This window comes from Musca vetustissima, unplaced genomic scaffold (assembly GCF_032173495.1).
Source record: "Musca vetustissima isolate MV318-11 ecotype Yass unplaced genomic scaffold, APGP_CSIRO_Mvet_v1 utg102552, whole genome shotgun sequence".
Lineage (NCBI taxonomy): Eukaryota > Metazoa > Arthropoda > Insecta > Diptera > Muscidae > Musca > Musca vetustissima.
Genome location: NW_026883772.1, coordinates 1 through 50,992, shown reverse-complemented (window position 1 = coordinate 50,992; position 50,992 = coordinate 1). Strand labels below are relative to the sequence as shown.

The following is a 50,992-nucleotide window of genomic DNA, read 5'->3' as shown; positions in this document are numbered from 1 at the left end:
TTGCATATGCCAATCTAAAATTTATTTGCAAATATCTAAAAGATCTAAACAAAACCCTTAACCCAAAATAATCATCACGTTAAAATTTAAAAACTTTACCCTTACTGTAACATTTTAATTTCATTTCAGTTTCTTTGACAGATTTTTTTTACATGGCTTAATTTGTAAGAAAAATTGGAACAACTCGCTCACAAGTTGAAGTTGATTGAGAAGAATACCCATGTTAACTGAATTCTTTAACATAATATCATAAATTGAAATGACCTACTTGAATTTATGAATGTTTTACTAAAATAATGGAAATGTTTATGGGTAAAAAGTATTAGTCATATCCCCCCCCCTTTGACTGCAACAAAAGTATGTCATTAGTGCTTAGTTATAAAATAAAATAATTTCGTTTGCAAGCAAGTTGAAAAATCCATGACAAACCGGAATAATCTTTTTTGTCCCTTTGAGCTGTTTATGAGACAATATTCCAATCTTTGTTGCATCTCTTGTAAATACTAATGTGGTAAAGGGAGTCATATAGTCGACACCGTCCGACTTTTGAACTCTCCTTACTTGGTTATATAATGAAATCATTTGTTAACATATAATTTCACCCTATTTATACCCTTCACCACACTGTGGTACAGGGTATTATGTCTTTGTGCATATGTTTGTAACAGGCAAAAGGAAACGAGATGGGCACATGGTTCCTTTTGTGAATATGCATAGAATCACTTTCTAAATCGATTTATGCATGTCCGTCCGTCCATCCGTCTGTCGATGTTAAATTGTAAACAAAGTACAGGTCGCATTTACGATCCGAATTGGATGAAATTTGGCATAGGTCGCGTATTCGGCCCAAGGACGAACCCTATTGAAATTGGGAAAAATCGGTTAAGATTTAGATATAGCTCCCATATATATATATATTAAACCGATTTAATGTAAACGGTCCCTATATATCATTCGATTTGCACGAAATTTGGTACAGCCTAATCATTTTGGTCTAGAATGATGTCTGCCAAGTTTCGTGGAAATCGGTTCAGATTTAGATATAGCTCCCATATATAGTTTCGTCCGATTTCACGTAAATGGTGAACCAAAGTCCCTATATATCTTTCGATTTGCACCAAATTTGGCATAACCTACTGAATTGAGTCTAGAATGATGTCTGCCAAATTTCGGTCCAGATTTCTATATAGCTCCCATATATAGTTTCGTCCGATTTCATGTAAATGGTGCACCAATGTCGCTATATATCTTTCGACTTGCACGAAATTTGGCATAACGTACTGAATTGAGCCTGATGTCTGCCTTGTTTCGTGAAAATCGATCCAGATTAAGATATAGATCCCATGTATAGTCTCGTCCAATTTCATGTAATTGGTGCACCAAATGGTCCTTCGATTTGCACGAAACTTGGCATAACATACTGAATTGAGCCTAGAGTGATGTCTGTCAAGTTTCGTGAAAATCGGTCAAGATTTAGATATAGCTCCCATATATATTTTCGTCCGATTTAATGTAAATGGTGCACCAAAGTCCACATATATCTTTCGATATGTACGAAATATGACATAGTGTACTGAATTTAGTCCAGAATGATGTGTGACAAGTTTCGTGAAAATCGGTTGAGATGTAGATACAGCTCCCTTTTAAGTAATTGACACACCAAGGAATCGGTAGGAACAAAACGTACTGAAATTAGTATATCCTAACCTGTGACATGTTGCATTGGAATCGGTTTATATTTGGATATAACTTTCATATATATATATTCGTCCGATTTGAAGTAAATGGTGCATCAAACTCCTCATGTTTGTCAGATTGTCTGAAATGTTGCTAAAAGGGAGCATTGAAGTACGTAGATCTAGGTAGATTCATATTTAGTTATATATCACATATTTTATTTCATCCAATTTCATGTTAATAGTCCTGTTTAATATATCCATAGTGGTGAAGGGTATCATATAATCGGCCCAGTCCGACTTTATTACTTTCCTTACTGGTTTATTTTCTGTTATGTAAGCCCTGATTATATACCAAGCTAATGGAATATTAATATTTATGTTCAATTTATTTCTATCATTACAGATTGAATATTGAATCTATGGTTAACATCGATTAAAACTTCGGAAATAATTCGTTTGTTCGGTAAACAATAATGGCGGTTAATGAGACTACACCGCATTATTGCGGCGAAGAATTAAATAACTTTCATACCAGGTAAATACCACACCGAACACAAATATGTATGTGCGTATGTATGCTATATAACCACAATATATATTCTTCTTATACAGTTTATTTGTGACTTTAATTTACATTGATTAAAAAAAAAATTAAATATAAGTGATAATTACAATAAGTCTAATTCGTAATAAAAATTATTAATTATGGACAAATTATAGTAATGTTCCGCCTAAGGAGTGGTTCACGGAAGGAGATCTGAGTAAAGAATATATGAATCTATGTTTCGATTTGCTGCAAGAGATGCATAACTCAAAAAAAGTGATTTTCGAGTAAATGATGCACGATTGTTCGCTGTGATAGACCTCATGTTGTGTAAACAAATTCATATGAATATCTCTTACACACTCTAATATAACGTGTGAGTAAATTGAAAACGGTTTATAAAAAGGTATATTGGCATAATTTGTAGGTAAAAGTTATGGTATAGAAAATTCATTTCTACATAAGACTGATATTATACATTTTTAAAACCAAAGAGCGAATTTATTCTCAAAAGTCTTCCTAATTTGATTATTCACTTTTTCAGAGCATAAACAGTTTATTTCCATAGAATTTGCGATAGCAAAGCCTTCAGAGAAAGAATTCGACTGTTTGAATTAACAGACTATTAGGATGGAGATTACATGTAGAACCTTCAACATACCGATAATAGAAAGGCACTTTATAAAGAGTGATAAAGATCAAAAAGGCTAAGGAAAGTTAAAATACAAAAAAGATTACCCCGACATGCATTCATGGTCCATCCGCTAACACAGAACAAAATAATTCGTATATTATATGAATAGTATTCAGTAAGTGTTGCCAATGTCCGGATTTCTGCATTTTATGAATGCAATTCATAAAGCCTTAAATACTTGTTTCTGAGCCGAGATAGCGAAAAAAAACAACTTTCGTGTCGAACAATGAATGGTGATGGTTTTTTTAGGGAGGAAAAATGAGTGAAAATAGTGGTAAAGTAGATCCAAGTATGAAAACAATCATGATGTTAATGAAAAGTTTACATTTATTGTTCTACCCAATGAAAACCAGAAATACCGAATTAAATCTGATTAAGTTGAAAGGGGTACTTTTCCACTAATGCACAAAATAGACGCAGAAAGTGTTGCCAATTTCCGGATTTCTGCATTTTATAAGTACAATACATACAACTTTAAATACTGGTTTGTTGTCAGAGAGGGGTTCTTCTTATTTATTGTCTTGCGTCATTGAACGATCACATACAATGTTAAAAAATCGGTTGGACTTTTTGCTCGTATCAACATGTATCTGTTATGTTTTATTTTGCATTTATATCGAAATAATTTGGAAAATACATATGCGAATTGTATAACATAATGCAAAGGTCAGGAACAGTGCCTAAAAACTAACCACAAAATCGAGAGAGTGGAGAGAGGGCGGTTTTTAGAGAAAGAAACAGTAGTCAGACTGACGACCATCGAACAATACATTGCCAAACAATGAGTGATGTTTTTCTGAGCAAAAATAAGCGCAAAACAATTTGGAATTAATAAAAAATTTGGGTTTCTCATGATGTTAAGAATTTTATTGATCACAAAATATTGAGATCTCACGAAGAGATCAGAGCTTTGAAATTCCGCACATTTCCAGTTATTAGTAGCATTGAAAAGAAAATCATGCAAAAATTATTTTAAAGAAACGGCTGGACCGATTTGTATTAAAGTTTCTGTTAGTAGTCTGTAATTGAAGTGGGAAGGTTTTAATGTAAGAAAATTATGAGAAAAGTCCGCGAAAATGATGCAAAATATATTTTGAAAGATATTAGCATTTCCACACGTTTTATATCGAACCTTTATGATTTCATCTCTTCGCAGTTCTTTTTGGACATATTTCTTTTTGGACATATATAATATCTTTAAGTAATTGTCAATTATGGAAAATTCTCCAAATATGTTAATTTTTCTACAATCAATGGGATTGTCATTGCCTTGAAAAAACTATTGTATATGACAATAAATTTACATATATTTTCATTAGAGTTACATTTAATAATAACAAACCGAAAAGTGAGAGTAAGATTTATCGCTATGATTATTTGCTCACGTTTTCCATAAAAGGTATTATTGAACATTTTCTTGTGAAGCAATTTGCATGGTGAAAATGTGAAAATGTTCTCAAGTAAAACACAGTAAGACATGGTAAATATTAAGCGGTTCCATTATGTGGAGCCTATACCAAAAACTATACCGGCAAGTACTTAAAATCGGATAAGCATGCTTAACAAGCACAATAATGGAACAAATTGTTTTGAACTTATAAATACAACACATATCCCATGTGATATCTGAGCCACTGACCGAAACTTCATCGGAATATTTTTGAGAAAATTGCCAATACATATACATATGTTTTTATGTTTTAGTAAAAACGAAAACGTCTATCAAAATATTCAATGTAGTTCAAATGTTAAATTTATATACGTCAAAAATGTTTTGACTGGACCAATTTCACTCACGTTTTCTTTCGGTTGTTTGTAATTGCATTGGGAAGGTTTTTACGAAGAAAATGTTGAGAAAAACATCAAAAAGTCAGGAAATTGGAATAATCGAACTTTGTGTTAGTTACATCGTTTATAACTCAAGAACGTCTGCACCGATTTTGACGATTCAATAGGAATAGGAAAATATGCAAACTAATTGTGAGATTCCGCCAAAACAAATATATTTAGTAATATTTACAATTCCCCAATTTTTGTATCGAGCTTTAATGTTTTAATAAATTGTTGTTTTTTAAGAGATATTGTTTTTTGAGTTAGTTAGATCAAAACTTCTAATTTCATAAAATATGTGTATGTTCTAATACTAATAATGCGAAAATTAACATCGACGAAAATAATGCTAATGATAGCATTATTAGTATTCCCGTCAGATATTTGAAGTTTTGTCTTATTTTAGTCAGAGCCCAAGATGTTGGATATGAAATCTCATTTTCATATTTGTCAAAAATGTGTGTTATTTTTTCGACAATGTTATTTTTTTGCCGTCAACTTGACAACAGCTTGTTCAAGTGTTAAATTGAAATCAAGTTATTAACCCTACGGTCAATAACCAAAAAAGTATACGTAGATCAATAACCGTGGTATATTACAAAGGATAGCTCTATAACTCATTAAAAAATGGACTATCGTGAGGTTTTTTGTTTTAAATAAGTCTATACGGATCTGATCTAGATGTAGGAACTCAAAATTATATATACGTTAAAATAATATATATTTAAATCCATGCTAAAATGATAATCTATCTAAAACAATCACAGTAAAATCGTTATAGCTTTCGAATGGGTTAAACTTTTTTACTTATTTTTTAATTGGGATCTTATTTAGGTGTTCCTCAACCCCTCTGCAACATGGGGCCATCAGGGCGACTCGTGGAAATCAGAAACTACCTTGGTTTTCCTTTGGTATACAGGGACTAAAACAATTATTATTGCCAATTATTCACATTTTATGAGTGTAGACATTGTGATTGGCGCATTTTTAACATTATTTAATACTTTAAAACGTTATTTAATGATAGTTTATATATGTACGCCAATTTAGGATTGTAATAAATCAGACTAATTCGATTATAAAAAAAGTTGCAGACCCAATATGAAGAATAATTGGATAATTACAGACAATAATCATTGTTTTTGTCCCTGTATACCAAGGGAAAACCAGGGTAGTTTCTGACTTTCACGAGTCGTCCTTATAGCCCCATGTTATCTAGGGCCACAAAAATTTGCAGAGGGATTGAGGAACACCTAAATAAGATCCCAATAAAATAACTAAAAAAGCTTAACCCATTCGAAAGCTATAACGAATTTACTATGATTGTTTTAGATAGATTATCATTTAAGCATGGATTTAAATATATATTATTTTAATGTATATATAATTTTGAGTTCCTACATCTAGATCAGATTCGTATAGACTGAGTTAAAACAAAAAAACCTCACGATATTCCAATTTTTTAATGAGTTACAGAGCTATCTTTGGATGGGTACAAATGTACCACGGTTATTGAAACGTAGGTAATAACTTTAAAAAATTGTAAAAAGTATATATATGGAAAATATTTATAATTTTTTTCGTCGATTATATGTGAAAATACCTCAAGAATGATTCCTCAAAATTTGATCCAAATATATCCATTATTAAAAATTTTACAGCATTTTTATTCAAAAAAGGTACAAATGTACCCGGTTATTGACCGTAGGGTTAAACAATGTGAAGATATAACAAATCCTATTACAAAATTTCACGAGTAAAAGTTAAGAGTAAAACTGGCATTTGCAATTAAAAGAAGGTATTCGGCGTCAACATTGGCCAAATTTTTCCCCTTAACTGTCAAAAACTATATATAGAATATATAGCAATCATATACAAATCTATAACGGCAATCTGAAAACTAATTAACAATTTGTTTACAAATTAAATATACCTATAACTGAGCGGAACCCACTAAATTTCAATATAAAAATGAAAAGGACAGTTGGACATGAACATAATGATATTGTAATTAAGAATCCTTCAAGAGCGGACAAATAAGATAATGTAAACACGATCTAGCAAATTATAAACTATTATGTGCTTAGGCCTGCATTAGGGTACCAGTTAACAATTTTTATTGTCATAACATAGTGGCAATTGTTTTTTACCAACCTTATATTTATGTAATATAAGGCAAAACAACGTTTGCCGGGTAAGCTAGTATATATATTTTTTGGGGTCTTGTATAAAATACACTCCACCACATGGTAGTGTGTATAATAACGATGTTCACTGATTTCATTTATGATTACGCACACATCCATACATAATATACGTACGAAGAAGACAAACAACTCTGAGCCACCATAGTGTTATCATTACCAGCACACTCATCGTACATACTTTTAATTTGCCAACACTCACTTTCTCATGATGTTATTAAATTTTCACTATTAAGATATTAACATAAATGCAAAATCGGGCACTTCAAACTTTGGCTTGTTCTTCAACGAAATTTTAGATACAATTGCAATTTTACCTTTTTTGATAACATTCTCATGCTGCAAACTTTCATTTCAGCTAATTAAATAACAACTTTGTTAACTGTAATATTTTGAGGAAATTTTTTATTAGTCAAAGCATAGCTTTATATTTGAAAATAAATAGAAGGGCAACGGAATAAATGAATTGAAGCAGCATTCAGAAATTTGGTTAATTTTTATTGTATGTGAAAATTAATTCTTGGTATTCCGACCAACATGAAATGCCAAATTACAGGACTAAGGTTGGAAAACTATTATTTTATAAGTTTAATTTCTATAAATTAAGTGGAATCTCAGTATTTAAAAATACATTAAAAAAAGCCAGAAACTTTTCATTAAACTTGAATCAGGAATGCTAAATTACAATCACATCGGTGGAAAATGTGACTTCAAAATATCAAAAATGGAACATTGTCAAAATACCTTTTTCCATTCATTTTTTGAGGATCAAATGTCACCATTATTATGTCAACCTAACAAACATGATATGAAATGCCATTACAGGAAAGGTTGGAAAACTATTATTTTATAAGTTTAATTTCTATAAATATATAGTGGAAGCTATATAAAAATACATTAAAAAAAGCCAGTAATCTAAAACTTGGCACACATCACCTTTCAGGCTATAATTAAACAGATGCATCCCAAAATACATGTCATTTTTGAAGGACCATTTTATGTCAACCTAACAAACATGAGGAGTTTAATGCACCATTTACTTCAAATGGAACGAAAATATATAGGGAATCTATATACAAATTTGAACCGACCTTCACGAAACTTGGCACACATCACTACAGGCTTAATTCAGTACGCTATGCCAAATTTCGTGCAAATCGAATGATATATAGGGCATTAGGTGCACCATTTACTTTAAATCGGACGAAAATATATATGGGAGCTATGTCTAAATCTGGACTTATTTTCTCGAAACTTGGCAAACATCACTCTAAGCTTAATTCAGTACGTTATGCCAAATTTCGTGCAAATCGAATGATATATAGGGACCTAGGTGCACCATTTACATTAAATCGGACGAAAATATATATGGGAGCCATATCTAAATCTGGACTTATTTTCTCTAAACTTGGCAAACATCACTCTAAGTTTAATTCAGAACGTTATGCCAAATTTCGTGCAAATCGAATGATAAATGATATATAGGGACTTAGGTGCACCATTTACATTAAATCGGACGAAAATATATATGTGAGCTATATCTAAATCTGAACCGATTTTCAGGAAACTTGGCACACATCACTACAGGTTTAATTCAGTACGCTGTGCCAAATTTCGTACATATCTAAAGTTATATAGGGACTTTAGTGCACCATTTACCTTAAATCGGACGAAAATATATATGGGTGCTATATCTAAATCTGAAATACCGAAAATTAGGTGGGACCTTTATATGGAGCCTATGTCAAAATATGAACCTATATTCATAATTGTCTACATCGAAACAAAAACGCTCTCTTGGTGGACAATTGCGGTTTAAACCATAAATATATCGAATATGGCGCTGGACCTTTATGTGGTGGTTATGTCATAACATAGACCTATAATCATAGTTTTCTGTACACATGGGGTCTTCAACACCACGAAATGTCAACATTGAGTATTTTCGGTTGAAAAATTCGGACATTTTTTAAGTCAAGCATGAACCCATATTGAATATTTTCTGAAAATAAACTTATCTCCCTTCAAAAGCGCGGTTGAAAATTTTTACTAAATACCAGTATATGGACGTTAAGCCCAAACAAGGACCTATATACCCCATTTGAAAGATTTGACACCCGTTAACTGTACAGTATCGTAAAAATTGGTCTCATATTGATAATTTTGGTATGAAGATGTGAGGACCAAAAAATTCCAATTACAGGTAATTCGGTGGAAAAACGTGCCCACACTTCCCAAAATACAGATATTTAACAGGGAATATCGTAAAAAGTGGACCAATATTGATCATTTTCAGCAGGATGATGTTCTAAACAACCCCCCAAAATTCAAATTACGTTTGAAAAACGTGTCAAACATCCTTAAACTACCGAATTTTGGGTAGTATAGAAATATGGAGTCTAATAGCAATTCAAAGCTATACCTTGAATAGGGAGAGCTTTGAAGTGATTTCAACATGCATAAATCAAAATATAATTTTACTTAATGGAGCCTACGGTGAATATTTTGGAAGTAAATTAATACGCCACAGAATGACATGCTCATTTCCTGGCCTTTTCGTGTAGAATTTCGAAATGTTCGGGTCATTATTGTGACCTCTAGAGCTTTAACTTGTTTTCAAGAGGTTGGTCCTTTGGGCAAATACAAGAAGAAGTAGGATCCACCTTGGCATAAATATTATATTGTTTAAATCTTAGTAGCAATTCAGATAACTCACACTCATAGTATTTGATTAGAAATTTTTCAAAATGTTACACTGTGTTCGGATCAAATCTGATACTTTGTTCGTTATGTGTCCAAACAAGGACCGATTTACCCCATTTGCTATACCAAGCACATATTTAGTAATTAAAAAAAAAAAACAGAATAAATAATAATTATAGCCTTTATACACGAGTAAATGATGTGTAACATTATTTCGAGAATACAACCACCCACACGTATGTACGCCATTTCAAAAATGTCTCTAAAAACATTATGATTTTTTGTTGATTTTAATTAAACATTTGTATTTCCAAGAAAAACTAGTTGTCTCTGTTACTTTTCCTTTTTATGGTATTTTTCCTTTGTTTTCTTATAATTTAATTGCAGTTACAAAAATGTCCATGGTTATATGTCGTTGATTGTCTGCATATTGGGCACCACAGCCAACACCCTAAACATCATTGTGCTATCACGACGAGAGATGCGTTCGCCCACAAATGCCATACTCACAGGGCTGGCTGTGGCCGATTTGGCCGTAATGCTCGAATACATACCGTACACAATGCACGAGTTCATACTCTGGGAGCACTTGACACACGAACAGAAACTTAGCTATTCGTGGGCCTGTTTCATAAAGTTCCACTCCATATTTACCCAAGTGCTGCACACAATATCCATATGGCTGACCGTGACATTGGCCGTGTGGCGATACATAGCAGTCGGTTATCCCCAAAAAAATCGTCAGTGGTGTGGCATGAGGACAACTATCATAACGATAACCTCGGCGTATGTGGTGTGTGTCCTGGTGGTGTCGCCCTCCATGTATTTGGTAACGTCCATTGTTGAGTTTCGAGATACCATAAATGCCAAAGGCAAGGTTATAAGTTATGCACCCCTAACACAGTACGTGATTGATTACCATCAAATGGATGCAACGTCCCTAAAAAAGTCAGACGATGTTGCCAACATGGAACACAGCCAACAACAAGATATGCAGTTTAGTAATAGTTCAGCTGCGGACATTCTCCTGACTATGATGAATTCATCGTATTTGGCAACAACAGATCCAGCAACTATTCCCGCAGCCAGTATTACGACAACACCGTACAACATAACGGAAATGCCGGCCGTTAATGATGGATCACGTGACGTAATTGCATACCGCCTGTACCACAGTGAACTGGCATTGCACAACAAATCGCTGCAGTACACAACTTTTCTCATCTACAGCGTCCTAATCAAACTGATACCCAGCATTGCCCTCACAATTCTTTCGATACGTTTGATAATGGCATTGCTGGAGGCCAAAAGACGTCGCAAAATGCTTACGAGTAATGCTGCCAATGGCATGAAACCCATAATCAATGGCAAATTGGCTGGAGCGGATACCTCGCAACAAACGGCTCAGTCAAAGCCACGTAAAAATAGCAAAACTCTGGAAAAGGAAAAACAGACAGATCGAACGACACGCATGCTTTTGGCTGTGCTATTACTATTTCTAATTACCGAATTTCCACAGGGTATATTGGGTTTGCTGAACACAATCCTGGGCAATGACTTCTATCTGCAGTGTTATTTGAAACTGAGTAAGTACCACATTAGTTGTTACGATATTAAGCCAATGGGGTAGACATTACCGTTAATTGGAGACTGGACAATTTGAAAATTGCATATTTTTTCCCGTAAATAAACAAACAAAATGAAAATTGCATGATTAAAATTCAATGAGTTTTCTTTGTTAAAATTTTCGGATAATGTACGTTTCGGCAACAAAGAGGTCAGAATATTAATTTGGTTTTTGGCGTATTTGGTATAACTGGCATTCGGACGACTCCACAATAAAGAATTTATAACAAAATTTATTGAATTTCATACACATATAGGGGTTTCTATAGCTCATTAAAGCGCTAAAATATCGATTTCCTGGTTTTGAGGATCCTACCTTAAAGCTTGTACAATTTTTTTTAGAATACTGCAAGGATGAAAAGTCGCATATTATGATAATTGGACGAATCTAAAAAAAGGATAAATAAAGGACGAAAATGAAACAGTGTTCGTATGTAGTGTTCATCCAACATAAAAATGCAAAAGCTATTCAGGGTAATCGAAAAAGTTACAAAGTTTTTGTTTTTAAATTCAGGTACATTTGCATATGGACACTTCCGCAGTCACTTACACGACTTTCAGAGGCAAATTCAAACTTTAAATGTTAAATAAATCAAAAACAATTACATTTTTTACAATTCCCCTTAATAATTTTTATAGAAATTGTACTATCAGTTTTAAAAGAAATTTGAGGGCCTCTGGTTTTTATCTTTCGAGATAAAAGACACAAAAAAGCGGTCACTCACGCGACATCAAATATACATGACTTTAGACATCATTGATAATAATTGGGAAACTCTGCGAATTGTGTGAATATTTGGAACTTTTTATATTTATACCCTTCATCACACTGTGGTATAGGGTATTATGGCTTTGTGCATATGTTTGTAACAGGCAAAAGGAAATGATATAGACACAGGGTTTCTTTTGAGAATATGCATAGAATCACTTTCGGAGTCGATTTACGCATGTCCGTCCGTCTGAACGTCCATGTATTTTTGTTAACAAAGTACATGTCGCATTTATGATCCGATTTGGATGAAATTTGGCATAGGTCACTTATTTGGCCCAAGGACGAACCCTATTCAAATTGGGAAAAATCGGTTCAGATTTAGATATAGCTCCCATTTATATTTTCGTCCGATTTTTTGTAAATCGTGCACAAAAATCCCTATATATCTTTCGATTGGCACGAAATTTAGCACAGCGTAATGAATTAGGTCTAGAATTGTGTGTGTTCAGTTTCCTGATAATCGGTTAAGATTTAGATATAGCTCCCGTATATATTTTCGTCCGATTTAATGTAAATGTTGGACCAAAGGCCCTATATATCTTTCGATTTGCACTAAATTTGGCAGCATAATGATTTAGGCCTAGAATGGCGTGTGTAAAATTTCTTGAAAATCGGTTCAGATTTAGATATAGCTCCCATATATGTATATTTTCGTCTGATTTAATGTAAATGGTGCACCAAGGTCCCTATATATCTTTCGATTTGTACAAAATTTGGCACAGCGTAATGAATTAGATCTAAATTGATGTGTGTTAGGTTTCCGGAAATTGTTGAAATCGTTTCAGATTTTTGTTTAAAATTTGCGACGTCTGTTAGGATTCATCTGTCGAATATACCCAAAGTGGTGAAGGGTATCATATAGTCGGTCCCGTCCGACTTTACTACTTTCCTAACTGGTTTTTACATGAATAAGAGATAGCAAACATTATTATTGCACTTTCAAAATTTGGTATATCCGTTATTTGCGAAGGATTTTTCTCGGTCACTCGCGCGACGTAACTCACGCGACATTCTTGATTTTGCAGTTTTTATTTATGCAGTGTCTGGATTTATAGTCTTGAAGCTATGAATATGAAGAAAAAAAAATGACATGTTGTCTATCTTTATATGTTTGCGTTACTTCACGTATTTAAGCACAATTAAGAAACAAATTCTTCGACTTTGGTTTACCTTTTTCCGGAAATGCCCATATGCGCATAATGACTACCTCAAAAAATAAAACAATGTTTGTATAACGGCCACCAAATGTTACAGACATAAAAAGTGGTCAAATGGCAATGTAAATATAAGTTCCGACATACATACATGTCAGAGTTTTTTCTTTCAAACAATTAAATTAAATTTCCAAGTTTATAATATATATTATTTTCAATTCATAGAACAACATTGATGGAATATCAATGTTCAATCGAAATCTTTTATAAACAAGAAAAATCAGGGGCAGTAAGCAAAATCGGAAATTAAAATGCTGTTAGTACCATTAGATTGGAGCTCACACATTAATATATTGGCCACTTTTCCGAGTCATGTCTTCTGGTCGTGAATATATTCGTCAAAATATTAACATTTTGACAATTTACACATAAGACTTTTGATCGATTTGACCGGCACAAGATTGACCGATAATCATAAAAAAGTCATTCGTTGGGCAGATGTCCTTCTATTTCCAGATGTTCGGGTTTTTATGCTGGACTTTCAAAATACCTGTAATTCTTTCATGGGCAAATTTTGGTAGGAGATACAGTTATATGGAGCCTATTTTAAAAAGTGGACCGATATTAATATTTTTCGTAGGAAAACGTATTACCCAATGAGAACCCAAAATACAAAATTGCAGCTAATTTGATACTGACATTTGGGAGGTACCGTAATATGGGGCTATCGTAAAAAGTGGACGAATATTGATCATTTTTAGTAGACGATATGTTACCCAATAAGAACAAAAATAACCAAATGACAGCCAATTCGATTGAAAGACGTGATCACACTCCGCAAATCGAAATTTGGGAGGGACCGTTAAATGAGGGCAATCGTGAAAAGTAGACCAATATTGAACATTTTGAGTAGGAAGATTTGATACCCAAAGGAAAATCAAAATATCAAATAAAAGCCAATTCAGTTGAAAAACGTGCCAAAAAAATTTAAAATATCAAATATTGGGTGTTACCGGAGCCTATACCAAATGTAGATCGATATATCCAACTTTCAGTAACAAACATTCTAGTAGTAATAGCAATTTCAAAGGTCTGTCTTAAATATTGCAAGCTCTATCGTGATTTCAACAGACGGACATACATAAATTGACATAGAATTTTATTTTGTTTATCAAGAATATGATTGCTTTATGGGGTCTCTCGTGAATATTTCGGCTATGACTTTTGGGAGTAAATTAATACGCCATGGAATGTCAGGTTTATCCACCTGCCTTCTGCGTGTTGAATTTCGTGATGTTCGGGTCATTATTGTGACCTCTAGGAGCTATACTATTTTTCTGAAGGTTAGCCCTATGAGCAAATACCAGCAGGAGTAGACCGGTGGGGTCCATCTTCGAAATTAGTCTATGTTTGGTGCAAATATTCCTATTTCCAAAATTTGTAGCAGTTCAGATGTTCCAAATCCATATTATTTGATTTAGAATTTTTCAAAATTTTTGACCATTTGTCGTTTTGCATGGACTTCATAAAGGATTGGCAATTTTACACCGTGTTTGGATTACGTCTGATACATCGTTCCCTCAGAGATGCACAAACATATTTGGGGAGGAGTGAATGGATAATCGATGTTACTCTGTCCATGACTTATTGTACGTACAAGCTAGCAAAAACACGCATACGGACATTAATAAATCGACTTAAAAAAGTTTGAAAATAGTTTGTGGCAAAGGTACTTACAGTCCAAATCAAAGTTTTAATGAGGCATATTTTTTATCTTCTGGTGGTGGGTGTGACAAATCCTTATATATCATTCCAACATTCATCTTTCACATATCACTCTCTCTCGCTCACTCTTAATTTACTTATAAATTTATTATTGTTGTCAAACAAAGTTAAGGTAAAATATCCTAACATTTATTAAATCTTGCCCACAAAACTGCACCTGAGAATGAACGCAAAACGAAACACACAGTTAAGCCACATCAATCAGGACTGTTTTGCTATCACACAATCACCCGACATTAACTTTAACCCAAACAAATGACGGGTTATTCATCTAAAGCCATATCGACCATAAGTTCAACATAGTTAATTACATTCTATATTCAAGGTCGCAATTACGAGACAGCCGAAGGGTTCTTCAATAAATAAATATTCAGAGTAGCAAATGCGTGGCCAAGTTCGAGGTCTTTAAATGGACAGTCATGGTGAACTCTTGGCGTTGGGCAGGGCAAAGGACATTAGCGTCTATTGAAATAAATAGGCATGACGTATTGCTTTTACTTAGTCAGTGACTCGGGGTTTACTACGTGATGGTGATGTGCAACCTACACACCTGGCGACATACGCTAACAAGAGGATTGTTATATTTATTGAGTGGATTAAATGAACCGGTGGAATTTTTGCGATTCGTTTTTTTATTTATTTATTTTTTTATTGCATGCATGTTCTTTATGATGTTTAATTGTTTTTATTCGATATATTTGAATGCAATACGCCTGGGGTGCAGAACAAGTAGATATTTATTGACAATGATAATGATTTGATTTCGTAAGAATGAGTAATCTATCCAATGAAAGTTAGTTAAGGCAGGCAGCAAGAGATTTGATTGAATAAAAACGAGTTACATACGAAACAGACGTTTATTGAAAGAACAATAAGTGCCAAGTCGTAATTTTTCATTGGAATGGGAAATGTCGGAATTTCATGTCACATCGATAATTTTTGGACCCAGGGACGTACGCAGGACGCAACAGAAAATTTTAAATTCTTCTATAATTATGGAGAATATGAAGTGTAAAGAAGAGCATAAATTGTGGATAAACTATTTTGACAACAATTAACAAAATGGCGGAACTTTGATATTTTTTTGGAAAATCGCCTATTTTTGACCACAAACTAGTTAAACAAGTGAAAAAGCGTTAAGTTCGGCCGGGCCGAACTTTGGGTACCCTCCACCATATATATACTGGCAGGTATTAGAAATGAAAACATAGGGAACCAAAAAATGGACCTATACCGACATTTCTAAAAACTGATTATGTAATCCATAATAGAAATTGCAGAAATTTTTAATGTTTAATTATACCCTCAGCTTTCAACACGGTGAAAATGTGCCTAATCGAAATACTGGTTCTAGACCCCATGTTTCTTAGGACCAAATCCGTTTCATAAAATTTAGATTTCATCAGAACTTTGTCCATCTTATTATTTCATCCAAACTTAGTTCAAATTGGAAGATGGGGAATATCGGTCCACTCCTTCTGGAACCTTCATACAGGGGATAGGTCTAAATTCGGATATATATAGTTCATTATCGAACCTTACGTTCTAATTTTTTATCTCGCTATTCTCCGCAGGTGAAATGATTACAACAGAGTCTTAGAACTAAACTCAAAACGCAGAACAAATCAGATCATTTTATATGGGGACTACCCCAAAAAAGGGGTGAATATTAATAATTTTGGGTAAGGAGATTTTTTAACATATACGACTACAAAATACCAAATTGCAGCAAATTCGGTTGAAAAACGCGCTGAAGAACCCCAAAATACCGACAAATTATGTAGGGGCTATCCGAAAAAATGCACCCATATTCACAATTTTTTGTGGAGAGATTTGGGACCCATTAAGAACTCAAAATACTAAATTGCAGCGGAAAAATACGATAAAAATCCGATATACTTATATACTTTACAGGGTCGGAAATGATTATTTGGATGAGATACAAACGGAAAAACAAAATTAATATACCCTCCATACTATGGTGGAGGGTATAAAAATAAGGAAGATCTTCACCGATTACATTTATCCTAGTTCATACGAGAGCTATACACTCCGAGAGAAACGTGTCAAAATTTGGAACTGATTGGATTATTAGTTTTTGTAGTTATGGTGCCCGCCATTCCTAAAAACACTGCTTCGAGAAAAATGCGTTTAAAGTTTGAGAATCACTCTTGCCGTCACTTGATGCTGACACAATAAATCGGCTATATCTTCAAGAGTTTTTGAGATTTTCACTTGAAATTTTGTAGAGACATGCTAGAATTAGAGTAGATTCGAATTAAATAAAAAAATTTCGACTCATATGTACCATATCCTTTAGATAGAATAGACATAGTATCTTTAGAGGACCACTCGGACCATGGATTCGTACGATATAAACTGCGTGAAGTACATAGATATTTGAACTAAATAAAAACAACCCATACACATACCAATCTAAAATTTATTAAAAATTGAATGTCAATCATCGAGGACATATTTGAGCTACCACCATTTGGTATGCTGCATAGTACGCTATCCAAAATTTATTTCGACACAAAATCCCGACACAAATATTCGATTTTGTACGCTGCGGACAAACTTTAGTTACTTGTTACATCATTTGGAAGAAATCGGATGAAAATATACGAGGGAGCTATATACATTGACAGTATGGTGAACCATTTACGTAAAATCGGAGGAAACTATATATGGGATCGGTATCTAAATCTGAACCGATTCCATCAAAACTTCGCATAAATCAATCCAGACCTAACTCAGTACTCTGTGCAAAATTTTGTCTCAATCGGACAAATATCGATAGTATGGTGCTCCATTTACATAAATTCGGACGAAATTATATATGAAGGCTATATCTAAATGTGAACCGATTCCAACAAAACTTCGCACACATAAATTTGGACATAATTCAGTACGATGTGCAAAATTGTGTGTCAATCGGCTCAAATTTGACTCGTTGGTGATCCATTTACATAAAATCGGACGGAACTATATACGGGAGCTATATCTAAATCTGAACCGAATCCAACAATACATTGCATACATCAATCTGGAACTAATTCAGTACTATGTGTAAAATGTTGTCACTATCAGACCAATATTGGGAATTTGGTGCAGCAGAACAGATTTCAAACAGAACAGATTTCAAAAAAAAAAAAAAAACATAACATAACATAACATAGTTCAATCTAGACCTAATTCAATACAGCATTTACATAAAGAACTCATGCAGCATTTACATAAAATCGGACGAAACTATATATGGGAGCTATATCTAAATCTGGTCCGATTTCAATAAAACGCATACATACTTCGCATACATCAAAATGTACCTATGTCAGTTCTCTGTGCAAAATTTTGTCTCAATCGGAGTTTTAAAATCGAACGAAACTATATGTGGGAGCTATATCTAAATATAACCGATTTTTTTTTATACCGTCCACCATAGTATGGAGGGTATATTAGTTTTGTTTTTCCGTTTGTAACGCATCGAAATATTCATTTCCGACCCTATAAAGTATATATATTCTTGATAAGCGTAAAATTATATGACGATCTATTCATGTCCGTCTGTCTTTTGTAATCACTCTAGCGCCTAAACGAATTGAGATAGATCGCCAAAATTTTGCATAGAGTCGTCTTTTGTCTGCAGGCAGGTCAAGTTCGAACGGTCCACGTTTAGGCATAGCTCCCATATAAGGGCACCCCCCATATTTTCGGTATTTTGAGGTTCTTGAGCGCGTTTTCCAACCGAATTCGCTGAAATTTGGTACATTGGGTTCTTATTGGGTACTAAATGTCTCCACAAAAAATTATAAATGTAGGTCCACTTTTTCTGGTAGCCCCCATATAACGGTACCTAGTAATTTTCAGTATTTTGGGGGTTTTGAACGTATTTTTCCGCCGAATTAGCTGTAATTTAGTATTCTGAGTTCTTAATAGGTACCAAATCTCTCCACAAAAAATTATGAATATGGGTCCATTTTTTCGGATAGCCCCCATATAAGGGTACCCCCCAAATGTCGGTATTTTGGGGTTCTTGCGCGCGTTTTCCAACCGATTTCGATGAAATTTGGTACATTTGGTTCCTATTGGGTGCCAAATATCTCCACCAAAAATTATAAATATAGATCCAATTTTTCTGGTAGCCCCTATATAAGGGTACCCCCAATTTTCCCTATTTTGAGGTTCTTGAGCACGTTTTTCAACCGAATTCGCTGAAATTTGGTATTTTGTAGTAGAATATGGTAACAAATTGCTCTACAAAATATTTTTAATATGCACCCCCTTTTTGGGGTAGTCCCAATATAACCCCTTTTTTATATTAAAATAGTTATGAAATTTGTTCCGCGTTTTGGGTTTGGTATTAAGACTCTGTTGTAACTATATCACCTGTGGAGGATATCGAGATAAAAAACTAGAACGTAAGGTTCGATAATGAACTATATATGAACTATAACCCGTATTTAAACCTAGCCCCTGTGTGGGAGGTACCAGAAGGAGTGGACCGATATTCCCTGTCTTCGAATTTGAACTAAGTTTGGAAGAAATAATAAGATTGGAAGTTTGGATGAAATGTAAATTTTCTGAAACGGATTTGGTCCAAAGAAACATGGGGTCTAGAACTAATATTTCGATGAGGCACATTTTCACGGTGTAAATTGTATACACCCTCATCATTTCTGAAATTTGTGTTATAGTTTACATAGAAATATCGGTATAGGTCCTCTTTTTGGTATGTTCCCTATATTTTCATTTCTAGTACCTGTCAGTATATCTATGGTGGAGGGTATCCAAAGTTCGGCCGGCCGAACTTAACGCTTATTCACTTGTTTTGTTTTTTTGATTGCCTAGAATTATTCCACGTACGGTTGGAAACTTCACTTCAAAATTTCAGAATTCTGCTAGAAGATAAAGAAACCTGTTCTCTTATATTTAATAAAAAATATATTAAATTCAATTCAATTTCTCTAAATAGAATTTAATTCTTCATTTACTCAAATTACGATGGATTGGCTCTACCAATGCAACAAACTTGTTGGAAATTACATTAAATGTTGTTATCATCATTTATAAACTGTTCATGATGAATGTGTACAACACAATTTTGACTTGGGCGAGTACACATTCTTTCATCATTTATACATTTCTAATCAGTTATATTTTATCAACTAGTTTTTTTTTTAATTTCAAATTCTGGGTGTGTTGAGAATAGGTGGGTGTCTGTGTAATGTTGAAATATACAATTTTCAAAAGTATTCAAATTGATTGTCTGGAAAACATTGTTTATTCCCACAATAATTGCTTATGGGTTGCATGTTTCTAATGGAAATTCAAATTATATTAAGAAATTATACTTTGTAGTTATGACAAAAGAAAAATAGTAATTATTTAAAGGTAATAATTACTATAATCTATAATTCTAGACGCAATTGGGCAGCTGAAGAAAACACTTTGTGTTTATGAAGAAGGTGTTGAGCATGGATTCATTGGAGTCAGTTCGTCTATAGATATAGATCACGTATTTAATTTAGTTTTATTTAATGTCAATGATCCTCAAAAGATTTTACGTCTGTTCAATTGAGAGGATACTGTACACATACAACCAAAAGTCATTTGAAAGGATATTAGTTAAGCATTTCTTGTACGAACACAAAGTGATGAAGGATATCATATATTCGGCTCCGTCTGACTTTTGTTTTAGCTTAGTGTTTTTTATAACCTACACAACTGTGTTGAGAGAATATATTGAATGACCAATCATATTATCATAGATTTGGTGTATTCAAAAGCTATTCATTTTCAAGCTACTAACCTTCAAAGTTTATTGACAGAATTGACATTGAAATATTCTTAAAAAAATTACCTATATTTATAAGTGTCAAAGTAAAGTTATCACTTCACATTTGTTTATACCGCTTCTACACTCAAAGAAAATCATTGTTTAATGGTGATTACTTTTATCAAAAAAATCATGAAAATAATGTTGCTTTTATTTAAAAAAATCTATAAGAAAATGACCCCTTTCTACTAAAACTATTTTATTTCTGTTTATTTAAAAGCATTCATTTAAATATTAATACTTTAATTGTATTTATTTAAGTTTATCAATTTTTTACCAGTGTAAAACGTTTTACAAAACTGCCAGACCACATTACTATTTGACTTTTAACGTAATTTGCTTTAGTTGTAATTTTGTATTATTGTCTGTAAAGTTTTGTGAAAAATTAATGATTATCTGATGGAGGAGATAAAAACAAATCAAAAACTTCTATTGGCATGGTGTAGACAAGTAGAATCACATGTACACACACACATATATGCGGAGGGCAAATTACTAAAAGTCTCAAGATTTCTGTGAAAATAAGAAAATTTTCTTTCGATACAGACAAAAAAAGTATAACACCTACAGACATTTGATTTGGATTTAGTTTTACCTTGTATGGCTTTGATTAATTCGATTTAAATGATAACACAGACATCATAGAATAAACTTGGAAATTATATTTATATTAGGTAAAATAAAACCAGTAAGGAAAGTAGTAAAGTCGGACGGGGCCGACTATATGATACCCTTCACCACTATGGGTATATTAAACAGGTCTATTTACATGAAATTGGATGAAATAAAATATGTGATATTTATCTGCATGTGAATCTACCTAGATCTATCCATAAAGTCAAAGGTCATCCGCTAGACTATGTATGTACTTCTATAAAGCGCAACTACGTAATTCTATGCTCAATTTTGTACGTTGTGCAAAATTTGATGTCAATCTGACTAACATTAGGAGTATGATGCCCAATTTACTTGAAATCGGGCGAAAACATATTTGGAAACTCTATCCAAATATTAAGCGATTTCAAACAAACTTGTCACAGGTTAGGTTATACTAATTTCAGAACGTTTTGTTCCTATTGGTGCCCTGGTGCGTCAATTACTTAAAATTAATCTATAATAAAAGGGAGCTATATCTAAATCTGGACCGATATTCATGAAACAAGGCAGACATCACTCTGGGCTGAATTCAGTACGTTATGCCAAATTTCGTGCAAATCGGAAGATATATAGCGACTTTGGTGCACCATTTACATGAAATCGGACGAAACTGTATGTAGGAACTATGTAGAAATCTGGACCGATTTTCTCGAAACTTGGCAGACATCACTCTAGGCTCAATTCAGTACGTTATGCCAAATTTCGTGCAAATCGGAAGATATATAGCGACTTTGGTGCACCATTTGCATGAAATCGGACGAAACTATATGTAGGAACTATGTAGAAATCTGGACCGATTTTCTCGAAACTTGGCAGACATCACTCTAGGCTCAATTCAGTACGTTATGTCAAATTTCGTGCAAATCTAAGGATATATAGGGACGTTGGTGCACCATTTACATGAAATCGGACGAAACTATATATGGGAGCTATATCTAAATCAGGACCGATTTTCATGAAACGTGGCAGACATCATTCTATGCTCAATTAAGTACGTTATGCCAAATTTCGTGCAAATCAAATGATATATAGGGACGCTGGTGCACCATTTACATGAAATCGGACGAAACTATATATGGGAGCTATATCTAAATCAGGACCGATTTTCATGAAACGTGGCAGACATCATTCTATGCTCAATTAAGTACGTTATGCCAAATTTCGTTTAAATCGAAAGATATATAGGGACTTGGGGCACCATTTACATGAAATCGGGCGAAACTATATATGGGAGCTATATCTAAATCAGGTCCGATTTTCATGAAACGTGGTAGACATCATTCTATGCTCAATTAAGTACGTTATGCCAAATTTCGTGCAAATCAAATGATAGATAGGGACTTGGGTGCACCATTTACATGAAATCGGACGAAACTATATATGGGAGCTATATCTAAATCTTGACCTATTTTCACGAAACTTGGCAGACATCATTCTAGACTCAATTCAGTCCGTTACGACAAATTTCGTGCAAATCGAAAGATATATAGGGACTTGGGGCACCATTTACATGAAATCGGGCGAAACTATATATGGGAGCTATATCAAAATCTGGACCGATTTTCACGAAACTTGGCAGACATCATTCTAGAGCTAAATGATTAGGCTGTACCAAATTTCGTGCTATTCGAAAGATATATAGGGACTATAGGGCACCATTTACAAGAAATCGGACGAAACTATATATGGGAGCTATATCTAAATCAGGTCCGATTTTCATGAAACTTGGCAAACATCATTCTAGGCCCAATTAAGTACGTTATGCCAAATTCCGTGCAAATCTAAGGATATATAGGGACTTTGGTGCACCATTTACATGAAATCTGACGAAACTATATATGGGAGCTATATCTATATCTGGACCGATTTTCTCGAAACTTAGCAGATATCACTCTAGGCTCAATTCAGTACGACCTGTACTTTGTTTACAATTTAACATGGACAGACAGACGGACGGACGGACGGACATGCATAAATCGACTTAGAAAGTGATTCTATGCATATTCTCAAAAGGAATCATGTGTCTATCTCGTTTCCTTTTGCCTGTTACAAACATATGCACAAAGACATAATACCCTGTACCACAGTGTGGTGAAGGGTATAAATACACCTAATTGTAAGATATTGTATAATTTCATTGCTAAATAGCATGCGTTCTTTAATGTAACGTGTTCTTGGCTAAGTTCAGAAAAATATGAATTTCCTGAGACAGTCATTTTGGTTACTTTTCTTATAGGGAGCTATCGAAATAAGTCAACAAATATTTATAACTTTTGATAGGAAGATGTGTTATTCAACATTTCAAGTAATATCCAATTCGGTTTAAATATATGTCAAAGAACCCCAAACTACCGCATAATTGTCGTAACATCCTGTCCAATAGGGAAGACTGTGACAGCTTCGCCACTTTTTGTTTAGAGCTCTATATATATATATATATACTGGTTATTGCCCTCTCAAATTCGTCGAAGGTGCCCGTACCCATAGGCATAATCTTGTAATTATCATTGAAATTCCAATCCTCTAAATGTTATATTTTGTGTTAATGTCCAACTCAGTGTGTGACTTTTAAGGCTATATTTTCTAGCGGCAGACGTTGACGTCTCAAGGCCGCTATTACCTTCCGGACCAAAAACTTTATTATTCTGGTCGCTCTAGAGGACACAATTATGACCCGAATACCACGAAATTTTACACAGAATAAGCATGTCAGTTTTTATGTATACATAGCGGGTAAAATTTGTATTCTGTGGCGTACATATCTACACCGATCAGATTTTGTCCTTTAAATTATTATATTGTTTTTAGTGTTTGGATAAGAGAATTTTACGTAAATATCGGTTATTGTAAAGATAACGCCTATAATTTTCAATGATGATCAGATGATATTTCGGGGATGAAATGGACCGAAATTATCAACCGACCATCACAAATTTTTCATGGGAAAGGCGATCTGACCAAAACTTTTTTCTGTAAAATAACGAAATTTGAATCTTATAGAGTAAATGTTTACCCCGAAACCATAATTCGGAAAAGTTGCCTCAGAGAACATGTTGAGATCTAATCGGTCATCGGGTAAAATTAGGCAAATATTGCGTAATATTAATTAAACCCGGTATATAGATTCGCAGAAACTTGGAGCTCAGTGAAGTTTGATAGGGTATCATATGGTCGCCCTCGTCCGACTTTACTGCTCCGCTCACTTTTTCATAAGAATATACATTGTAATTAACGACTTCTGAATAATACTGACCTGAAATTTGTACACGAAATACTTACGAAATTTAATGGAAAAATTACAAAAGAAAAAACCGTAAGGAAAGGTAAAAAGTCGGACCGGGCCGACTATATGATAACCTTCACCACTTTGGGTACATACAAAAGATGTTTATATGTACAATATCCTTTAGATAGAATGGACATAGCATCTTTGGAGCACCACTGAAATGGAATCGGGCGGAATTAACTGGGTGAAGTACATAAATATTTTAACTAAATTGAAACAACCCACACACATACCAATCTAAAATTTATGAAAAATTGAATGTCAATCGTCGAGCAAAATATGTATAAGATCTATATATAAATGGAAGTATTTGAGCAACAGTGGCATCCACTATTTGGTATACTGCAACACAGTGTGCTATCCAAAATTTATCTCGACACAAAATCCAATACAATAAACATTAGTTAAGGGGATCCCCATTGACAGTGTCAAAAAATTAATTTAGTTTTTTTTAATCTACACTAACTTAAGAATATCCCTACAACATTTCAAGTGAAAATCTCAAGATCCATTGAAGATATAACCAATTTATTGTGTCAGCATCAAGTGACGGCAAGAGTGATTCTCAAACTTTAAACGCATTTTTCTCGAAGCAGTGTTTTTGCGAAAGGCGGGCACGATAACTCAAAAACTAATACTACAATCGGTTCGAAATTTTGACACGATTCTCTGGGAGTGTATAGCTATCGTATGAACTAGGATAAAGCCAATCGGTGAAGAACTTCCTTATTTTTTAACATAGTTTTTGGTCAAAAATAGGAGAATTTCCAAAAAATAATAATTTCCAAAGGCCTGTCATTTTTTTAATTTTTCTAACACCCTTGAAATTTCGCAATTTCAATGTTCCAGTGTGGAGTTATCATGCCCGCCATACAAATAAGGACTCTTTTAATGACTAAAAACAACAACTAACAAATTTTGCAAATTATTTTTCTTCTCAATTAAATCTTCATTTATATATGTGTGAAATTGCAAATCTTAACATGCATTGGTATTCATTTACCAGCCCAATGAAAAGCATGAACATTTTTTATTGGTACATCATTTTGATGAAATCGTCTTCGATCCAATACGATATGCAATATTTCATGTAAAGTGAACAGCACAAGTTGCACCTCATACATACACTACACATATACATCTGAACCGATTTTAACAACAATGTATCCTCGATACGTAAATTACATACAATCGGACGAAAGTGTATATGGGAGCTATATATAAATCTGAAATTACTTCAACAAAACTTCGCGGATGTCAACCTGTAGTAACTTCAATACGGTATGCAAAATGTTGTTTCAAACGGACAAACATTGAATCTGAACCTATTCCAACAAAACTTCGCATACATAAATTTGGACCTTCAGTACTCTGTGTTAAAATGTATCTCAATCGGACCAATATTGGCATTATAGTGCTCCATTTACATAAAATCGGATGAAACTATATATGTGAGCTATATCTTACCCTGAACTGATTTCAATAAAACTTAGCATATGTAATTCTAGACCTAATTCAGTACGCTGTGCAAAATTTTGTCTCAATCGCACCAATATTGGGAGTTTGGTGCACCATTTACATAAAATCGGACAAAACTATATATGGGAGCTAAAATTTAAATCTGAACCGATTTTCTCCAATTTCAATAAGGTTCGTCCTTGAGCCAATTAAGTGGCAAGTGCCGATTCAGAAAGTGATTCTATGCATATTCTCAAAAGGAACCATGGGTCTATCTCGATTCCTTTTGCTGTTACAAACACATGTACAAAGACATAATATCCTGTACCACAGTGTGGTGAAGGGTATAATTACAAAGAAGATGAGTCACACAATGATAACTCAAAATATCATATAACTCAACATATATAAATTTTATTAAAAAATTGGGATAATGAGCAGAACCGTTATATGGTGGTATCCCAAAAAGAGGATCCTTATCTCGGCCCAATGGCTAATGAGCGCATATAAACTAACTTACACCGGTTTCAACCAGACCTTGCACAACCTAATATTTTAACCATCTCCGGTGAATATTTTGAGGTTTTGTAAACGGAAAGACAAATTAAATATTCTCTCCACCTAATAAAATTTTATTAACCGAAAATTAGTAGCAGTCGTCTTTGGCCAAATTTTACTTTTTACATATTGGGCCCATAAATAACCATCATACATTTATAAGAATGTAATGTTAATATTATTTACCGATTGTTTTAAATGAAATGTTTTAGAACAAGTGTAGGTTTTAACCTAATTCCAACTATAAATCTCTGTAATTTGGTTTATCGGTTGATTTTGACATAACACTAAATAATTTGACCCTATGGAATGGTATGTGGAGGTATCAAAGTTAACCCTAATATTTCGCAAAATAATCCGATACAGTTTTACAAGTTACAAGTTATGAAGTTTTCTGTTGAATATTTTGCAAACAAGCGATTATCCAAACAAACCAAACATATAATCTTTTAGGAATGCGATCCCAACTCCACGAATAATTCTGCGAAATTTAAATTGATTGCGGTCCCCTAATTCCGTCACACTGTGTCAAAGTCATCCGATGTCCGGTCAGCATGAAAATAGATACTAACGAAGGTTGTGTCATGTCAAATACATATTGCTACAAAAAAATTGTTGTTTTTGTTGTTGCAGAACTTGTTATCTACAAATTGAAAAAAAAAATGAGAAAGAAAACAAAAATAAGAAACAAAGACTTTGAAGCCTTCGTAAACCCAGAGGATATGTTTGTTGACATTTTAAACAATTTTGAAAACATCGTTAATTTTAAGCACAATTTGTAGACCGCAAAAAGGACATTTTATATTTGTTCGCCACTTTACATCTTTCCATCGTAGCTTTCTCTAAGTCAACAAAAAATTTGCAAACAAGCAGATGTTTATTATTTAAATGCTAACCTCGTTTTGTTTTGCCCACTTGGACAATATTTTTGTGAATTGGGAATATATTCTTAGTGAATTGCTTAAAAGAGCAAAAAAAAAAACAACAACAACAACTTAAAGAAATTGTTAAGCGTTTTAGAAAAATAATGTTGTTGAATTTGCCAGTATGAGAAGATACAAGGGTTGTCACCGGCACATGCCTGCAGATGTCTACAGATGAGTAGATGACAACATTTTCCAAGAATATCAGATAAATGAAGTTCAGGATGAGGTAGAGTACATAAGGGTAAAAAGTCATTGTTACTCTAGAAAACACAGTGCAAAATCACTGTCAAAGTCGAACCCTATTGAAATAAAAGCAGATTCGAACCCTATTCAAATAAAATCATCGATTAGATACACTTTGTATATTTCTCATAAGATCGAACTTATTTTATAATTATATGTGACAAGTATAAATATTTTAAGATTTTTATGTGCATTTAGGGAGGATTACAAACATCACAGTTCATACGATAGCTATGTATCTACAGAATAAAGTGTTCAATTTTGGATCTGATTGGATTACAAATTTTTGAGTTATCGTCCCCGCCATTTGTAAAAAAACTGTTTCGAGAAAAATGCGTTTAAAGTTTGAAAAGCAGTGTTCCGGTCACTTGATGCTAGCATAATAAATCGGCTATATCTTCAAGAGTTGTAGAGATTTTCACTTAAAATTTATAAGGACATTCTTGAATTTGTGTAAGTTGTAATAAAAACAAGTGGAAAAGTGTTAAGTTCTGCCGGCCCGAACTTTGGATACAAACAAGTGAACAAAAAAGTGATCCTATACCGACAATTCTACAAATCGGTGTATGTTAACCATTATGTACACCAAATACAAATTTCAGCAATTTTTAATTTCGAGTAATGACTATCCCCTATACTATGGTAGAATATGCCTATATGGGGACAACCCACGAAACTAATCAGCTAACTATTTTAATATAAGACTACAAAATACCAAATTACAACGAATTCGGTTGAAAAATGCGATAAAAACTCCCCAAATACCGAAAATTTGGAAGGTACCGTTACATGGGGGCAACCAGAAAAAGTGGACCGATATTTATAATTTGTATTGGCGACATTTGGTACCCAAAAATAACACAATGTACCAAATTTCATCGAATTCAGTCGAAAAACGCGCTCAAGAACCCCAAAATACCGAAAATTATGGGGTAAGAACCCATTGTACCAAATTTAAGCGAATTCGGTTAGAAACGCGCTAGAAACGCCCCACACAACATTCCGTAAATTCGGGGGGTACCTTTATAAGGGGCTACCAGAAAAAGTGGACCGATATTTATGATTTTTTAAGTGGAGACATTTAATACCCACAAACAACCCAATGTACCAAATTTCAGCGAATTCGTTTGAAAAACGCGCTCAAGCTCCCCAAATTATCGAAAATTGGGAGTGCCCTTATATGGGGGCTAACCGAAAAATAAGCCTATTTTTATAATTTTTAGTGGAGACATTTGGTACCCAAAAATTTTCTTTATAAAAACGCGCTTAAAACTTAACCTGCCTGCAGACAAAAGAGAGTCTATGCAAAATGTTGGACATCTATCTCAATTCCTTCAGAACATAGCGTACCGACATAGCTAGATCGTCTTAGAATTTTACCCTGATCAAGAATATATATGTACTCTATAGGGTCGGAAATGAATATTTCGATGAGTTACAAACGAAATTAAAAAACCAGTAAGGAAAGTAGTAAAGTCGGACGGGGCCGACTATATGATACCCTTCACCACTATGGGTATATTAAACAGGACTATTAACGTGTAATTGGATGAAAAAATATGTGATATTTATCTAAATGTGAATCTACCAAGATCTATCCATAAAGTATGTTAATCGACTTCAAACAAATATAAATAAGTCATCCGTTGGGCTATGTCTGTACTTTTAGAAAACGCAACTACGTAATTCTATGCTCAATTTTGTCCGTTGTGCACAATTTGATGTCAATTTGACTAACATGAGGAGTTTGATGCCCAATTTACTTGAAATCGGGCGAAAATATATATGGAAGCTCTATCCAAATATTAAGCGATTTCAAACAAACTTGTCACAGGTTAGGTTATACTAATTTCAGAACGTTTTGATTCTATTGGTTCCTTAGTACGTCAATTACTTAAAATCAATCTATAATAAAAGGGAGCTATATCTAAATCTGGACCGATTTTCCCGAAACTTAGCATCATTTTAGGCTCAATTCAGTACGTTATGACAAATTTCGTGCAAATCGAAAGTTATATAGGGACTTTGAGGCACCATTTACATGAAATCGGCCGAAACTATATATGGGAGCTATATCTAAATCTGGACCGATTTTCTCCAAACTTGGCAGACATCACTCTAGGCTTAATTCAGTACGTTATGCCAAATTTCGTGCAAATCAAAAGATATATAGGGACTTTGGGGCACCGTTTACATGAAATCGTACGAAACTATATATGGGAGCTATATCTAAATCTGGACCGATTTTCTCGAAGCTTGGTAGACATCTATCTAGGCTCAATTCAGTACGTTATGCCAAATTTCGTGCAAATCGAAAGTTATATAGGGACTTTGAGCCACCATTTACATGAAATCGGACGAAAGTATATATGGGAGCTATATCTAAATCTGGACCGATTTTCTCCAAACTTGGCAGACATCACTCTAGGCTTAATACAGTACGCTATGCCAAATTTCGTGCAAATCAAAAGATATATAGGGACTTTGGGGCACCATTTACATGCAATCGTAAGAAACTATATATGGGAGCTATATCTAAATCTGGACCGATTTTCTCCAAACTTGGCAGACATCACTCTAGGCTTAATTTAGTACGATGTGCCAAATTTCGTGCAAATCGAAAGATATATAGGGACTTTGATGCACCATTTACATGAAATCGGACGAAACTATATATGGGAGCTATATCTAAATCTGGACCGATTTTCTCCAAACTTGGCAGACCTCACTCTAGGCTTAATTCGGTACGTTATACCAAATTTCGTTCAAATCAAAAGATATATCGGGACTTTGGGGCACCATTTACATGAAATCGGACGAAACTATATATGGGAGCTATATCTAAATCTGGACCGATTTTCACGAAACTTGGCAGACATCATTCTAGACCTAAATGATTAGGCTGTACTAAATTTCGTGCAAATCGAAAGATATTTAGGGGCCGTTTACATTAAATCGGTTAAATATATATATGGGAGCTATATCTAAATCTGAACCGATTTTTCCCAATTTCAATAGGGTTCGTCCTTGGGCCGAATAAGTGACCTATGCCAAATTTCATCCAATTCGGATCATAAATGCGACCTGTACTTTGTTTACAATTTAACATGGACAGACAGACAGACAGACAGACGGACAGACGGACGGACGGACGGACATGCATAAATCGACTTAGAAAGTGATTCTATGCATATTCTCAAAAGGAACCATGTGTCTATCTCGTTTCCTTTTGCCTGTTACAAACATATGCACAAAGACATAATACCCTGTACCACAGTGTGGTGAAGGGTATAATTAATATACCCTCCATACTATGGAGGGGAGGGTCCCCTTAAGGAGTTAGTGGTGGCAACTTCAGTCGAAATGACTCCGCCTGTGTGATCGACGAAAAATTTTCAAATTGCATTTTAATAATGCGCTTCCAAAAAGGCTAAATCTGTCCTATCGACGAAAGAACGCTTTGACATGTTTTACCGATCAAGAATAAAGACTGTCAAATTACATCCACTTCGATTGGAAAATGCGGAAAATGTATTTATTAATTTTCGAAGTTTTAGCTTGAATATTGAGAGTTCAATTGTGATTTTAACATCACAGATCGATTTCTGTACCCTCCAAACTATATTGTAGACAATTATCAATATAGGTCCATGTTCCACTTCCACTTCGATTGGAAAATGCGGAAAATGTATTTATTAATTTTCGAAGTTTTAGCTTGAATATTGAGAGTTCAATTGTGATTTTAACATCACAGATCGATTTCTATACCCTCCAAACTATATTGTAGACAATTATCAATATAGGTCCATGTTGTGATATAGTCAGATTATCCAACATAACTGGCTATAAGTTGGCTTTCCGGGTTCTTAGCGCTAAAATTCTTTGAAATCTACCCACAAAAAAATGACCCCCATATTTCCGTACACCCAAATATTTGGAATTTTTAAACATTTGGGCGCGTTTTAAATAGAATTGAATTGATATTAGGAATTCTCTCTCAAAATTATCAATATTGACCCATGTCCCGGATAGACCCCACATAACGGGACTCACCACTTCCGGTATTTTGAGGATATTCGACATATTTTTTTAACAGAATTGACTGTAATTTGTAACATTGAGTTTCCATTGAGTAGTTATTCTTCCTACCAAAATGGTTGATATGTCGTCAACCCTAAATAGTGGACCCAAATATTTGGTATTTTGAGAATATTGGACACGTTTTTCAATCAATTTACATATAATTTGGTATGTTGAGTTTTTATTTCCTACCAAAATTGTCTATATTGGTTGACATTTTACGATAGACCCCAAATACTCGGTATTTGAGGGATTTCCTTTTTAAACCGTATTGGCTGTTATATCGTATGTTGACAACGTTTTTACTTTTATTCAGTATCGTACCTATTCCGTATATTTGTACTATTAATACTATTTTGAGATATTATGCCTTATTAAAAATAACTATTCAATGTTTATACATATCCCATCGATTTTTATATTTCACATCAATGTACACATTCAATAATAAAATACACATTTTATAAATTTATTAAATTTCATTTTTCGTTTCTTAGGTGACATTATGGACATTATGGCTCTCATCAACTCCAGCATTAACTTCATTCTCTACTGTTCGATGAGCCGACAATTTCGTACAACATTTACCCTACTCTTTCGTCCGAAATTTCTCGATAGATGGTTGCCAGTGGCTCAAGATGAGGAGACAATGGCTGGCACCAATCGTCCATGTCGTCAGAGTAATCGTGGCGGTCAAGGACCTGCACCGAATGGCATTCGACGTGATGAAGTTAGCAAAAGCTGTGTGATAGAACAAAATCAAATGACTACAACACAGGTAACAAATGTGTAGCATAAAGCGAAACAACAACTATTAACGTCGGCAAAAACAACAACAAAACAAAGCCACGTTGCAGCAGCAGCGTCCGAAGCAGCTAATGTAGATTTAGTTATATCCCCTATACAAGATAAGGCTAGTAATAGGAATCTAGTTGATAGAACCAAGTGTCAAACACATAACCAACAACAACTTCTAGTAGTTAGGGAGGATGAACCCGTATGTGACATTGAAAAAAATTATCCCACAGAGGATAATGACAATGGCTGTAACCTCAAAGCCCATCGAAAACAGAGAACGCCCAGCAAATGGCGGGCCAAATCATCTTCATCTTCGTCTGTGCTATTAAACTGTATAATATGTAATCTTAAACGGCATCATAGTTTTAAACAACAGCAAGGTCAACATTTGTTAGGTTTCAGTGCGCCAACGGTGACAGCAACGACTGCCGCAAACACAACCACTGGTAATCCTTTAACACAACCGGCTGTCGTTGTGGTTATGGCAAAGGACTCGTCTACAGATCATCAAGTTTATGTGACACATTTAGTAACTCAATGTGCTGAAAATGATATGGAAAATGTTGAGAGGCCGTTGTCGTGTAATGTTTAAAACTGGTGGCAACGACAACAAACCATGGTTTCAAAGGTATCATTGGTGCGGCTGGTCCTGTCATTATTTGCATCAATGATGTTAATGTTTCATTCATTCAATGTTTTATTGTGTCAAATGAAATATGTCCGACATACAAAATTTACAGACCTTTTTGCATTAAAAGGGTCTATTTGGGAAACCTTTTCCATTCCACAATGTATGCATGGAATGTAATTTATTTTTCTTTTATGTGAAAAATAAAACATTATTAAGATTTTTAATAAAATCCTTAAACGTGATTTTAGCAACTGCACCGATTATGGGTATGACTACAATTGTAGCTTATTTAACTTTGTAAAAGAAACTTAATGTTCGTCTGGTCCGAACTGTTTATATTGAAGTCAACTCCAGCAGTGCCATTAAATGGACACTAAAGTAATGTGGGATTCGGGAATTTAATATAATACATGAATACGTTTTGAAAATATTTCAGAACACACAATCAATGTTAACATAAATTCATATTCATAGCTTGTGGCATAAATGTAATTCATAGTGATACTTATAAATTAAACAGAAAATTATATTCCATCGCAAGATTTATTCATAAGTTTAACAGGGATGCGAATTCGATTTCTTCATTGACTGTTAAATTTAAATTAGTATTCGAACCAAAATAGTTACGCACATTACTATCATTACGTTTTTTTTTAAATATTCTGAATTTTTATTATGTTCTGGATGGTATTTCGCGATTAAAATATTGACAGCATCAGAAGACTAAGCCATGAATTCGCCACCCTGTAGACCTTATGTAATAGGCCACGTTCTATCGGATTTCAGTAAAAAATTAAAAAATTGTACAATTTCTTCAAACATTTTTGATTCGAGAATACAATTGCGAGGCTATTGCGAGTTTTTATGTACTGAAGAATCGATATCGATATACAATTATGTATACGGCTATGTCATGTACACATTTGAAATGGATTGGAGTAAAAACGCAATTTCCAAAAAACAATTCCAATGAAAAGAAATAAAATCCTCGTTGATTTCACCCTGGTATTTAAAATACGCAAAACCCGTCGAGATATTTATAAAGATGATGTGTTTTTGTAAATTGGCTAGATACATTTTTTGACCTCTGACGAAACCGCCAACATACCTAAAGTAAGATGGGATAACTGTTAAAACTGTAAGAGTAGATACCACTTCCGATGGAAAATGAAACCTTACTTTATACCCTCCACCATGCAGATGACATTCAATATGCGTAAAATTAACGGGGCTCATACTATCTACAATATACCGAAAAATAGGGATGGTGCGAAATGAAAAAAGTCAAATTTTGCCTTCCTTAAATATGAGATGAGTAGGTGATTAAATTAAAAAAAATGTATTATTTTAATATACATCATTTGTACGCACGTTAAATTTTTACACATATGTTTAATAGAAAATACATGGTAAATCATTACTAATCGTGAAAATTTTTAAAACTAAAGACAATTTGTCTGTTCCAGTACTTTTTTAATAGTAAAACTAGTAAAAGGGAATCATTTAAAAATCGCTCTCAGAGTACAAAATAAGTTGAAAAGTTCTGGAACGCATATCTAGTAAATATGCCAAAATTAGACGGCAATACGTCAAAATCAACATAACAGCCAATCAGAAGTACGCATTCCCGTTTACAAAGAGAACGCCATTTTGTTTTGTGCTCTCTTAAATTTGATTTAATGTTTTACCAGTTTTGTGTGTTCAGGAACGTTTTTCGAAAAAAAGTGGCAAAACTTGTAAAATTAGATGTTTCTTTTAGGTTCTGGAACGGAACTAATATTTTATATTCATTAAGCTCACAAAAATATATAACTTCATTACTCTTATAGTACGTTTACATTTAACCGGATTTCGTTAACCCATATGTCAAATAAATTCTCACAAAGTAGGTTAACCCGGTAAAAAGTTCTAATGTACAAGGAGTTTTAAAGTATTGCGTATATATTCAATGTTTTGCATATACAAAAAATAATGTATATTTCAAATCAAGTCTTCTATTTTTAGATTGTTTAGAAAAAATTACATCGAAAGCTATAGCACGCATTTCAATATAAATCTCTGCAGTACAAAATGTCAAGTTTCAGTTGGGTTGGGTCCAAAACACATCGTTTGTAATAGCAAGACATTCACATAAAGCAGCATTTCAGTTCTGAGTATCTACCATTTGATGTTTATGACCGAGTCTTGTAGCTATAGAAAATAAATTCATTGTGCGAGGATATTTTATTTTTGTTCTTGAGTTATAAGCGGTGCAATTGCCGAATCGGCAAAAGTTGTTTGGATATAATTTTTGGTTTTGTAATTATTGCATTCATGGAAAATTCATTTAAAAGCGTGATATATGATTTTGACATCAAGAGTCGGAATTATCATTTAGGATTCGGATTTAATCCTACGGTCAATAACCGGGTACATTTGTACCTTTTTTGAATAAAAATGCTGTAAAATTTTTAATAATGGAGATATTTGGATCAAATTTTGAGGAATCATTCTTGAGTTATTTTCACACATAATCGAAGAAAAAATTATAAATATTGTCCATATATAATTTTTACAATTTTTTAAAGTTATTACCTACGTAGATCAATAACCGTGGTACATTTGTACCCATCCAAAGATAGCTAAGTAACTCATTAAAAAATTGGACTATCGTGCGGTTTTTTGTTTTTAATTAGTCTATACGGATCTGGTCTAGATGTAGGAACTCAAAATTATATATACATTAAAATAATATATATTTAAATCCATGCTTAAATGATAATCTATCTAAAACAATCATAGTAAATTCGTTATAGCTTTCGAATGGGTTAAGATTTTTTATTTTTTTTTATTGGGATCTTATTTAGGTGTTACTCAACCCCTCTGCAAATTGAGGCCCTGGATAACATGGGGCCATCAGGGGGCCATTAGATTCCAGTGCTATGTAAGCTTTTTATACTTTCGCCATAAGGTAAAGTGTATATTATAATGAAACACTGGAGACCCCAGAAGGTATATGTATAACCCCACATATAACGGTACCCCAAATATTCGGCATTGACTGTAATTTTGTATTTTTGGCGATATCGGCCCACTTTTTATGATAGCTCTTATACAACGGTACGTATTTATTCCGTATTTTGGGGTGTTTGGATAATTCGGTTATAATTTAGTATTTTGAATGGTAGCAAATCTTTCTACCAAAAACTATGAATATTAGTTCAATTTTTAAGATATCCCCATATAACGGTACCACCATTAGTGTTTTGGTGTTTATGCACGTTTTCAAGCACTTGCATGTAATATGATACATTGAGTTGTCATAGGGTAACAAATCTCCTTACCATAAGTTATCGATATCGATCTACTTTTTTAAGATAACCACCACAATCCCCGAACGACTACTGATATAAAAGTTTGACCCGGTTGAACTTAACGACGTTTTTACTTGTTATTAGATGTCCTCATTTTATGTATCGGTAGTTTGCTATATCCTTCACATTAGATATTATGATTATTATGCATGTTTTATATTGTTGGTTTACCGATTTATCCCATTTGCAATATCAAACATCTAAGGAGTAATAACAATATATTTGCAAAACTTCAAAGTTCTATATATTTTTTTATATTGCTGCTTTATAGTTTATTAGTCAAACTTTGCATTGAAAAGGAAAGTTAGAGAAAACATGCGATTCAAAGTATCTTTTTATATTAGTTTTCTCTGTGATGAACATTTTGGTATCGGATACATGCGAGGTTTTGTGTTGATATTGACCCCCGATCAGGTATATAACTACCATATAATGGTACGTGGCATAGGTATGTAATTCAAGGAACAACATGTTCCTATGGAACTATTATTATTATTATTTTCAACCAAATAATCTAGGCATGGATCTTAAAATCAAAATTCTATAAATGGATACATACTCAATTCAGAAAGTCTTCTTATTGCCCATCCTTGCATTTGTCCCAAAATTACGTGAATTCTATGTGAATCGCGTGTGCATTCAATAATATACTTTTCAATTATTTTTTTGTATTGTCACATAAAATATTTTCAATACAATGTCAATCTAATCGAAAAAATTAAATATTTTGAAAATTTTCAATAATTGACAAATGAAGGCTCAAAAGAATGATACGCTACCAATTTTTTATCAAAGGATCACAAAATAAAACTACGACATGGTGCAATCAAAATAGCTCGATACTACATTCGTGGAAATGCAAATATGCTTCATAATTTTTTTTTTGCAATTTTTTCGCGGTTTTCGATTTTTTCTCACCTTTTAAACCTTTCCTGGAGCTCCACGAACATATCAAGACAATGATAAGAAAAATCTGTTCAGCCGCTCTCGGGTTTTAGCGAGACTAACGAACAGCAATTCATTGTTATATGTATACATATATGGGAAATATTTCCAATTTTTTAAAAACAGATTGAGGCGAACCAGTTTTTTATGTTCTCTATCAATTTGGACTAAGCCACTCATTTCACGGCCTTCGTGTCAAAGTAAAACTAGAAGCCAACAAAATGGGAACAACGCCCCTTATGTATCATTTTTCAAAATTTTAACTGCATCTACCTTTAAAATGATGCAGACATTTTGAAGCTCGATTTTGAGTGTTTTTTTTTTTAATTTTACTTCTAGCTTTAATACGCAAACATGTATTTCTAAAAATCGATTATTAGATTATTGTAGTCGCGAATCTGCGTAATTTGATATATATTTTGTGTATGTAGTATGCACAGCTTCCGAGTAATACTCATCCGATGGTGAAAATTTTGTGCGATCAAATTTCTAAAAAACCTATTTTTCGGGCCAAATTTGTAGATCTGTCAACTGAATGATATGGGTATCCGCGATCAATAAGTTTTTCTACGTTTCGGGTGATATAAAATCTTCTTCGTGAAAATCCATCTACTAGAACGGCGGGAACTGGCCTTCCAAAAACACGAAATTTGGCAAACAATGTTTTTGAAAATATCGCGGATTTATTTGTGTTTTCTGTGGATCATTTCCGCTACAATAAATGACCTCATACGGATTTTGATCTTTTCGAAAAGAGAACTTTAAAAACTTCAGCCGAAAGAGAGATGTACCCAATTTATCTGAAAAATAGTGTGAGGTGGAACATCCATGGTTCTTAATGGACCACATTGAAATCGGTATAGATCGATGTATTTTTTTAGGATGCACACCGAAATCGGATGCGCGTTAATGGCATATGGAGTTTACGGAAATTATTCGCGTTTTACGATGTTTTGGGTACTTCAATGTAACGTGTGGCACATCTTAGCCGTCAAATGAAATTTCGCAAAATATATATGGATTGGAAGATAAACTTCAGTACTTCCTGTAAACCGCATGCGCATCAAATGATTTTGAGAATTACGCGATTTAGACGCAATTTAAAATGTATATGTATTTCATCATATTATTTTATTTTAAGGTTTATTCCTATTTATAGAACCCAACGATTTATCGGAAGGGTCTTGATATAATCCGCAAGGCGTATACTTATATACATATCGTATCCTTATATACATACATTATTATATAAGTCAATTTTTCGGCGAAATTCGGATAAAATAGCAGAATAGCCCCAACATGTTTTCTGAAATTTCTTGTATAAAATTAAAAAAATAAATATGATGACATTATTTTTTCGAACCAAAAACAACTTGTGTGATTTTGATATCATTTGATTCATCATGGTGTTTAGATTATGTAGATATTTTTAAATTAATTTTTAGGTGTGTGTATGTCATTAATATAATAAAAATATTGACGTAATCTCCTATATTTGTATTATTTTTCTCATATTTCGCGAAGATGTGCAACTTTTTCGCGATTATTATAACATTTTCATATTCTTATTTTACGGAGGAAGATGTATATCAACGTTTTTGGTCAATTAATAAACGGCGTAATTTTAAGATTTTTTTCTTATGCCCAAAATTAAAACCTCGATAACTTTTGCGCGCATCAACCAAAAATTTGATCGCGAACGGTTTCGGAGTCAGAACATTTTTCTCTATATGAGTACCAAAAATCATTGATGTACCACAAAAACAAAAAGCTGATTTTTTGAAAGTGGAATATTAAAAAATTGACAATATTGCCCATATATAGATTATTTTGTTCAAACATGGTACAAATTATGTAATTCTATAAAATATTCTACCTTTTAGAAATAAATCCAAATTAAATCTTATCATGTTCCCCTAATTTCATGAAAATTTCAATTTTTGCTACTGATTCTCAACGTGATTTAAATAAATTAAACAGATCATTGCTATCTTATTTTTTTTGTGAACAGCAAATTATAGAACATGTTTCAGTTATTCCAAAAATTTTCAGTTTACAAAAAGGTGACTATACCACAGTACCAACCTGTACCACATTTGCATCACTTACTCTATGCATTTGCTTGGATTACAATAGTAATTTAAATTACAGATTGACTTCTGAATATGTAACTGACATTATCTTCTTTTGGATATGGTGATGTATGAGTAACACACTGATATACATAGTGTGTTATTAAATCAATCATACGTTAAGTTAGCATTATATTGTAAAATTTTCACAATTAGAGGATTAATATGACACTCAATTAAAATAAAATATTTCTTTAATGCGATTATTATTACTGAACATCCAAATGAACTTATGTTCCAGTTACGAACACAATTCGAAATAATATTTGAATGATTAAGCAGACAGAACATGCGATATGCAAATGTATTATAAACAAATTAATGTAAATGGAAAATTTCCATTTTCAAAACAACAACAACAACATGACACACTAAATGTATGACATATACCATTAGTCATTTGAAACATATATGCTCATTAAAACTTATTCCAGCATCAAATTTGTAAATACCTTACAATTAGTGAAATTTTAAAATCAGCTCATCTTTGTCGACTCTCCATTAAATTATATTATTTATTTCGCCCAAGGAATTAACATTGCACACACCCATGTTCAATTGTATAATGACATTGTAATGCGATCTTTATGTTTCATTTGTATCCACTTCATTGTAATTTTGTAATGTATACTTCACATTTATGTTAATTAGCCATTCAGTTGAATGAATGTCAATATAATGACCTTTGTACTACACCTGAAGGATGAATGTTGGATAGATGTTATAATGAAATTTAATAATTAAGCTTCTATGTTTCGACATCTTCAAAATTTGCAAGTGTATCTTGTTATTTCTTTCGAACATTGTGTACAAATGAGAACAACAACAAATATAAGTTATAAAGCTGTGATTTCCGGGTGTATAAAATATATAAATAATAAAAGCGCTGGAAATTTTCATTAATTAATGCGTTCATAAATGGATGAATTCTATTTGTAATTCTTAATGACAATTAATTATATTCAATTGGCATTTATTTAAAATTTTCGATCTTTTTTCCACTTTAATAATAAGTAAATGTATAGTGACAATTAAAAAAGTGGCTGTCGGTGTTACCGACAGATATATATTCTTAGCCTATGATTTACGAAGGACAACGGAACTATACTCAGGATTTTTTAATAATTAATTTTATTATTTATTAATTTGATTAGGGGTATATAATTTTAGCAAAGAGTTGTATATTGGATTTAATGTAGGTTTGGTAAACATTTTACGATGTGCAATCAATGGATCAACATAATTCACAACTTTTGGGGAGATCGAAATCGACAACAAATTAAAATTAAAACCAAGACCACCGATATAAATTTAATTGATGTCAATATAAAACAAAACCAGTAAGCGGAGCAGTATAGTCGGACGGAGCAGACCATACGATACCCTACACGACTACCACGGAACTCTTATGGGTCAATTATGGAAAGCAACCAAACTCCAGTTACGATTTCAACTGGCAACGCCACTGAAACAAAACTCAACATTATGAATATCAACTTTTCTCATTTGCCGACGATAAGACTTTTTTGACACTTCTTCATTTAGAAATATTGTAAAAAAACAAAAAAATGATTGTGATGATAAGCTCAGTGGAACTATTTTTTGATGATGAAAATTATGTTCAAGGTGTGTCATTTATTAGAAGTTCTGTGAGTAGATGCTGACATTTAGAGAAATTTTCAATCAACTGCTTATTTTAGATGGAAGGCGTATTTTCGGCTACCGAAAGATGCCGTTGTGGACTTATTTGAAGCCTTAAACCCTGCTTTCCGAAAAGCCCGGCGGTCAACAGCAATTCCTCCTCTCTTAAAAATGTGTGCAGCTCTGAGGTTTTTTTGCGGAGGGAAGTTTTCAAAAGTCCCATAGCAATGACTTCAACCTTGGCATGGCTCAACCCACAATGTCGGTGTTTTCGCCGAAGTTATCCGGCTAATAGAGGGAAAACTGTGTAAAATTTGGATTGTTTCCAAATTAATGGAGAAGAAAAAAGGGAAGAATACAATTTTTTTATTCGAAAACAAAGTTCCCGAGTGTTGTCGGATGTATTGATGATACACACGTACATATCATGGACCCAAAAGAAAATGTTCGTCACTTTCTGCCCGTCATTTGAAATACGTGTTGGTGGGCCATAGCAGTTGAGGTCTTCTGAAATGGCCTTCCACACATCATTGATAGTGGCTTGACCAAAAGTCTGTACGCCGCGTGCTACATTTGGGTGAGCTTCCATCCGGGCAATAAGGACCTCAAATTGTTTTTTTGTAGTAATATTAGCCATTATGGGAAGCCTACAAATTTCAGTTATTATAAACAGCAACCAGAAATAAATGGTTGCCGAAAAATTCTATTTGAAGCAACTGAAGTTGACAACAGTTGCCATCCATAATTCAAATTTGGCAACGCCACTAAACTCTGTTACCATCCGTAATCGACCCATAACTTTCTGCGGATGTTTCTTCCTTGCCTGGGCAATATTTCATGATATTTGCACCCTCTTCCTTACACTGACATATATTCGGAATATTACTAATATTGAGTACAGCTCTTCTAATTACTTGTCCTTCACCGTGAGATGTGTTGTGATGTTCGGCTTATAATTGTGGCCTATAGATCGACTCGAAAAAAAATTAAGTTTTCTGTCCATTTCATCCGAAAAATTATAGGTGTTGTCCTTGATTACAGCTGGAATCTCAAGGAACATTTCAAAGCGATCAGCCCTCTAGTATGGTAATGGGTTACTAAATAATATTTCAGTACGTAAGAACCTGTAAATATTTAAGTGAAACTCCCACATCCGAGTACATACGATAGTATAATTGGTATCAATTTAAAGCCACAACCACTCATCTTGGATATACTATCATCTTTCAATGTCCTTCAGGAGTAAATATATATAGTATATAATACAACTTTTGTCATTTTTCACACAAAAGTCATGGGCCCTTTGACCTGCTAAATATTGACCGATCTTTATCAAAACAGGCATGCTTATTCTTTGGTCCGATCGACTTTGGGCCATAATTACGACCTCTAGAACGACAAAAATTTACTATTTGGTCAATTTCATCCCATAAATATTAACAAAAACAATAGGGGTCTTCATTGGGCAGAACCCATCCTACATGCAAAATTTCGTGAAGATTGGTCAATAACTGTGGCCTGTATCGTGTTTACAGATTATAATTGACAGACGGACGGACACACATGTCTAGATCGTCTCAGCTAGTCGAGATATGACGATCGGTATACTTAAATGTGGGTCTAGGACCAATATTTCGCTACGTTACAAACTCTTGGGGCTGCACAAAGCTATAATACCCTGACTGCATATTTGTGTAGTTTATAAACTTTCGAACAACAGCAAAACAACTTCTGAATAATCCTATAAGTCACAGAATGAACATTTGGCCTATTTGGATTGGTCTATTTGACTGCAATAGCCAAGATAAAAATTTCGTTCAAATGTTGATATTACACAGAAGGTATAGAAAAACATAATATAGAATAGCCCCGTATAAAGCAATGTCCAATGTTTGGGTATTTTTGGGCATATCCAAATTTGCTATAATTTGTATGTTGATATTCCTTCCCAAAATGTTTTATAATGGTGTACTGTTTATACCCTCCACCGTAAATTGGAGTCTATATAAAATTTGTCAAAGCGTTTGCAACGCCTCGAAATAATCAATATATTCTTGATCAGTATGTAATTCTATGTCGATTTATTCATATCCGTCTGTCTGTCTTTTTGTAGCCTTAACCACACTATGGTACAGGTACCGTATATTTGTTTGTATCATGCATCCGTGTGTCTGTCCATGGTAAATTGTAAACAAATCATAAGCGCGACCTGACTTATGATCCCAATCAGATGAAATTTGGCAAAACGTATTTACTTGTACTAAGTACGAAACCTATTGAAATTAAGAAAAATCAGTTCAAAATTTCCAAAATATTTTTTCGTCCGATTTAATGTAAATTGTGCACCAAAGTCTCAATATATATATATCTCTATTTGCACGAACTTTGGCATAGCGAAATAAATTGAGTCTAGAATGGTGTGGATTTTTTATTATTAGATTTGCACAACCATTGACATATCGTACTGAATAAAGTCTAGAATGATGCGTGCAAAGTTTCCATTTTCAGGACTCTGAATATCCTGGGTTGATTAATCAACTTATTGTTGTGAAACTACCTTACATATTTTGAAATGTTGCACGAATTGACTAGTATGTATGACATTTCACAATTGAATTTTTCTAATATTTTCCATACGCACTGTTAATGTTATTTTGATATTTAATGACATCATGTGTTCTATGTCCTTGCTTGTGGCATTTAAGATTACAGCAAATTTGTTGAAACTTACATTGTTGTTCTTATATGGGATAATATAAAATGTAAATGTATACTTTGTAGTATACATAATTTCAATCTAATAATGACGGACAAATATTATTATGAATGCAATACTAACGGGTTGTATAATTATATGCAATATTACTATAATCATTGAAATCTGTTCTCTTCTGTTTTAAAAAGTTTAGTTTTTTTTTTAAATTATAATTTCACTTAACTAGATGGAATTTTAAATTAGCATTCGTTTCATTTTTTTCCATGTATATAAAACAAAGCCAAAACAAAACCTATTTCTATTTGGTAAAATGCGAACATTTCAATTAGTCCAAATTATATTTCACTCAAATGTCAAATATATATTTCACTGATGAACCTTTTCTTTGCATAGGATCAGCATATTTAAGGGGAAATATCATTTTGAAGAAAACGTATTCAAACACAGATTTTCAACATTCCACAATACCGAATACAAAAAAAAAGAAAAGAAAAAATTCTAACGACCATTCAATGTCATGAGCAGTAGAGAATTGCATTAATGTTATGCTTTAATAGCTTTAATTTCCCTAATGTCCCTCCATTAACAGGCCACAGAAAAAGGATGCTATTCAAAGCGTAGAAACAAAGTAAACGAAAAAGAGAAACAGAAAAAGAAAAAAGTGTGCAAACGCGAATTGTGTAAACCAACTATACAACTAAAAAATTTCATCCTTATTATCAAAACTCTGACCTACATAGGGAATATTCCGCAAAATATTCCGAAATGCCAAATTGCAGCCGTAATAATGGGAAAATGCGGCTAACACTCCCAAAATACTGATAATGGAACGTTACCCTTATATGGGAGCTGTGTCAAAACAAGGGCCTATATTGGCCATTTCAGACTTTAAGAACCCTTTATACCAAATTATAGTCACGTTAGCTAAGGTTTTCAAAATATCAAAAATTTCTCCATACCCTTATATATGGGAGCTTTACCGATATTGATTATTTTAGGAAAAAAGATAAAACATTGAAAATCTGTTGAAAACATGTCCAAAAATTTTCGTATCTATATGTGTAACAAATTCGTATAACGCTTCACTGGTGTAGGGTATAGCAAACATAGAAAGGGACGTACAAAGTAAACCATAAAATTCTTAACATTTTGTTAGTCCTCCTATTTTTATACCCTCCACCATAGTATGGAGGGTATATTAGTTTTGTTTTTCCGTTTGTAACGCATCGAAATAATCATTTCCGACCATATAAAGTATATATATATTCTTGATCAGCGATATGACGATCTAAGAATGTCCGTCTATCCGTCTGTCTGTTGTAATCACTCTAGCGTCTAAACGAATTGAGATAGAACGCCAAAATTTTGCACAGAGTCGTCTTTTGTCTGCAGGCAAAAGATGGGCCATATCGGTCCACGTCTAGGCATACCTCCCATATAAGGGTACCCCCAAATTTTCAGTATTTTGGGGTTTTGAGCGTGTTTTTCAACCAAATTCGCTGAAATTTAGTGACATGGGCTCTTTTTTGATACCAAATTTCTCAACTAAAAATTATAACATTAGGTCCACTTTTTCTGGTAGCCCCCATATAACGGTATTTTGGGGGGTTTTGACCGCATTTTTTCACCGAATTGGCTGTAATTTAGTACTTTGAGTTCTTATTGGGTATAAAATTTCTCCACAAAAAATTATAAATATAGGTCCATTTTTTCGGTTAGCCCTCATATAAGGGATTTTGGGGTTCTTGAGCGCGTTTTTCAACCGAATTCGCTGAAATTTGGTACATTGAGTTCTTATTGCGTAGCAAATTCTCCACAAAAAATTATAAATATAGGTCCATTTTTTCGGATTGCCCACTATAAGGGTACCCCCAATTTTCGGTATTTTGAGGTTCTTGAGCGCGTTTTTAAATCGAATTTGCTGCAATTTGTTATTTTGTAGTCGTATATGATAACAAATCTCCCTACCAAAAAATTTTAATATTCGCCCCCTTTTTTAGGTAGTCCCCATATAACCCCCTTTTTTATATTAAAATAGTTATCTGATTTGTTTCGCGTTTTGAGTTTGGTTCTAATTTAATCATTTCACCTGCGGAATAGCGAGATAAAAAATTAGAACACAAATGAACTATAGCCGCATTTAGACCTAGTCTCTGTGTGGAAAACACACACAAACACAGTTTGGAGAAATAATAAGATGGGCAAAGTTTGAAAAAAAATTTTCTGAAACGGATTTGGTCCATGGGGTCTAGAACCACATTGAAATTTTCGTGTTAAAGTGTATACACCCTCATTAGCCATAATGCTGAGGGTATAATTATCCATTATAAATAAATTTCTGAAATTTGTATTAAGGTTTACATAATCCGTTTTTAGAAATGTTGCTATAGGTCCATTTTTTGGTATGTTCCCCATATTTTCATTTTTAGTACCTGTCAGTATATCTATGGTGGAGGGTTTCCAAAGTTCGGCCAGGCCGAACTATACGCTTTTTCACTTGTTTTATTTTGGGTTAGATATAATAATGAATTAGCAAAAGGCAAATTTATTTAAATTTCACAAAAAGCATTAGAAGATTTTAAAACACAAACACACACACATAAACAATGAAAAAACTGCTTGTATTGAATGAAATGTACCCGAAAAGGGATATCTTTATGTCATTACTAATGGACAATGATTTTCTGCTACTTTGTTGATTTAAAGGAGTGGTTTTATTTGTTTTCCCTAATTCCCGAAATAATTTATAATTTTTTGTTGTTGTTAAGGATCATGTTGTCTGTATCTCTTCGCATTCCGGCATTGAGAAAATCACTGCAAAGGGTATTTCAAATGAAAGAATAATAAATTATGTCATTTACTGATAATAAAGACAATTGCCCGGCAATTGATTGAATGACAATTTTCTTATTTTATTTTCATTCAAATTAACAATAAGTAAGATTTAATAAGATCTGAAGATGGTATGCAACAAGAAATAAAGATTTTATTGCAGGGCATGCTTAAAATTAAATTATGTTTAACAGCAGTTATTCGTTAACACAAATTAACCATGTCTATTTAGTTAAAGATTAATTAAAAGTTCTTTGATGCGCCACCCAAAATAACTAACTCGAAACAAATTTGAAAAGGCAACAGCTAGACGGGTCAACCTTTTTGTTATATCCATACTTGTATATCCGAAAGCAAAGAAAAATCAGCAATCAAACTTTTCAACATTCAACTTAATCGATTGTGTGGGGGGTGGGGACACATTGAAACATAAATTGACACAGAAATTGACACAGAAATTGACAGAGATATTGAAAATTGTTAAAAAATACTTTTTTTTTAAATCTCCCATGAAATGAAGGGTACGTTAATCTTTCAAAATCGAGTTAAGTACCTATAATGTCATAAAAACGACTCGACATTCGAAAATAAACTTCTAAGTGACCTTAGTCCGCGACCTATTATTGTTAGTATTGTTCAAATATTATTATAACCAATTAGAAAATTCTTGTCGCATGTTACATGCAAAGGAGGTGGCGACCTATATAAATGAGGTTTTCTAAGGTTGTTCAAATATTGTACCCACTTTTGATATTTTAAACATGTACTTTGTGAGTGTAATTAGAAAATTCTTGTCGCATGTTACATGCAAAGGAGATGGCTGGAAGGAGTTTTGAGTTTTCTCTTAAATTGAATGATCTTTTTAGGTATTTAAATATCGACAAATAATCCCGGGTTCCCTTATTATACCCTCCAACAAAAATTTGGCAACATCTTGAAATATTCACATGAAAGGCAACAAAATAAATATATTATTGATCCAAGGTAGATATATAAGGTAGCCGCATCGGCGAATTGGTAATATGATATGTCAAAACGGCAAACAAAGCGAATTTCAATTAATTCGCTTTGACATATCAATTTTGAAGCAAATTGTTTTCTACCAATAAGAACAAGGCCTTTATAAGGTCGGCCAGTAAGCGAATTCATAGAAAAAACTTAAGTTTAACGTCACTTTTTTGCCGAAGCGAAAACTAATTGTTTCGCCTTTAAATGAAAATCACAGCCAAAACACAACACAATCCATAACTTCTAGGATAATTTACTTGAAAATCTCCTTTAAACTCTTGAAATACTCCAACTGTTCTGTAAAAAGACAATATAAATTAAAATTGAATTGAATATTGACAAAATATTAATATTTTCGTTTTGACGTCTAACATAATTTTGTATGTATGTATGTCACAATTTAGATTAGGCAAGTTTACTTGCGGCAAGTCTTTGACTGTAGGAGAGAAGGGCAAGGGGAATAGAAATGGAAAAAAATTGCTCGTACCGACAATTTTCTGGCAATTCGTTTTGTGTATTTCGTATTTGTTGACATTTTATATTTATTTAAATGTGAAAAAACTATTGACATCAAATGAAAAAAGAAATATTTTCGAAACCGAATTGCCTTGTATAGACGCATGAAGCAAGTTCAAAAGGGAACGATAATAATTGCCGCAAGTAAACTCGCCTAATATAAATCAGGACTATAGGTTTCAAAATATTATTTGACAAAAAACTTTATACTCACCTGTGCTTACTGGCCGACCTTATATAGGCCTTGAATCAGAACACAAAATTTTGAAGTATCAAAAAATATTATTTTGCCTTTAATTCTTTTTTTGAAATTCTTCTCATTTGAGTAAATAATAATTTTATGAATGAAAATCATCATAAAAATTAAAATCCGTATTTGTAAACGCAATATGAGGTCCACGCTGAAGATGTGTTTATAACGCCAAGAAATGTTAGCCCACCCCTTGGTATATCGGATTGGTCATATCTATACCAGCTGAATCAATCTATCATGTGTACCAGTTCCCTATACTTCTGTCCGCAGTTATGGACCTATCGTCCTGATATTTCTCATTTAGTTTTTCGTAATGAAAGATTTGGTTGCTCTTAGGACCACAATTATGACTTGCCGCAAGTAAACTCGCCTAATCTAAATCAGGACTTAATTTTGGTTTGAAATGTATATTTTGTATTTTCCTACGGCCAATCAAAATTATATTTGACATATAATGTTACCATATAATATCAGAGTAAAAGTCTATGTCAATTTGGCCATGAGCTCGCAAATATTAAAGATATAGCGTTGACATTTTGCACATAAATTCTTACTTTTCGTGGGAAAAACTGACATATCGATCCACGGTTACCCTAAATATTCGGCATTTAGAAGTTCTGACTGGATAGAAAAACTTCCTAATAAAAATATCAGTATTGGACCCCCAATATGTGTAAATGAAAATTGTATTACCTCATTTTTGGGTATTTTGGATTTGGTATTTCCCCATCAATGTGGGTGGTATAAAGGGTTCTTGAATGCTGTTTTGATATTACCCCCATTTAATATTAGGGCCTTATTGTCAGCATTTTCAAGATTTTAGTTGTATTTTCCCATTGTAGTGGCTGTAATATACCCTAACGCTCATTATACCCTGTTGTCAGGGTATTATAGCTTTGTCCAGCCCCAAGAGTTTGTAACGCCGCGAAATATTGGTCCTAGACCCACATTTAAGTATACCGATCGTCATATCTCGACTTGCTGAGTCGATCTAGACATGTGTGTCCGTCCGTATGTCCATTATAATTTGTAAAAACGATACAGGCCACAGTTATGGACCGGCCATCACGAAATTTTGCATGTAGGATGGGTTCTGGCCAATGAAGACCCCTATTGTTTTTGGAAAAGATCGGTTAATATTTAGGGGATGAAATTGACAAAAACTTTATTTTTGTCGTTTTTCTGGTCGGCCAGAGGCCGCAATCATGACCCAAACACCTCGAATTTTTGCATGGAGAAGGGATCGGGCCAGAGAATTAGCATGCATGTTTTGATAAAGATCGGTCAATATTTAGCGGATCAAATGGACCCTGACTTTTGTGTGAAAAATTACAAAATTTGTATTCAATTCGTGTCATGAAGAACAAAGACCCGAGAAGATGATAGCATATCCAAGAGGAGTGGTTGACCTATAAATTGATACCATTTATATGGTCGTATGTACTCAGATGTGGGAGTTACACTTAAATATTTACAGGTGCTTACGTACTGAGATATTATTTAGTAACCCATTACTACACTAGAAGGCGAAAATATATCTCTGATCGCTTTGAAATTTTCCATGACGATCCAGGTATGGTCAAGGGCAATGCTTATAATTTGCGGTGATGATCAAATAATAGTATTGGGATGAAGTGGACCGAACACTTATTTTGTTGTGTTTTTTTTGAGTCGATCTATAGGCCACAATTGAAAGCCGAACATTACAACACAACCCACGGTGAAGGAAATCTGGACAAGTAATTAGAAGGGCTGTACTGAATATTAGTAATAATAAAATTTGTTGACCTCTAATGGGTCAAAGGGTGCAAATATCGCGAAGTATTGCCCAAGCTCAGAATGTAGTACCACAGAAAGTTAGATTTTCGTAGAAGTTTTCGTAGGTCGGCACCGTCCGACTATACTGTCCCGCTCACAGGTTTTCGGTATTATAAAGTTTTTATCCGAATTTTATCATCGATGTGATTATAATTTTACATATCGAATTTCTTGTGAATAAAAAACTTATTTCCAAAAAAATATGATCGACGTTTTCTACCACACTTTTCTGTAATTTGAAATATTTGTTTTTCAAAGCAATAAAAACTTACTACCACAATTAAATAGCGCCCATATAATGGCCCCGA

At 33.4% G+C, this 50,992-nt stretch overlaps 1 protein-coding gene across 1 annotated transcript; it reads left to right on the top strand.

Annotated features, from left to right (window-relative positions):
* The first annotated feature begins 2,086 nt into the window (after positions 1–2,086).
* LOC133330793 (G-protein coupled receptor dmsr-1-like) lies at positions 2,087–32,847 on the top strand. The gene is made up of 3 exons (XM_061539200.1): positions 2,087–2,214; positions 10,042–11,240; positions 32,539–32,847. Exons 1-3 carry the CDS (start codon positions 2,153–2,155, stop codon positions 32,832–32,834), a joined length of 1,557 nt encoding a protein of 518 aa, XP_061395184.1. The 5' UTR covers positions 2,087–2,152; the 3' UTR covers positions 32,835–32,847.
* Positions 32,848–50,992: the final 18,145 nt, after the last annotated feature.

Excerpts from the sequence above, each read along its gene's own strand:
- LOC133330793 (XM_061539200.1), top strand. The coding sequence starts at position 2,153 with ATGGCGGTTAATGAGACTACACCGCATTATTGCGGCGAAGAATTAAAT. Across the intron at positions 2,215-10,041 it reads TTAAATAACTTTCATACCAG|TTACAAAAATGTCCATGGTT; the intron begins GTAAATACCACA and ends ATTTAATTGCAG. Across the intron at positions 11,241-32,538 it reads GCAGTGTTATTTGAAACTGA|GTGACATTATGGACATTATG; the intron begins GTAAGTACCACA and ends TTCGTTTCTTAG.